This window comes from Medicago sativa, chromosome 3, assembly GCF_051527215.1.
Source record: "Medicago sativa cultivar Bolivia chromosome 3, Bolivia_mono, whole genome shotgun sequence".
Lineage (NCBI taxonomy): Eukaryota > Viridiplantae > Streptophyta > Magnoliopsida > Fabales > Fabaceae > Medicago > Medicago sativa.
The window spans coordinates 8,649,176-8,720,000 of NC_140751.1; the positions used below are offsets into that span (position 1 = coordinate 8,649,176).

At 33.1% G+C, this 70,825-nt stretch overlaps 2 protein-coding genes and 2 pseudogenes across 11 annotated transcripts; all 4 read right to left on the reverse strand.

The window, feature by feature from the left end:
• Positions 1-24,969: 24,969 nt before the first annotated feature.
• Positions 24,970-26,057, reverse strand: LOC146935459 (U11/U12 small nuclear ribonucleoprotein 31 kDa protein pseudogene; annotated as a pseudogene). Its single transcript, XR_015029958.1, has 2 exons — positions 26,049-26,057; positions 24,970-25,946 (listed from the first exon to the last, which is right to left on the reverse strand). The product of XR_015029958.1 is annotated as a U11/U12 small nuclear ribonucleoprotein 31 kDa protein pseudogene (transcript).
• Positions 26,058-26,617: 560 nt separating this feature from the next.
• On the reverse strand, positions 26,618-31,143 carry LOC146935460 (disease resistance protein RPM1-like; annotated as a pseudogene). Its single transcript, XR_015030248.1, has 2 exons — positions 28,133-31,143; positions 26,618-26,753 (listed from the first exon to the last, which is right to left on the reverse strand). The product of XR_015030248.1 is annotated as a disease resistance protein RPM1-like (transcript).
• An 8,588-nt stretch (positions 31,144-39,731) lies between these two features.
• LOC146935461 (uncharacterized) lies at positions 39,732-46,851 on the reverse strand. 5 transcript variants are annotated; one of them, XR_015030250.1, is made up of 3 exons: positions 45,823-46,851; positions 43,124-43,469; positions 39,732-40,403 (listed from the first exon to the last, which is right to left on the reverse strand). XR_015030250.1 is itself a non-coding variant. In XM_085750650.1 (2 exons), exon 1 carries the CDS (start codon positions 46,701-46,703, stop codon positions 45,852-45,854), a length of 852 nt encoding a protein of 283 aa, XP_085606776.1. In that variant the 5' UTR covers positions 46,704-46,851; the 3' UTR covers positions 39,732-40,403; positions 45,823-45,851. The 5 variants fall into 5 exon arrangements, 3 of the variants coding, with proteins under 3 accessions (XP_085606776.1, XP_085606775.1, XP_085606774.1); XR_015030249.1 differs by having other exon boundaries at positions 43,119-43,469; XM_085750650.1 differs by lacking the exon at positions 43,124-43,469.
• Positions 46,852-53,228: 6,377 nt separating this feature from the next.
• Positions 53,229-58,364, reverse strand: LOC146935462 (zinc ion binding protein). Of its 4 annotated transcripts, none has more exons than XM_085750647.1 (8): positions 58,286-58,364; positions 57,239-57,526; positions 56,917-57,148; positions 56,513-56,658; positions 55,464-55,551; positions 55,205-55,351; positions 53,971-54,120; positions 53,229-53,734 (listed from the first exon to the last, which is right to left on the reverse strand). In XM_085750647.1, the coding sequence occupies exons 2-8, from the start codon at positions 57,502-57,504 to the stop codon at positions 53,663-53,665; spliced, it is 1,101 nt and encodes a 366-aa protein (XP_085606773.1). In that variant the 5' UTR covers positions 57,505-57,526; positions 58,286-58,364; the 3' UTR covers positions 53,229-53,662. The 4 variants fall into 4 exon arrangements, with proteins under 4 accessions (XP_085606773.1, XP_085606772.1, XP_085606771.1 ...); XM_085750646.1 differs by having other exon boundaries at positions 58,246-58,364; XM_085750645.1 differs by having other exon boundaries at positions 56,917-57,526.
• Positions 58,365-70,825: the final 12,461 nt, after the last annotated feature.

Below are 70,825 nucleotides of genomic sequence, written 5' to 3' on the forward strand. Positions count from 1 at the left end.
CATTATTATAGCTAGTTTGACCAGAAATAGGAGTAGGAATAGGACCATACATATTTCTCTCAGATCTTTTACTGTTGTACGGTTACGTGTTAAACAACAGACCAAGGCTCTAGATAACAATTGAAGGTGAGAAAAACACAAGAAGGGGGGTTGAATTGTGTTTTGGAAAATTCTTCGTTTCTCCTAAAAACTGAACACACTGATCAGAAGCTAAGTGAAACAACTTCTGAAGTGATAATCAGAATCTGAACGCAGCGGAATAAAACAGAGAGAGAGAAGAAGAAAGACACAATGCAATTATACTGGTTCCTTCCACAATCTGGAAGTAGTCCAGTCCCCCTTGCACTTCCAAGGAGATTTCACTAGAATGTAATATCTGATCACAATTGCTCAAGCACACCTGCAAAAGACTTCCTTTACTCAAGCACACTTTGCAAAAGTCTTCCTATGCTCAAGAACACAATCAAGAGACTTCCCTGCTCAAGCACAACTGCAAGAGACTTCTATGCTCAAGCATAACTGCAAGAGACTTCTAAACAAAATTACACAGAAAATTGTTTAAGGTTAAACACTTGATATACAGTCAGAGGTGCTCACAAAACAAATCAGATACATACTCTAAGACTTAAGAATTTCTAAGATATGACTTTGAGACACAGAAATTCTAAGTGAATGTAGAAAAATTTCAGCAGAGGTTTGGCACTTGTAAAAATATTGAGAGTCTTTCATTCAGCATTACCAAATCTCTAAGTCTTCACTCCTTTACATAGAGGTGTGAAAGAGACGTTGTGAAATTGCCAGTGCATCAAAAGAGTCGTTGTTGAAGCTTGATCTTTCACCAATGATCTTTTGCTTGATTTGGTTGTTGTCCTATGAAGAACCAATTTGAAATCCATTCCCATTGTGAAGGAACATCTTTGCAGGCATAGCTGTTATTCTGGAGTTGTTTTCTTGTCTTGTAGCGTGGACACAAAACAGAGTAGTGGAGAAGGTGGTTGTACAGTTCGTACAAAGTACAATGTCAACGCTTTTTGAAGATAAGGTTCCAAAGCCTTCAAATCTTCACCAAAATGACGTTGTAGCTTTCCACTAGTTTTCTGCAGTGTTTTCGAATCCAATAGACAGCTTTTGAAGTGTTGATATTTGAATCTTCAGCTTGTGGTGATAATCAGCTTCTGATGAGCTTCACATTTTGATGAAGTCACTTTTGAACTATCTGCTTCTGATGACTATCCGCTTCTGAAGGCTATCCGCTTCTGATGGCTTTCAGCTTCTGATGACCTTCAGCTTCTGAAGACCTCATCATTCTTCAGGAGCACTTTTGCATTCAGATGCACTTCTTTTCAGATGCTTTCAAGCTTCCTTTTCTTTAGTCCATAGCTCTCTTTTTGTTCTTCAGAACCTTTATATGATGTACATTTTTAACTATGGTCCTGTACAATTGAACAAATATTAGCTAGTCCAATTTACAATTTTTATTACCTTGTTATCATCAAAACTCTTTAAGGTTCATTGTTAAACACATTTTGTTCCAACAGTTTGATGAAATTCATAGCAATGAGGGTGTCCACGTTAAGTCTATTGTTTCCCTCAATTTGTTTGATCCCCTCATCCTCACCAATTCCAAAATGCCTAGCTATGTATGTAATGATGCCACCCACCATTTGTTATACCCTAATTTTGGACCTAAAAATACTAATCAATTTTTCTTTTCTTGCATTATAAATCATCTGAACAGTCTCTGATCAATTGCATCTTTCTCTGCATTTTATTTCAATGTTATTTGCAAAATTCACATAGAAGGGTATTTTAGTCATTTCCTGCATTCAACTCATTTTAATCCTTGGAAATTGTTTAAGTTTTTTAAATTGGTTTGTATAAGTCCTTGTTTCAATCTCATGTCAAAATCCATTTCAAAAAATATCAGTTGAGTCATTTTTTTTAGTCAGTTTAGCCCCTAGGGGCATTTTAGTCATTTCCTATGTTAAAATTCCTTTCAGTCCTTTAAAAAATCGTCTGAGTCTTTTCATTTGATTTGAATGAGTCTCTGTTTCATTCTATGTCAAAATCCATTTCAAAATTTGCATTTGAAGTCATTTTGAGTCAGTTTTGCCCCTAGGGGCATTTTAGTCTTTTCATGTGTTAAAACCCTGTTTAAAATGCTAAAAATTGTCTCTGAGTCTTTTAATTCGCTTGTATAAACTCTTGCTTTAATCCCTTGTTAAAAAATCATTTTAAAATTGCATTTGAGTCGTTTTTAGTCGTTTTAGTCCCTAGGGGCGTTTTGGTCATTTCACATAATATTTCTGTTTCATTTTAATCTGCTTTGTTGTTTTTAATCGTCTCATTTTACGTTAATTTTCAGTTTACTTTTTCAATTCAATTTTAGTTTAATTTTCATTTTAGTCCTCGTACTTTTGTTATTTGCATTTTAATCCCTTTTTAAGTTTGTTAGAGTCCAAGTGTCATGTGTCCAAATGCTATTGGTCCTTAAGAGTTTGTTACAAGTCCAAGTCCATGTGGCATTTCCTCATTGGTCCAAGCATCCCTTTCATCACCTATATAAGTCAAAGTCTTGGTCAATTTTACACATTCAATCATTTTCACAAAAATCCCAAAATTCCTAATTATTTTCTCTCTCAATTTTCCCTCCCTTCTAACAAACTTTCTCTCTCCCCTAACTAACTCCTCCTCCCTAACTACCCTAACAAACCACCTTCTCCCACCTTCAACCACCACTTCCACCACCCTAACAACTTTCAAAATCCTCCATAACCACCCAAATTCATCACAATTCTTCCATCACCACTGAATTCAGCAATAATCCACCATCACCTTCATACAAATCCTCAATACCAAATCCATCATCGATTCTCAATCCAAACCAAATCAACAACAAATCTCAACATCACAAAAGCCACGACAAATCGATTCAACCGCAAGCTTAAACCATTTCAATCTCAAGTGCTATTTTCACAATCAAAGCAATCAAATCGGACCTCAAGAAAGTAGCAACACCGGAGCAGTTGAGTTCGCCGGAGAAGAGGTTTCACGGCGTTGCTGTTTGTTCCACGAGTAGAGATGAAAATACACGCCAATCCGACGCGTTTTGATGCAGAAGGACAGAAGCAGTAACGAGTTCAGCGAGGTTCGGATTTGCTCGTTTTGTATCGAATCAAAGAAGACAAGAATTGAAGTCCTCCGCCGCACTCGTTTGTTCTCATAGAGGTCTCCACCGTCTTCAATTCAGGTATCGCCGTCTTCCTCTCTGTTATCCGATCTGCGATTTGCGTGTGTGCGTTCACCTTCCTCTTTTGTCTCGCATCGAATTTGAATTTCAATTCAGCATCAGTGTTCATGTTCGCTGCTCATATGCTTGTGTGCGTATTCTGTTGATGTTATTTTCGTTTGTGAAGAATGAAAGGAAGTATTGAGATTACATGATTCTGGTTCCATGTGTAGTTGTTTTGTGTTATGTGCTTAGATGTGAGGATTGATTGATGAAAAATAAGGAAAACAGAGAAGTAAACGATGGGAAGAAGAAGAAAGCTTTTTCACGTTTTGACTAGTTGACCCATTTTTATGCAAAAGCTACGACCCATGCCCATTTGCAATACTGGTTCAGGGTCAACCCTACCCGATCCATTCCTTTTGTTCCTAAGCCCAAGTTGTTTCATTGCTTTCTATTTCCTGCTTTGCCTGTTGCTATACACACCCCTGTTTCCTGCATTTTTTACTGCAAAGTAGCTATATGCACCCATACTTTGCCTAAAAATCCTTTAAAAATTCCTAAAAATTTATAGGTGTTCTTGATTGCTTTCTTGACAATTTTTTTGGTGTTTTTATGTGTTAAGTCTTGGTTAAAAAATAGGTAGTATTTTCTTGTTGAGAGTTTACCCTTGTTTGTTAAAAAATTGTGAAATTTCCATGTGTTTTTGTGGTTAAAAATTCTCTAAAAATTCTAAAAAAATTCATACATATTTCTTGATAGTTTTGTGGTATTTTTGTGATAATTGTTGCATGTTAAAATTGATAAAAATATATGTGGAGTTTTCTTGTGATTTTATGTTACTTTTTGATAATTTCTTGTGAAAATTTTGCATGATCTTGGCCCTTAATCTTGAGTATTTGAGATGGAGCCTTATTATATGAGTTTTATGAAATTTGTGATTGTGAATCCATGAAATTGGTGCTGTTTGTGAATATGTCATTAATGCCTTGTGTTCCAAGTTTTGTTTGTGAATAAATAATGTAAAATTTGCCTAATTTTTGTCTTAAATGCTTGGTAGTGTATATTCCTTTAATCCTCTTTGTGAAAATTGAATTGAAATTCTTTGAAAACTCTTTGAAGTATGAGGATTATAGGTCATATTCAAGCCTTGCATTGGTGATGATTTTTAGGCCTATTTCACATTTGTTTTTGCTTGTTTTTCTTATGTTAATTTTCTTACTTTTGTTATGATAGCTTTGACTTGCTTTATATCTTGTGCTACTAACCATTTGTTCATTGTTTCATATTCATCATAAGCATCTTCATTTCATCTCATATTCATCTCTATTTTCTTTCTTGCAACTTAATTTGTACCAAAATTAGAATGTAAAGATCTAGGAATTCTTGTAATATTTTCCTTTCATGTCATTTTAATTTCTTGGCAAAGAGGCCATAGAATGTATCTAGGGTGTGATGTAAAGGACAATGGACTCTAATGATGTACACCGACACAAGCACCGACACATGCACACACACCACTATAGCTAGAATATGCATGTTTAGATGTATGTCTAGGATTGTATGTTTAGATGAATGCCTAGGACTTATACTTAGAAAAAACCAATTTTCCAAACAAATGTGAACAACTTCACTCAAACCTTTTCCAAATAAACCTTGGGATCCAATATCCCATTGTATTTTCTTTCCCATTTTCTTAATCAAATTTCAATGAAAATAATCAAACTTTGACTTCTTTTGCAATTCACTAATTCAACCTCACTATTTTCCAATCTCATGCCCTTGAGGCCTCTTTCTATTCTTCAAACTCCATTTTCAAACTTAAAATCAACCAACAAAAACAAAAACATTTTTTGAGAGAGAACTACGGTGGATTTGATCCCTTAATCGGGTACGTAGGCAAGGAACAAAATTCCTTCAATTCAACTAAAATAAAAATCCAAAAACATTCTTCTCCCTCCAATTCTTCACTTAGTAATTCATAGGTGTAAATAACATTTCAAAATAGCATTTAAAAATAAAGCGCGCGCGTAGAAATTAAAGACGGTTCCTATAGGTTACTATAGTCGTTATGGGTGCCTAACACCTTCCCGTAGCGAAAACAACTCCCGGACCTCGATTCTCAAGGGTTTTGCTTACTTTTTCCCTTCCCAAGAAAAAATAAGATATCACCGGTTTAAAAGGTTCAAACGTAATCAATGTTTGACACCCGAAAACCAAGATAAAACAGCTGGCGACTTCACTGGGGAGATTCGAGAGTTACGCCTAGTTTTTATTTCCACGTTTGCGCTTGTATTTTTACTTGCTTCTTTTACTTGCTTTCCTATGTGAATAAATGTTTAATTTCTTGCAAACGTGTGGGGTGAGAATATCAAAAGTCCTGCACCCGGGCTGAGTGAACTTAGGATTTAGGAGGGATATAATCGACAATTCATTCCGGGGGTTGCCTCGTGTTTTGGATTATGCGATCAATCCCACATAGCTGAGGCATTTTGGGGGTGATGTTGTCGGCGCGAGTTGTCGCGTTTAGGCACTTTGCTTCTAATTGTTCTATGACGCTATGAACCGTAGATAACCAAACCCATCCATGGCCATTTTCTAGGATGTAGTGCGGAGGCTAAACCGGGTGTTGTCTCGAGTTTTAGTCGTCACGCGATACTACACTCAAGTTAGACCTTCCACGTATGATCATGGAGCGAGTGTTGACTCGTGACACCATGAGATGCGTCGGAGAGGTTGCAACTTGGGAACCTTTTTAGAACCCGGTTACTATTATCCTAAAACCCTAGTTTCACCGGACACCGTGTCCACCCATGACTCCTCGACTTTGAACTTTAACCCACCATGTTTTCTCCGAACTTGAACATAATCATGCATACATGCATACATGCATAAACTTTTTCCATGCATTTATCGGAGGACTTAGACAAGTCATCTTTTGAACATCACGGATGTGAACACCAAGTGATACCATCTCAACTAAACTTCTAGTTTTGCTCAAGATCTTCAAATAAAACCGTGTTTCTCCGTAATGTTCACAACCACTTTGACAAGTCCTCTGACAAAAGAGAGTCTTTTTGCATTTGCATATCATGCATCATATGCATCATTCATCGGTCACAAATGGCTTCCCGTGCTCATTGTCTCCTGGTTTTTTCCGCCGCAGTCTGAAAAGTGGCTCGTGCTCGCAAAGTTTACCAACCGGCTAGAATTCATCAAACAAGACTGTACAAGAGAAGAAACATGGCTAACCTTGAGGGAGAGAATGCCAGCCCCTCGGGCCAGCCCATTGAAGAGTCTAATCTGGACGAAATTCTGAGGCTTATCAAAAAGAGCGGTTATAAGATTGTTGACCAGCTGCTGCAAACTCCGTCAAGGATATCCATCCTGTCTCTGCTCATGAGCTCTGAGGCTCATGGGAAAGTGTTAATGAAAATACTCGAGCAAGCTTATGTTGACCACGAGGTCTCTGTGGATCAGTTTGATGGGATAGTGAGTAATATTACTGCCTGCAGCAACTTGGGGTTCGGTGACGATGAGCTCCCTGAAGCAGGGAAACGCCACAACTTGGCTCTACATATCTCAGTACATTGTGGATCTGACCTGATATCCAACGTATTGGTAGACACTGGATCATCTCTGAATGTAATGCCCGAATCCACGCTAAGACAATTGAGCCATCATGGAATTTCCCTGAGGGGTAGCAGCTATCTGGTTAAAGCTTTTGATGGGTCCCGCAAGGATGTTCTCGGGGAGGTGGACTTGCCAATTACCGTTGGTCCCGAGACATTTCAGATTACTTTCCAAGTCATGCATATCAATGCTTCTTACAGCTGTCTCCTCGGAAGACCATGGATCCATGACGCTGGAGCGGTAACTTCCACTTTGCATCAGAAGCTCAAGTTCATGAGGAATGGTAAGATTGTCACTGTGCATGGTGAGGAAGCATATCTAGTTAGCCAGGTATCATCGTTCTCTTGTGTTGAAGCAGGGTCCGCTGAAGGGACGTCGTTTCAAGGCTTGACTATCGAGGGTGCAGAGCCCCGGAGGGCTGGTGCTAGCATGGCTTCACTGAAAGACGCCCAGAAGGCTGTTCAAGCAGGGCAAGCTGCTGGCTGGGGCAAAGTGATTCAGATCTTGGAAAACAAGCGTAAAGAGGGCCTTGGATTCTCTCCAACATCTGCTGTTTCAAAGGGAACTTTCTACAGTGCTGGGTTCATCAACGCTATTACTGAAGATGCTGCTGAAGGAAGTCACGTGCCTACATTTGTTATACCAGGAGGCACTGTGAGAAATTGGGAAGCCATTGATGTTCCTTTAGTCATGCATGCTTCCATGTAATGTGTTTTGTTGCTCATGTTTCTTGTTTTCAAAATAACAATCCTTTCGCTCTGCCCAAGGCGAAAGTGATATCTTTGTAAGGGCATGTTTGTTTCGGCATTGCCGTTATCAATAAAAGTTGTCGTTTTTCTCACGACTCTTTGTTTTTTTACTTTTTAGTGCCTTTTTCTTGGAAATAATGGTAATGCCAGAAAAAACCAAAACATCTGTATTTTCTTATTAATTTCAAAAATCTGCATGAAAAACTTTTTCTAAAATCATCCCAATCATATTATGCAGATTGAACCATAATAAACCCGTTGAACACAGTGACCCTATGGTTCCTCCAAATTTTGAATTCCCTGTATATGAAGCTGAAGATGAGGATGATGATGAAGAGATACCATATGAGATCACTCGACTGCTTGAGCAAGAAAGAAGAGCCATTCAGCCTCACCAGGAAGAGATTGAGCTTATCAACCTGGGTACTGAAGAAAACAAGCGAGAGATCAAGATTGGTGCCGCACTTGAGCCAGAAGTGAAAAGGAAGATTACTCAGCTTCTCCATGATTATCCAGATGTCTTTGCGTGGTCCTATGAAGATATGCCGGGCTTAGATCCCAAGATTGTGGAACATCGGATACCGACAAGACCTGAATGTCCTCCTGTCAAACAGAAATTGAGAAGGTCTCGTCCAGACATGGCTCTTAAGATCAAGGCTGAAGTACAAAAGCAAATTGATGCGGGTTTCCTCATGACAGCTGAATATCCTGAGTGGATTGCCAACATCGTACCAGTACCAAAGAAAGATGGGAAAGTTCGAATGTGTGTTGATTACAGAGATTTGAATAAAGCCAGTCCAAAAGATAATTTCCCATTACCTCATATTGACGTGCTTGTTGACAGTACTGCTCAATCTAAAGTGTTCTCTTTCATGGATGGTTTCTCTGGCTATAACCAGATACGAATGTCACCTGAAGATAGAGAAAAGACGTCCTTCATTACTCCGTGGGGAACATTCTGTTATAAAGTGATGCCATTCGGCTTGATAAATGCTGGTGCTACCTATCAAAGGGGTATGACAACTCTATTTCATGATATGATCCACAAAGAGATTGAAGTATATGTTGATGACATGATTGTGAAGTCAAGTGATGAAGAGCAGCATGTTGTGTATTTGAAAAAGATGTTTGAAAGACTGAGAAAGTACAAGCTGCGGTTGAATCCTAACAAGTGCACATTCGGTGTACGATCCGGAAAGTTGCTAGGCTTCATTGTCAGCCAGAGAGGCATTGAAGTCGATCCTGACAAAGTCCGAGCCATCAGAGAGATGCCGGCCCCTCAAACTGAGAAGCAAGTCAGAGGCTTCCTCGGGCGGCTGAATTATATTTCAAGATTCATATCTCACATGACTACTACTTGTGGTCCAATTTTCAAATTACTCAGAAAGAATCAGCCTGTTGTATGGAATGATGAATGTCAGGAAGCTTTTGATAGCATTAAAGAATACCTGTTGGAACCACCTATCCTTGTCCCGCCAGTGGAAGGAAGGCCTTTGATTATGTATCTATCAGTGTTAGATGATTCAGTGGGTTGTGTTCTCGGTCAACAAGATGAGACTGGTCAGAAAGAGCATGCTATCTACTATCTGAGCAAGAAGTTCACCGACTGCGAGACTCGGTATACAATGCTTGAAAAGACTTGTTGTGCTTTAGCTTGGGCTGCCAAACGCCTGCGTCATTATATGGTGAACCATACCACTTGGTTGATATCCCGGATGGATCCAATCAAGTACATCTTTGAGAAACCTGCTGTTACTGGAAAGATTGCACGTTGGCAAATGTTGTTGTCTGAATATGACATTGTGTACAAAGCTCAGAAAGCAATCAAAGGAAGTGTCCTTGCTGAGCACCTTGCTTGTCAACCTCTTGATGATTACCAGCCGATTAAGTTTGATTTCCCTGATGAGGAAGTTATGTATCTGAAAGCAAAAGACTGTGAAGAGCCACTGATCAATGAAGGTCCGGATCCCAATAGCAAATGGGGATTGGTGTTTGATGGAGCTGTTAATGTTTATGGTAAAGGAATTGGAGCCATCATTGTAACTCCGCAGGGGCACCACATTCCTTTCACCGCTCGGATAACTTTTGAATGCACGAACAACATAGCTGAGTATGAAGCATGCATCTTGGGCATTGAAGAAGCCCTTGATCTGAGAATTAAGCACCTTGACATCTATGGAGATTCTGCACTTGTTATCAATCAGATAAAGGGTGAATGGGAGACTCATCATGAGAAGCGGATCCCTTACCGTGACTATGCAAGACGTCTATTGACATACTTTACAAAGGTTGAACTGCACCACATCCCTCGGGATGAAAACCAGATGGCTGATGCTCTCGCTACTTTGTCTTCCATGTTTCGTGTGAATCACTGGAATGATGTGCCCGTAATCAAAGTGCAGCGTCTTGATAGACCCGCTCATGTGTTCACTATTGAAAATATGCCAGATCAAGCTGATAGAGATGTGAATGATAAAAAGCCTTGGTATTATAACATCAAACAATTCTTGCAGAATCGTGAATATCCACCTGGTGCTTCCAACAGGGATAAAAAGACTTTGAGACGATGGGCTAGCAAATTCTTTCTGGACGGAGAAATCCTATACAGGAGGAACTATGACATGGTCTTGCTGAGATGTGTTGACAGACAAGAAGCTGAGAAGTTGATGCATGATGTACATGATGGTACCTTTGGGACCCATGCCTCGGGCCACACCATGTCAAGGAAACTGTTAAGAGCCGGCTATTACTGGATAACCATGGAACGTGACTGCCACAAACATGCCAAGAGATGCCACAAGTGTCAAATTTATGCTGATAAGATTCATGTGCCTCCACATACTCTCAATGTTATCTCTTCCCCATGGCCTTTCTCTATGTGGGGCATTGACATGATCGGAAGAATTGAACCAAAAGCTTCCAATGGACATCGTTTCATCCTAGTGGCAATTGACTATTTCACCAAGTGGGTTGAAGCTGCCTCCTATGCCAATGTGACCAAGCAAGTGGTTGTGAAGTTTATCAAGAATAACATCATCTGTCGATATGGTGTTCCTAACAAAATCATCACTGACAATGGTTCCAATCTGAACAATAGCATGATGCAAGCTTTATGTGAAGAATTCAAAATTGAACATCACAATTCTTCTCCTTATAGACCTCAGATGAATGGTGCAGTTGAGGCCGCTAACAAGAACATCAAGAAGATTGTTCAGAAGATGGTCACTACTTACAAAGACTGGCATGAAATGCTACCTTTTGCCTTGCATGGTTACCGTACTACAGTGCGCAGTTCAACCGGGGCAACTCCTTTCTCTCTTGTATATGGTATGGAAGCAGTTCTTCCTCTGGAAGTGGAGATTCCATCTCTTCGAGTGATCATGGAAGCAAAGTTGACTGAGGCTGAATGGTGTCAAAGTCGGTACGATCAATTGAATCTGATTGAAGAGAAACGTATGGATGCCATGACTCATGGACAGTTGTATCAAGTGCGAATGAAGAGTGCTTTTGACAAGAAAGTCCGACCTCGAGAATTCAAGGAAGGCGAACTTGTATTGAAAAGAAGGATAAGTCAGCAACCCGACCCAAGGGGCAAGTGGACACCCAACTACGAAGGTCCTTATGTTGTCAAGAAGGCTTTCTCTGGTGGTGCTTTGATTCTTACACACATGGATGGTGTTGAACTCCCAAATCCTGTTAATGCCGATATAGTCAAGAAATACTTTGTCTAAAAAGAAAAGAACAGCGTGGTAGGTCGAAAACCCGAAAGGGCGGCCTAGGCAAAAATGCGCTTCCCGGTGGATCGAAAACCCGAAAGGGCGATCCAGGCAAAAGTTAGGGACAAAAAAAATGAATATGAAAGAGCTCGCTGAGATTGTACGCAACTCAGGCAAGAATGAGCGCCTCGATGAGCCGAAAACCCGAAAGGGCGGTTCATGCAAAAATGAGGTTGACAATAAAAGACAAGTAACTATATCTGGCAAATCACCATCTCCCCTTGGGGCATCTGCAACTGTCAATGATCGTCTTCATCAGAGGCTTCTGTACTTGTGAATTCAAAATTTCTATGAAATGTAGCGGTCATCGTGTTCAATGTATCACCAACCAATAAAATTACCATTTTCCAAGCTTTGTAAATCCGTGAAGTCATGCCTTTGGCTGACTCTCACTCTTCTACATCAATTTGAGCCTGTGCTATTTGTTTGAAACTCTATTTTTCTTTCTATTTTCAATGCTATATACAAAATATTTTCTTTCTATTTGATGATGTCAATATCTGAAACAAACATCTTTGAAAATTGAAAAATCTTTTTTCTGTCTATTTTGAAAGCAAACCTGAGCAATAGCGTACATTTCAATGAAACATGCATGAATAAATGAATATCAATGTCTATTTCAATACATGTTACAAGCAGGTTACTCCCCAGGATGATCTGTGGTCAATGGCAAGAATGAAAAAACAGAATGAAAGTAAAAAAAAAATGAATGAAAAATGAAAATAAAAAGCTCGCTAAGTTGAAAACCCGAAAGGGCGACTTGGGCAAAAATGAGCACCCCGCTGATTGACAACCTATGAAGGCAATTCAGGCAAAAATGGGGCAATGAAAAGAATCTTTACTCCCCGGTGAATCGAAAACCCGAAAGGGCGGTTCAGGCAAAAATGGGGTTTGAAAATGAAAAAATGAAAGAATGAAATATTGGAAAAAGCATTGACCACAGATGCGAACATCCAATGTTTACCCAGCACTGACACGCCTAGCAACGGCGAACTGTGTCCAAGAACCTTCCAAGGGTCCTCCTTTACAAGTTTTATTGCCCTCAGCCATGGTTTCGATACGTCTCGCAACGACGGTCTCCCCAAAGAGGTTTTTCCCCTGTGAATATGTCGCAGCACGAGCCACTACGTGCCCAATCTTCCAATGTCTTGTCTGCCTTTGTAAAATTTCTCTGCCAAATTGTCAACCAATCATGCATTTCAAGCATTCATACATGCATAATCATGCATTTTATGTGCTCATACATCCAATAATCTTGCTATACCATACATACATGTTGCATATCCAACTGTCAATGTCAATGTCAAATGTCAAATGTTAATGTCAATGTCAAATGTCAAATGTTAATGTCAATGTCAGCTGTCAAATGTCAATGTTAAATGTCAATGTTAATGTCAAATGTCAATATCCAATGTCAATGTCAATGTTAATGTCAAATGTCAATGTCAATGTCAATGTTAATACCCAATGTCAATGTCAATGTTAATGTCAAATGCCAATGTCAATGTCAATGTTAATGTCAAATGCCAATGTCAATGTCAATGTTAATGTCAAATGCCAAAGCCAATGTCAATGTCAATGTTAATGTCAAATGCCAATGCCAATGTCAATGTCAATGTCAATGTTAATGTCAAATGCTAATGTCAATGTCAATGTCAATGTTAATGTCAAATGCCAATGCCAATGTCAATGTCAATGTCAATGTTAATATCCAATGTCAATGTCAAATGCCAATGCCAATGCCAATGCCAACGTCAATGTCAAATGTCAATATCCAATGTCAATGTCAATGTCAAATGTCAATGTCAAATGTCAATGTCAAATGTCAATATCCAATGCCAATGTCAATGTCAAATGTCAATGTCAAATGTCAATGTCAAATGTCAATTGCCAAGCCAATGTCAATGTCAATGTCAATGTCAATGTCAAATGTCAATTGCCAAGCCAATGTCAATGTCAATGTCAATGTCAATGTCAATTTCAATTGCCAAGCCAATGTCAATGTCAATGTCAATGTCAATGTCAATGTCAATTTCAATTTCCAAGCCAATGTCAAATGTCAATTTCAACTTTCAATTCAATCCAAATCAATGTCAATTTACTCTTGGGCCAACAAAAATGGTCATGTCTATTTGCAAATCAAGTCGATGACAATTTACCCTCAATTGGTATCTTGTTAAACTAGACTTTCAATTTGTATCTTGTTACTGGTCAAGTACCAGGTTCGATCCAAAAAGAACCACTTGTACCTGCTTATACCTATGCTTCCGGACAAACGACAAGTTCAATCTGAAGAACAGTCTGTACCCAGCTTATGCTTTGTTATCGGTCAGACGGCAAGTTCAATCTGAAGAACAGTTTGTACCCAGCTTATGTTTTGTTATCGGTCAAACGGCAAGTTCGATAGAACAGTTTGTACCCAGCTTATGCTTTGTTATCGGTCAAACGGCAAGTTCGATCTAGAAAGAACAGTTTGTACCCTTTGCTTATGTTTTGTTATCGGTCAAACGGCAAGTTCGATCCAAAGAACAGTTTGCACCAACTTACATGTTGTGATATCGGTCAAGTGGCAAGTTCGATCCAAAGAACAGCTTGTACCCGTCTCTTGTTTGTATCTCTCGGTCAAGTGGCAAGTTCGATCCAAAGAACAGCTTGTACCCGTCTCTTGTTTGTATCTCTCGGTCAAGTGGCAAGTTCGATCCAAAGAACAGCTTGTACCTGTCTATTTGTTGCCCGTTCTTTCTACCTTGATGTCTATAAATCCCTTGGTGGTGTGACACAGCCCGTAGATTCTGGTTTGATTGTCTTGCATTCATAAATGAAATGTTGCATGGCATCCATGTTTTTGAAAATCTGAAAACGTATTTTTATGTCCAAAAGCAGTGCAAATGTTAATATTTAAGTATCTTCGTCCCGTCAACTCTAAGACTTCGTCTCTTGACTCTCCGGACAAAGAAACTTAAATAGGGGCAGCTGTTATACCCTAATTTTGGACCTAAAAATACTAATCAATTTTTCTTTTCTTGCATTATAAATCATCTGAACAGTCTCTGATCAATTGCATCTTTCTCTGCATTTTATTTCAATGTTATTTGCAAAATTCACATAGAAGGGTATTTTAGTCATTTCCTGCATTCAACTCATTTTAATCCTTGGAAATTGTTTAAGTTTTTTAAATTGGTTTGTATAAGTCCTTGTTTCAATCTCATGTCAAAATCCATTTCAAAAAATATCAGTTGAGTCATTTTTTTTAGTCAGTTTAGCCCCTAGGGGCATTTTAGTCATTTCCTATGTTAAAATTCCTTTCAGTCCTTTAAAAAATCGTCTGAGTCTTTTCATTTGATTTGAATGAGTCTCTGTTTCATTCTATGTCAAAATCCATTTCAAAATTTGCATTTGAAGTCATTTTGAGTCAGTTTTGCCCCTAGGGGCATTTTAGTCTTTTCATGTGTTAAAACCCTGTTTAAAATGCTAAAAATTGTCTCTGAGTCTTTTAATTCGCTTGTATAAACTCTTGCTTTAATCCCTTGTTAAAAAATCATTTTAAAATTGCATTTGAGTCGTTTTTAGTCGTTTTAGTCCCTAGGGGCGTTTTGGTCATTTCACATAATATTTCTGTTTCATTTTAATCTGCTTTGTTGTTTTTAATCGTCTCATTTTACGTTAATTTTCAGTTTACTTTTTCAATTCAATTTTAGTTTAATTTTCATTTTAGTCCTCGTACTTTTGTTATTTGCATTTTAATCCCTTTTTAAGTTTGTTAGAGTCCAAGTGTCATGTGTCCAAATGCTATTGGTCCTTAAGAGTTTGTTACAAGTCCAAGTCCATGTGGCATTTCCTCATTGGTCCAAGCATCCCTTTCATCACCTATATAAGTCAAAGTCTTGGTCAATTTTACACATTCAATCATTTTCACAAAAATCCCAAAATTCCTAATTATTTTCTCTCTCAATTTTCCCTCCCTTCTAACAAACTTTCTCTCTCCCCTAACTAACTCCTCCTCCCTAACTACCCTAACAAACCACCTTCTCCCACCTTCAACCACCACTTCCACCACCCTAACAACTTTCAAAATCCTCCATAACCACCCAAATTCATCACAATTCTTCCATCACCACTGAATTCAGCAATAATCCACCATCACCTTCATACAAATCCTCAATACCAAATCCATCATCGATTCTCAATCCAAACCAAATCAACAACAAATCTCAACATCACAAAAGCCACGACAAATCGATTCAACCGCAAGCTTAAACCATTTCAATCTCAAGTGCTATTTTCACAATCAAAGCAATCAAATCGGACCTCAAGAAAGTAGCAACACCGGAGCAGTTGAGTTCGCCGGAGAAGAGGTTTCACGGCGTTGCTGTTTGTTCCACGAGTAGAGATGAAAATACACGCCAATCCGACGCGTTTCGATGCAGAAGGACAGAAGCAGTAACGAGTTCAGCGAGGTTCGGATTTGCTCGTTTTGTATCGAATCAAAGAAGACAAGAATTGAAGTCCTCCGCCACACTCGTTTGTTCTCATAGAGGTCTCCACCGTCTTCAATTCAGGTATCGCCGTCTTCCTCTCTGTTATCCGATCTGCGATTTGCGTGTGTGCGTTCACCTTCCTCTTTTGTCTCGCATCGAATTTGAATTTCAATTCAGCATCAGTGTTCATGTTCGCTGCTCATATGCTTGTGTGCGTATTCTGTTGATGTTATTTTCGTTTGTGAAGAATGAAAGGAAGTATTGAGATTACATGATTCTGGTTCCATGTGTAGTTGTTTTGTGTTATGTGCTTAGATGTGAGGATTGATTGATGAAAAATAAGGAAAACAGAGAAGTAAACGATGGGAAGAAGAAGAAAGCTTTTTCACGTTTTGACTAGTTGACCCATTTTTATGCAAAAGCTACGACCCATGCCCATTTGCAATACTGGTTCAGGGTCAACCCTACCCGATCCATTCCTTTTGTTCCTAAGCCCAAGTTGTTTCATTGCTTTCTATTTCCTGCTTTGCCTGTTGCTATACACACCCCTGTTTCCTGCATTTTTTACTGCAAAGTAGCTATATGCACCCATACTTTGCCTAAAAATCCTTTAAAAATTCCTAAAAATTTATAGGTGTTCTTGATTGCTTTCTTGACAATTTTTTTGGTGTTTTTATGTGTTAAGTCTTGGTTAAAAAATAGGTAGTATTTTCTTGTTGAGAGTTTACCCTTGTTTGTTAAAAAATTGTGAAATTTCCATGTGTTTTTGTGGTTAAAAATTCTCTAAAAATTCTAAAAAAATTCATACATATTTCTTGATAGTTTTGTGGTATTTTTGTGATAATTGTTGCATGTTAAAATTGATAAAAATATATGTGGAGTTTTCTTGTGATTTTATGTTACTTTTTGATAATTTCTTGTGAAAATTTTGCATGATCTTGGCCCTTAATCTTGAGTATTTGAGATGGAGCCTTATTATATGAGTTTTATGAAATTTGTGATTGTGAATCCATGAAATTGGTGCTGTTTGTGAATATGTCATTAATGCCTTGTGTTCCAAGTTTTGTTTGTGAATAAATAATGTAAAATTTGCCTAATTTTTGTCTTAAATGCTTGGTAGTGTATATTCCTTTAATCCTCTTTGTGAAAATTGAATTGAAATTCTTTGAAAACTCTTTGAAGTATGAGGATTATAGGTCATATTCAAGCCTTGCATTGGTGATGATTTTTAGGCCTATTTCACATTTGTTTTTGCTTGTTTTTCTTATGTTAATTTTCTTACTTTTGTTATGATAGCTTTGACTTGCTTTATATCTTGTGCTACTAACCATTTGTTCATTGTTTCATATTCATCATAAGCATCTTCATTTCATCTCATATTCATCTCTATTTTCTTTCTTGCAACTTAATTTGTACCAAAATTAGAATGTAAAGATCTAGGAATTCTTGTAATATTTTCCTTTCATGTCATTTTAATTTCTTGGCAAAGAGGCCATAGAATGTATCTAGGGTGTGATGTAAAGGACAATGGACTCTAATGATGTACACCGACACAAGCACCGACACATGCACACACACCACTATAGCTAGAATATGCATGTTTAGATGTATGTCTAGGATTGTATGTTTAGATGAATGCCTAGGACTTATACTTAGAAAAAACCAATTTTCCAAACAAATGTGAACAACTTCACTCAAACCTTTTCCAAATAAACCTTGGGATCCAATATCCCATTGTATTTTCTTTCCCATTTTCTTAATCAAATTTCAATGAAAATAATCAAACTTTGACTTCTTTTGCAATTCACTAATTCAACCTCACTATTTTCCAATCTCATGCCCTTGAGGCCTCTTTCTATTCTTCAAACTCCATTTTCAAACTTAAAATCAACCAACAAAAACAAAAACATTTTTTGAGAGAGAACTACGGTGGATTTGATCCCTTAATCGGGTACGTAGGCAAGGAACAAAATTCCTTCAATTCGACTAAAATAAAAATCCAAAAACATTCTTCTCCCTCCAATTCTTCACTTAGTAATTCATAGGTGTAAATAACATTTCAAAATAGCATTTAAAAATAAAGCGCGCGCGTAGAAATTAAAGACGGTTCCTATAGGTTACTATAGTCGTTATGGGTGCCTAACACCTTCCCGTAGCGAAAACAACTCCCGGACCTCGATTCTCAAGGGTTTTGCTTACTTTTTCCCTTCCCAAGAAAAAATAAGATATCACCGGTTTAAAAGGTTCAAACGTAATCAATGTTTGACACCCGAAAACCAAGATAAAACACCATTATATCACCTTTACCGGCCGGTCTAGTACCGACAAAGTCTAGGTAATCAATCAAATAAAAACAAGTGTTGACGGGGTGGTTATATAGCATTGCCCACAACATGAACAACTCATCGGTTCTAGTGTTTCCTAGCTCGGTTCTACCCCAAATAGTGCAAGCCATTACCCTCTAAAGGTACCTAAGTACGGGGTTATGAATGTTGCTAGCTTTGTTGGCTCTGGAGACAAATTGGGTGAGACCAGTGATGCGTTCCCAAAAGACAGCGGGTTGATAGTTATCCGGTTTTAGGCTAGGATCCCAAGAATCATGTATATACCCCTCGTTTGCAAAGCCTAAGGCATCACAAAAGTGATGTAGAGACATATCATAATTAACATTCATTAACCAGAAAGAAACTCTATGGTTAGGGTTATCAAAATTCAACTTATCTTTAGTAGAAACGATTGAGCTTAAGAATTCATAAGTGAAATTTTCATAACCCCTCATAGGTTTCAACAAATCAGTCCAACCTAGCCTTCCTATCAGCCTATAAACATCAGCACTAAGCTCTAGCATATTCAAATTATGAGAATCAGGATATCTAGTAGGATGCAAGGGTTTAGAAATGAGAATTTTATACCTATCCCGTTGCTTGTTGTCTCTGAATTGGATTCCATGATTCTTTGCTTGGGCTTGCTTCTTTGAGAGAGGACCTTCGGAAGAGCTTGCTGGTTCCTTACCACTTCTTCTTGAAGCCATTTGACCTTTGGTTGACTTTTGTGTGGATTGGTTTGAAGGTTTAGGGTTTGGGAAGATTTTTGGTGGAAAAGATTGGTTTGGGATTGGGGTTGATGTTTGAGTAAGGTTTATGAGTTTGGTTGTGGAGATTGGTTAAGAATTTGTGGTTTTGGGTTAGGTTAATGAGAAGAGGGTTTTGGTGAATTATGGGTTTGGATGGATGAAAGTTGGTTTTGATTGGTGGTTAAGTTTGGAATGATGAATTGGGATGATTTGGTTAAGAATTTGTTGGATTTGGTGGAGTTATGGAGGTTTGGAGGTTGGGGGTTAATGGAGTTTTTAGAGAGAAGTGAGTGAATGAGGAAGGAGAAGAAATTTTTTGAGGGTATATGGTGCAGAAGCTTGGCACGGGCAGTGCCAACATTGGCACGGGCAGTGCCAACATTCTGCCATTTTTTTGGTTTTGGGTGGTTTTGGGTTGCCACGGCCGTGCCAACCTTAGCACGGACCATACCAGCTTTCTGGACATGGGGACTTCAAAAAATTTCACTTTTCTTGAATCATACTCGGACAATTACCTACAAAACACTTAAAACAACCAAAAACAAACAAAATAAAAGCAGATAAATGTGTGGGTTGCCTCCCACGAAGCGCTCGTTTAGAGTCATTAGCTTGACAATCAAAAGGTTTTTCTATCCTATACCCAATCTCTCACTAAGGGACAATGGTATCAAACTAACATTCTCCCCTAAATCACACATGGCTCTTTCGATAATCTCGGATCCTATGACACATGGTATGGAAAAATTCCCTAGATCCTGATGTTTAGATGGCAGTTTGTCTCGAAGGTTTTCAATAAATATCCTAAACTGCTCATCTAATTTGGACTCATCAAACCCTTGTGGGAATGGAATTTTTTATTCATATGGTGGTGATATGTTAGGCCTTTCACTCTCTACTACAACCTTCTCACTTTGTGGCTTTACAATCTCAACCTCAACCTCAATTTTCTTGGTTTCCACAACGGGGTCTTCTAATTGCTTACCATCCCTAGGTGTAATAGCATTTATCCGGACTTTGGGGTTGGTTTCAATTTGACTCATAAGGACTCCGAAGGTTTGGGAGGGAGAGGCTACTTGTTGGGCTACTTGAGGGATTTGAGTCTCTAGCATTTTGTTGTGAGTAAAAAGAGAATCCACTTTTGTGGAAAGCCTATCGAGAGAGTCACTCAAAATTCTAGCTTTGATTTTAAATTCTTGGTTATGCCTAAAGTTATCTAATTCAAGATTTTCTAGCATAAGTTCCAAGTCGGATTTTTGAGAGACTCTTTGGTTGTTTGCAAAATCGGGTGGTGATGTTTGTTGTCCAAAAAGATTTTGAGGGGTTTGAAAAAAAATTTTGACTATTCCTAAACCCATAGTTTACCTGCTCGGGACTTCTAACAACACTACCTAGTTGACATTCAACACCAGTATGACCAAAAATTTCATAAGCTTTACCTGGTGGTGAGGCGGGGGAAAAAGTCCATTGATAAAGGTTTTGAGCCATGCCTGAAATCAAAACAGTTAAAGATAAAATTGAATAGAATAAAATAAAATAAAAGAGAAAAAGAGAGAGAGAGAGAGAGAGAGAGAGATTTTTTTTACTTTTTATAAATATTTTTTCAAGGTAGAAAATAAAAAAAGGAAAAGAAAAAGAAATAATATTTTTTTTTGTTGGTCTAACCACTATTAAAAAGTTAATCAAATTACAACAACTTCCCGGCAACGGCGCCAAAAACTTGATAGGTCAAACCGCAAGTGCACGGTCTATCGAAGTAGTAATAAAAAGAGTATCGTTCTGCTAGAGAGTTATGAATTCAATCAACTTTTAGAGAATGATTAGAAGAGAAGAAAGATTATAAAGTTGGGATTTTTAAAGTAAAAGAAAATAATAAAAATAAAAATAAAATAAAAGGAGCCTTGAGATTATTGGTTCATCGTAATGACGAATCCTTCACAAACAAACCCTTAAACTTATAACCTTACATTAGTCCTAATTTCTAAAGACAAGTTTCTCTTTGGCCTATCACATCTCCTTTCGGTCTCAGTGAGTGTGTTCCTCCAACAACCACACCTATTTTCATGGGTGATTGCCTTTGGAATCCTTGAAGCTCGAAACTTTATGTGTCTCAAGGTTTGCTAGACTATTTTCATGTTTCGCAATCCTTGTCTAGATTCACTTGTTCGAATACCAAAACTCCACTTTCGTTTTATGAATTGATATTTGGAATAATAGATTAACAATTATCAAACCCTCCACTTTCGCTTCTACAGTTTGATAATGGCTAATTCATGTTAAAACGGTGAATCTAGATTAGAAATTAGGGTTACATAAGATTAAGGTTTAAGGCTTGGTTCGATCCGGATTATGTCATTAGACTTATCCAACAATCCCAAGACAAGAGAAATCTACTCACTAACGTTCATTGTAGATATGGAGAAGAAGAGGAAGAAGAACATAAAATAAATAACAAGAAAATAAAGATGAACTTTTATTCAAAGAAACAATTGTCACATATTATTGCCAAGAACAAAAGATGAATATTTGTGATGGAGAGCTACTCTATTTATAGCTTTACAATCGACTTAGAATCTAAGCAATTACAAGGGCATTTCGGTAAAACTAAAACAGAGTAACTTGGGCTCGAAGAAAAAGCAGAAAAAGGGCTTCTGACTTTGGGGGAACATATTTTGTTCCCGAATCTTTCGTATTTTCGTTCTGAATCAGCTCCAGACTCCTTTCTTTTGCTCCAAGACACCTTCCATCCAACATTTGTTCCTGAAATATAAAAATATGCAATTGAAGTAAAATAGTTCAAAAAGGAAATAATATTTAAATAAAATAAAACTAAATCTAAATAAAACAAAACTAAATAATATATAAAAATAGACAAATATTGACTCATCATGCTCTTATCTTTAACAAAGATGATTTTGTGTTGGATATATGTCTATTACTAAATATAAATTAAGTCTAGGTTCAACCCTAACATTTAGAAATTTCAGATTAGTAAGAAAGTTGGTCAAATTTCAAACGGACGTACAACATGTTCAAAAAAACGAGAAGAATGGATGGAGTTTTACGTTCCTTTTTTTCACGAGAAGAATGAAAATCATAAAGAAAAAAACGAACAACAATAAGGAATTTGAACATGAGAGAAATGATAAGGAGAAAAAACATGTAGTGCATGTTTTGGTTGTGGGATTATATGAAATGTAGTGACTTAAGTAATTTTATGGGTTTTTTGAAGTTCGAGATTTTTAGGTGATTTTTTTTTCTTCAAAAAATTAGACTTCATTAAAAAAATGTCACAAAATTTTAAATTGTCTAATAAACATGTGTTTTGTCAACTCAACATAGCACATGTGTATTTTTTCCATTGTCACATCCCACCAATGATCAATAGTTAAGAAATTTTAAATAATAGAGATTTAATAAATAAAAAGAACATGAATGCAAATGACATTACAAGTGATCCTTATCCTCCTTTATTTTATGAACAATATTAGAACTACGACACAAATGTCTCTCTCTCATACTGCCTTTTATTATTTTCATACACTAAGTTTGATAATTAAATTTGACTAAAAGAAACCAGACAAGTGAAGTTGATTCCAAATCTTCACCCAGAATCTTAAGCCATTAGGTAGTTGGATCATCTCATTTATATTTTGTTCAAAATCTACCCATCCATCCAATATAGAATTTTAAATAACACTTGACACATTGACATATATTAATCAAGTGTTTGAATTTCCGCGTCTGTAATTAGGTGACATAGTCAAATAAGGTCAAGGGGAAGGCACAACATGTTCAAAAAGATTGGATCGTGGTGGTATCATGGAGGGAGATTTATATTCCTTTATTTTTTGGGAGAGAAAGAAAATTAGAAGAAAAAAGAAAGCATGTGAAAAAGGAATTTGAACATGAGAGAAGATAAGGGAAAACAGTAACTGTGTATTTTGTCCGTGAGAGTACAAGGAATAGTTTGACTTGCCGGTATTTTATGGGTTTTTTTGAAGGAGTTGATGATTTTTTTATAACCATTTTACCAAAAATTAGAGTAAATTAAAAAAATGTCATATTTTAAATTGTATAAGAAGCATGTATTTTGTCAATTCAACATAATACATCTACAATTTTTCAGTGTCGCTTGCCATCAAAAACCAAAAATGAATGAATTTATAATAATAGAGGTTGATTGAAAAAATTCTCATGAAACATAATGACATTCAAAAACAAAATTTTAAGATCAAACAATAAACAAATAACATTTAAAAACTAAAAAAAAAAAAGTAGTTTATCATAATGTTCTTACTACCAGGTGATCATTCGTTGAGTTTGATCATCACTTTAGACTAGAAAAAACCACGTAAGTGATATTGACACCACATCTTCAACATAAATCTTAAGACAATAAGTATATAGGTCATATCATTGTTATGTTGATCAACATCTATTCTTGCTTTTTTGTCAAAAAAAAAATACTCTTGCTTTCAATGTCGAAATTTTACTCACATTTCACACATTAACATATCTCCCACTCGCGCTTCCACCACAAAGTCGAACCGGGTTATGCTACGACCGTTGCGATTTATGGGGGAGCAAACAGTGTTGTGGATCGATCCATTGGACCTAGAGCAATCATCCAGGTGAGAATGATAAATAATTTTCATCGAATATTTAATGTATTAAGTATATGAGTCTTCCAACTTATATGTTGTCCAACCTTTAATCTTCTATTCAATGTTGAAATGTAAGTGACACTTGATACATCACAACATTTTATATCTCAAGTATGACCGAATTATAGCCCGTGTTTGGCACGGGTATCCATGCTAGTTTTGTTAAAAATAACTAGTGAATTGAAAAAATGAAACGTTATCTTGAGACAAATTTCTTTTGCTAAAACGACATTTATTTTGGAATAAGAGGGAATATTGTGCATCACTCTCAATTTATTATTCTCTCGCTTTGCATTTATGATAAATAGCGTACATTAATGGTTCATAAAGATAATGTGTATGAAGCATTGTGTGCAAAACTTCAACACAAAAAGTAGGATACACAACAGAATAATGGATAATACCCCAAACACCAAAAAGAACATAATAGTATACCAACACAATTTTCAGGTCCAAAATTAAATGGATGAGCACAACTCAGCAACGTAGAAGAACTAGTTCAGAAGATCACAACAGAAGTTACAAACCTAATCAGCTATGATACAAAGTACCCAATCAAATGATTATAGCTAAGATGCAAAGTTTTTTTTTTCTTTCAAACTGACAGCATAACACCTTTACTCCAGCAAGTAAATTTTACAAAGACCCTCTTTTATCCCACATCAATCTCAATTCACCAGTCAAAACACCCTCCAGCATTATGCAACAACATTTCATACCTACATACTTCAAATCCTATTCAGTAGCAAAATTGTTTCCATGATCAAGTTATTTAGTTGATGCTACTGAACAATTCTATTGCATACATCAAATGTTTAATATTTTGATAGGAACTTGGATTTGATTGAAAATAAAGATGAACTCCTTACAGCAGAGGAAAACTCAAAGAACAAAATTAAAATTGATAAACTTGAAAGGCTTCACAAACCATCAAGTTCAAAACCTTATCAAATATTTATCCAATGATAGCTAATGCTATACTTCACCTCACCTCACCTCACATATTGGTTTACCTATAAAAACACTACTGAGATCCTATCTGGGTCCCTAAGGAACAGAGCATGACATATAGTTATCTAACTACAATTTCAAGATCTCAACGACTATATCTAACTACAATTTCTAGATATCAAATATTGTTGTACTTGTACTATCACAATTGTAGTTTAAAAACTTAGTTTATATAACAAGATGAGCATAAAGTAAACAAACTGATACATTCTAATTCCAATTTTTAGCAGAACAAAAAAACATAACAAACAGAATATTTTAATCCATTTTATAACAAACAGGATATTAAGCAGATGAATAAAAGACTAATCAATCATCGTTCATGAGCTATCAAAATATCGCAAACACAAAAATGCTCATCACTACTTCACCATTATCACTAATCATTATCAGTTTATCACAATATCTAACACTACTGCAAATTAAAATCTGTTAATGCTCAAAACCATTTTCCTATGAAACCAAACCATATATATATAATTTCATCAATTACACCCTATGCTCTGACACATACATGACACCGACATTACTCCTAATACATGACACCGACATTAATGTGACCATATGCGTCGATATTGTTACAGTGCCTCCGAACACACTTTCAATATGAAGTATCCATACTAATAAATTACACATACCTCGATAAAAAAACACCATCATTCACGATCAATCATCATCCTCATGATCACTCTCATCACTAAAATACCCAGCTCTCTTCCCTTTTTTCTTCTTCCTCTTCTTATCATCCAAACCCTCACCCTCATTCCCATTCCTCCCCAACAACCTCTCATCAGCTCCATCATCCACCACAGAAGCCCAATTATCTTCCTCAAACCGCTCCGCACCAATCCTATCATTCTCTTCCTCCTCCTCATCCTCCTCTTCTCTATCTTTACTCCATCCAGCCCCACCAAATCCCCTCCTTGGCTTCTTTGGCTGCGGCCTCGCCCTTCGGACACTCATATGACAAATGCCCACTCCCACCACACTCAAAACACAAATCAGTCTCAGTATTATAAACCCGCTTCTTTATAAACTCGGGAGCACGTCCATTATCAGCAGCAATAGAAGCACTCAAAGTCCTACCGTTCAAAATCTTCTTATTCATCTCAGTCACGGCGTGCTAGGCGTCGTGACGAGAAACAAATTGAATAAAAGCAACACCTTGGCTTAAGCGCGTGTGACGGTCTTTTAAAACGGTCACACGCGTTATACGGCCGAAGGTGGAGAAGAGAGTGTGGAGATCGGAGTTAGTTAAGGAGTAATCTAGATTTGAAACGTATATGGTTGATTTTGATGGTGCAAGGGTTTCTCCTGTTGATGGACCGTGATCCTTTAGAGAATGTGACGGTAAGTGATTTCATGAACTGTTGCAGTATTTCGAGTCATTCCACATGAGCAGCTAGATCTATTAGAAAATATCCAATGATAAAACCTGATGCATAGTCGAAGGCGAAGAGTCTGACTTTGAATTTTTAAATAAATAGTTGGCGAGGAAGTCACATAGAGCTGAAATCAGGCCCGGTGTGGGCAACCAGTTTAGACAGTATAAAACTTTTTTTTGGCTTCAAAACGATAGTAGCATCGATCTTGGTTAGCAAAATAAACGATAGCAGAGCGAAGTATCTGACATTGAATTTTTAATAAATAGTTGGTGAGGAAATGATGGATAGATGAAACCGGTTGGCTGAGACGTATGCATTCGTCCAGATTTACTTTAAATCAACTAGGCATCTAAATTTACAGCTAGATAATGATAGTAGCATCAATCTTGGTTAGCAAAATAAAAATATTCATTCATATATATGAAGTGGTTTTGATTATTATTATTACAAGGGTTGAAGGAAAGCTCCCACAATTCTTAAACACTAGAAATGGGAAAAGCAGGAAAGTAATGTCAAAAGACGTCTGTTCGTCTGAATGGAGTCCAGATATAGGTCTTGGTTACAAGGCTTTGAATCAAAGCTTCCACAACCAAATTATAAAACTCCAAATGACAAATAAAACAGAAAAGCCAAAGTCACGTAGCGAATGGAATCCACATTTTCCTTGATTTGTGCAGGCTGAGGAGAAAATGTGTTATTTCGAATTGAAGCACCATATAAACACCTTTGAGCTGTATCATGGAGAACCCGAATTTCTGTCCACATTAACACAAGAATTAATCTAGTCAGTTATCAGTTATCTTATACAGTTGCAATTTAATTAATCATGTTAAATGAAAGCGTCCCTATAAAACTGGATGTCACTGCGAAATTTCTTTATATGATATGATAGCACATCAAAGTTTAAATCCATAAAATTACAATAAAAGTTATAACCAGTATCATTCATGAAAAGCATGTTAAGTTATTTCACAAGATATTTGTTTTTCGGATAGATAAATGTTAATAAAGTTAGTGGCTAACTGGCTATGTTAGTCTCTAGAATTTGAATCATGTACCTCCCTTTTAAAACTCTTTCCATGTCTCTTAGCTCACCAGCCAAATTACATAAGTGTGATATTTGAATATTTTATGCAGAATTTCACCACAAAAATTATGAAACTTTCCGTATTTTTTAAACTATTAAACGTTCTAATTAATTTCCCTTTCCTTCAGAAAAGTCAAACGCGGCTGCCCTTATAAGTGGCAAAACTCATCAGGTTCCCTTTTGCAACCAGTTTTACCACCTGATGAGCCTACTCAGTGTTACAATGCATTCGCACTCAGGCTAGAAAATGATGTTTCTGAATAATGAATTTGGTGTTTCATTCATGTCCATTTACTCTCCTATTAAATTATATATATTTTCCATTTGCATGACTCCAATTTTAGTATTTACTCTATGTGCATTTAGTTTAGGTTGAAACATTTGAAATCTCTGTTTTGAGTAGTATAATTTATGGACGAGTATCAGAAACAGATTCTGTAGACTAATTTAACAAGAATCTCACTATATCATTCTTTTTTTTTTAACCATCCGGTTTGTAAGGGAAAGGGTACTCTGATAATCCGGAGTTCGGCCAATAGGTAAATAAATACTGGAAAAAAAATTTACACCTAGAATCGAATTTGGGTTCTCCCGAGTTATTTGTCCTTAGGGGAATTCAGTAACCACTTGAGCCCTATTACTTGGTTCACTATGTCATTTTCTGAGTGATATGTATTTGATTTCTTCTGTCATTCTCTGAGATTTTGTTTGGATATATGCTAAGGCTATGATAGGGAGTAGGTTTTTGGAGGGAAAAATTATTTTTCATTTCTAAATTAAACAAATTATAAAATGTTTTTAAAATTGATCCAAAGAGTGATTGAAATACTATATGATTCTTTATCACGTTATTCGTTTTTTTTTTTAATCTCAAATATACATCGAGAAAGAAAGTGAGAGATGTGATGAGCAACGTCAACGTGACATGAAATTAGATAGAGATAAAGGAAAAGGTGTATAAAAACATATACAAGAGAATGAATAGTGAAAATGTCAAGCATATTAAAGATAAATAAGAGAAGCATTGCGCCATCAGAGGAAAGGTACCTTAATTGCTCAGGACTCCTGGGAGATGTTAGTTTATAGTGCGAATCTCATAATCATAGAATTTTGGGCCAAACCATTGACGAATGAAAACATGAGGAACATGCTTGATAATCCAGTGGCTGTGTCCTTTGTCTGGTTCAATGCTGTTAACAAATTCATCTGACATATCAGATAAGTCAATGACTTTGAGTTTATCCAAGTGTTTGATGCCAGAGGGTATCTCCTTCAGTTGAGGGATCTTTTCCAATCTTATATGCTCAAGTGAAATCAAAGCTCTTTTCTCTATATGGATCAAATTTACTCTATTCACTTGACTTAGAATCAGTTCTTTCAAGTTTTGAAATCCTCCATTTTGAAAATGCAAAATTTCACCATCGTAGGCATTGTCCACAAAGAGAGCTTCAGTAAATTTGGTAAGTTTTTCAGTGACTGCATTGGATCATCTTTCAGCTTGGATAAAGCCATCACTATCTCCACAAGACCCTCAAGTTTGGAAATCCAATCAGGCAACTTCTGTAGTCTAGCTTTCAATTGAAGCCGCCTAAGTTTTGGTGGGGTTGACACAAAGTTCAAGTCGATAATTTCATCCTCTGCTATTGCAGTGATATTAAGTGCTTCAAGGTGTTGCATCTCTTCTACTGCAGCACTTATGGTATTCCCATGTTCTCTTTTTACATGCCTTAAACCTATCTTCCTTAACTGCCTTAACATTTTCATCTCTTCAATAAGATCTACTCCCCCATGATCTACCTCCACATAACAAAGTTTTTGAAGAGAAGTCAAGTTTTTAATACCTTTAACCATCCGCACGCCAGTTGTAAAGCCCAAAACAGAATACTTTGCATCATAGTTACGATGGAGAGCAAGCAGATGGCGTAACTTTGCCAGCTTGTTTATTTCACTTGGTATCTCATGCACAAGTGTTTCTCTTAAATCCAATGTCTCTAAGTTCTGTAGTTCACCAATAGATTTAGGAAGAACCTGTACTTTTGTATTTTTTAGGTTTAAGTACCTTAAGTGAAAAAGATTCCCGAAATTATTTGGAATATAATTGAAAGAGGTACCTTCAATGTCAAGTACCCTCAAAATCCTAGACTCTGAACATAATTTACTGATGAAAGGATCCAGCAATCCACCTTCTCCAAAAACATGAATAGCACGAAAATGAGAATTGTTTGTTCTCTTCAACGCATTCTTGGAATTAGAAGCAACTGATAAGCGTCTAGTTATTCCAACTGCAACTGATTCACCTTCATGCACAAAATGACCGAAACTTAAATTCTTCATTTTTCTGATGATCACTTCCCGCAATAAATCATGGACTTGACATGTTTTAACTTTCCCTTCAAAGCTAACATCTGAGACCTGAATCAGACTTCTGTGAATCAATTCTGACAAGTATTCCTCTGCCACTTGCTCCAAAGTTCTTCTCTCATCAGATTTGACAAACCCCTCAGCTATCCATTGCCGAGTTAGTCTCCTATGATTAATGGAGTAATCCTCTGGATATATACCAAAATACAAAATGCATGGTTTTAAATAGTACGGCAGGCTGTCATAACTGAGAGATAAAATCTTTGTTAGACTAGTTAAATGGGAATTACGTCCCAATTCCAGTCTCAGATTTTCACTCACGTTTTGCCATTCAATCATGGTTTTAGATTTTGTTGAAAGTAGACCACCAATGGCTACAATTGCCAGAGGTAGCTGCTTGCATTTTTGAACAATTTCTTTTGACACAGCCTCAAGCTCTGGTGGACAATGTCCACCAGGTTCAAATCTAAATACTTTCTTACAAAAGAGTTCCCATGCTTTGTTTGGAGGCAAAAGTTGCAGGTTGTGAATATGAGTTAGAAAGGATTTCTTGAAAAATTCTGCAACATGCATCATTCTAGTAGTGACTATGATCCTACTACCTTTATTGTTATTAGGCATGGCAAATTCAACCTGGTCGGAAAAATCTTCTTGCCAAACATCATCAAAGAATACCAAATACCTCTTATGTTGCAGGTATTGCCTTACTTCTATAATCAGTGACTGGTCATCCATTTTGTGCAACATCTGTGGAAGAGGGTCTTCAGTTCCCCGACAAAATTGCTCCATCATGTTTATCAACAAACCTCTCACAGTGTATGATTGAGAAACTGTGATGCAAGCACGACAATCAAAGTTTGTTGTTACCTTTTGGCTGTCAAAAATTAGCTTTGCAAGAGTAGTTTTTCCTATACCCCCCATTCCCACCACTGAAATCACTTTGCGCTCAGATATACCTTCCAATAACCAACCAGACAATTCTTCTTTTGGGCCTTCAATGCCTACAACTTCTGTTTCTTCAATGAAAAGGGAAGACAGTCGAGGATCACGCTATCTTTCATTTTCTGTCTCTCCACTGCGGTTTCTTTGGCTTGAGGATCCTTGCTCGTGTGAAATTTGAAAGTTACACCTCTCGCTTCTTTCCTTGATTCCACGAATTGACAACTTGATGTCCTGAATCTCTGATGCAATTTTATGACGGTGAATCAAAGTTTTGATTCGGCTAGTAACCTTTTTGATTCGGCTAGTAACCTTGTTGACTAAAGATCCACGTCCATGAGGATTGGCCCTATGTATCAACCGAAGGTATTCATCAATGACATCTTCAATGCGAAATGATGCTTCTGTCAGCTGCTTCACCCAAGTTCTTATTCCATCGTTGATGTCTGCTTCATCCGCAGCCCTTATGTCTGCATCTTTGAGGAAGACTTGAATGCTCTCAAGTTCATCTTTGATGTCTGAAAAATCTCTGTGTACACCTCTCAGAAGATTTGTTTCTTCTTTTAGGAATTTGAACACTTCCGTCAAGGCAAACAATACTGCAATCTCGGCCATCTAACTCCTTATATCATATTGCTGGATGCTACCTTACAGTTATGCTGTTGGGATTAGTGTGTATTTCATTCTAGTATTTTTCCTCTCTCTCTGTTTTTTTTTTTTCAATCTGGGTACAGTAAGTTTTAATGGTGCCTGGGAAAACTAAGCTTCAAAAGGCAAAGGAAAAGGAATGTAAATATTTTTTTGTTAGATCTAGCATTTTCCTTTGTGTTATCAGTAACTTTATAGTAATGTGATGTTGTGATGTAACTTAGTTTTATTAATTTCTGTATACAGGCCATGTAAATGATAGATAAATTAATGCAAAATATATGGTGAAAGATTTAGAATTATTTGATAATTATTGATTAAAAATTTCTTGCAAGCTAAGCAACCGAGCATGTCTATTGTCTAGTCTAGATTATTATTAAGACCACATCCTAGAAGATCAATTTTCTCTTTTTTATAATAACTTGTGAATGTAAGCTTCTAAATAACCTTGTCAAGCCCCTCAAAAAAAAAAAAAACCTTGTCAAGGGTAGGTGGCATGTTAGACTATAAATATATCACGAGTCCATGGTATTAACCTTTTAGCTCCAACCTTATCATGAATAATCAGTTATACAATATAATTTGAGATGGGAATGGCTATATGTTTATCTTTATTTTATACTCCTTCCGCTCAAAATGTCATTCTATTTTGAATGCAATTTTAATTCCTTTTTTCCAATTGTACCTCCAATCAATGAGTTGAGATCCTCTCCATTTATGGTCCTAAAGTCAGTGTTGTTCAAAATTGTTTCTCATAGATTATGTTCATACCTGATCAGAAGGTGACTGCTGGTGCTATTTAATGCAGTGGTTGTTGGTGGTGGAAATTAATTAGTTTATGCACTGGAACGGGGGATGAACCTGCGGACACTCCAATGCTCAACTCAGTAGAGGTCAAAAATTGGGGTTAAGAGGTGAAAGAGATTCTACCTTTGGGACTGCGAGGAGTCCCCTTTATATAGAGGTGAGTGTTTGTAGAGCCATTGTAAGGAACACGTGTGCTAGGCGGTTACGAATTCGTAGGAAGTATAACTGCCGAGGAGAGAATCACATGAATGTGGAAAAGAGACGTCACTCTTTGTTTGAACTGGTCTCTGTTGCTCCGAGCACCCCTTTCGCAAGGAAGGGGTGTGTTGTGAGCAATATTCTAGCTATATGTACACCACAAACCTACACATAAATATACATAGCATGATGCTACACCAATCGGTGCATGATTAGAAACTTTTAGAAAATGGACACCGATTTCCTCAGCTCAGGAAAATAAAAACAAGAATAGATAACTAAACAAAAACATGGTATATTAACTCCAATACACAATCGTATATTTTGCAGGGTCAAATAATTTTAATAGCAATGCATTCAATTAATTTTTAAATCAAAATTAACGGTTATTAGAAAAAGCCCTCATAGTTACTTATCAAATTGGGTCTCCTTTAGCTAAGTATCTTAACCTATCTACTTTAGTTCTACTTCAAAGATTATAATATAAATAAATAGGGTTACGTAATTGATTGAAAGAAATATGAAAACGAAAATCAAGTAAACAATTAAAATATCATACGGTTTACATGGAATTTAAATAAAATAGCATGGCAACAAGGAACTAGCAATGGAATATCAGCATGAAAGAAACAAGCAACAAATATGGGTCACGGCTGGCAGTAAGCATCAAACAACTCTTTAACTAAAATTGAAATAGAGAGGCAACGACAAGTAATTGATTTGGATCCGCATGGTAGAGTTTTGATTTCTTAGCAATAAAAACTCAATTAAACAGCTAAGAATTCATATACAATACGACAACAGCAATAAGAAGTAATAATCAGGAAGAATAATAAGATTAAAGTTCACAACAATAAATTAAAGCATGTGAATTTATTAAAAGATCATACAGAACAATAGAAGACAACACCCTTCACTACTCATGTGATCATACAACCCTTATGGTGAATAGAGACTCCCCCTTACAAACTCATCATAAAGCATGTTAAATGCAATCTAATGATTCACAAACCTAATATTAGTGAAAGATAGTATCACCCTTACCTTAGATTGTTTTTCTGAAATCAAAAGCAGCGTTCTTCGTTTTTAGGGTTCTCTCTCTCTGAGTTCTCCTCTTTCTCCAAAAAACGGTTTAACGTAAAAACTCTTTCTAACCTAAGTTTCCTTGTTTATAATACTAATCACTCTTCCTAAATCTATTCAGGCCCAATAACTTACTCTTCTTTCTATTCTAACCTCCAATTCTACTTACACTAATAATTCTCACATTCTAATAAATAATGGAATAATGCCACATAATAAAATACTAACATCTCATATATATATATATATATATATATATATATATATATATATATATATAAATAAATCACATAAATAGATTCTAACTTAATAAAAATAATTAAATAAAAAGGAGGGCGTTACAACTCTCCCCAACTTAAAAGAATTTCGTCCTCGAAATTCAGAGCACAAGAGAAAATAAATTTAGTTATTGATTCAGTATCTTAAACCATATATATCAAAATAGAAACATCAAAACACACAAAAACCAAATCAAAGTTAGTCAGTTAAACATGATCACTTAATAAAACATAACTACTAACTAGAAAACATGACGACACGACACAACGACTCATCTACTTGGCCGGACGGACGACCTGCTCTGATACCAATTGTAACACGCCGTTTTCCCAACATAAACATTTTGTAAAATAAATCAGAGTTTCTCAACACAAACAGAATGTCACATTCTTTTCTTAAAATCATAAACTGAATAAATAACTATTTATCCTTAAAAATCCAACAACGTAATATTTAAAACTTCGCAGCGGAATAGTTCAACATCTTAAATAATCTTTGGCACAAGGGTCTCAACATAAAATCTCATAAAATCTTAGTTCAACAATAATTCTTGAAACTTCAAAAATAATACATAAGAAACAGAAAGCAACAACAAAATTCACATCCCGTTACGTATCAGAGCACCTAAGACCATAGTTGTCAAAACGGAAACGCGGCGCAGCGCGGCCACCCCAAAAATTGACGCGGCGCGGTATGCGGGCACGACGCGGGCGCTATTACATGACGCGGATACTAATATATTTAATATTCAAATACCATACTATACAAAAAATAAATACTTAAATACCTTAAATATTACTCAAATTTTTTGAAGTATTCATAATTTGAAATAAAAGCCACAAGTCTTAGACATAATTGAATAAAAATCCTCACTGCGGTATATAATATAATACTAATAATTAATAAGTTTTTTTTGAAACAACAACAATAATAATAATAATAATAATAATAATCTAAGTAAAAAGAACTGTGATAAAAAAAATAAAAAGAATGCAAAGTATGGATAAAATAAAATATTTTATTTTATTATTAATTTTATTATTTTTTATGGGAATTTTATTGTGTTTATGTGTGTGGATTTTTTAAATCACATTATAAGTTATTAATTTTTTTAAAAGAATTATTAGTTAACAAAAACGAAAGCAAGTTGTAAAATGAGTAGAAAAAAAGTGTGCAACAAACAAAACAAAAAACAAAACGTATAAAGAAAAAACCAAAAACCGCAGCGTATAACAAAAACACAAAACGACAAAAAATGAAAAAGAAAGGTATCAAGTTTGTTATAAATCACAACATTAAACTAAGTTAATTAATATGTGGTTTAAGGAAGGTCACGTGTTTGGCTCAAGTGTATAGTAGTGTTTTATGTTTTATAAAAGGAAAAGGAAGATATTTAGTATTGGGCCCCACACAAGAGATGAATGTGTGTTTGGTTTAGCTTTGAATATAATTGATTCTGACATAATTGATTCTGATAGAATTGATTCTGACAGAATTGATTCTGAGAGAATTGATTTATGTTTGGATACAATTATGTAGAATTGATTAAATAAATTTATTTATGTTTGTATACAATTATGTAGAATTGCTTTTGAATGTATAATTACTAAAATAGACATAGCTAAAGGAGAATTGATAAAGAAGGATAATTGATAAAGGGCAATAAAGGAAAATTATAGGTTGTAATAATAAAATATAAAATTTACTGTTTAAAATTGATTCTAGAAAAGCTAGAAGCTAGGATTTGTAGCTTCAAGGATAATTGTTTTTGGGGGATAGAAGCAATTCTTAAAAGCTGAACCAAACACGTTGTTTTTGGCTAGAATTGCTTTTGGCACTGTAGAGAATTGCTTTTGGGTGGTAATAAGCTGAACCAAACAGGCCCGTACAACTTGGAGAGCTGCAACAACAGAGAAAACAAAACATATTCAGATCTGAAATTAACAGCATCTTTGGTTTCATCTTCATTCCTCCTTCCCATTCTACTTCTCTGTCCAGACCTCATTTTTTATACGATTCTGGCAAAAAAACTTGATTTGCCCATGAAATCCAACAAAACTCGATTCTGGCTCTCTCTCTCTCTCTCTCTCTCTCTCTCTCTCTCTCTCTCTCTCTCTCTCTCTCTCTCTCTCTCTCTCTCTCTCTGTGCTCCTACCCAAATAGCGGGCGATTTGACCCGCTATTGAACCGCGACGCCTCACAGAAACGCTGCCGCGAAACCCGCATTCCACAAACGCGCAACTCGGTGCGGCCGCGTTTGACAACAGAGCCTTAAGACACACACTTGTGAGAGAGTTCACTCACGACCGCAACTAATCTTGGTTACCTGCAAGTTACCCATACAAACAGTAACATTTTCAAGCAGAAGGGGTGAGATTTCTCAAACAATAATATTAAGCTTATAAATCATAAATTACATTTAACAACTTAAATATCATCACATATCTTAACAATAATCATGTAACATCATAGGATTATCTAAACATAGCATTATATAATCAACTTCATAATCAAATTCATAAACAACTTCATATTCAAATTCATAATCAATTTCATATTCGTTCAGTATCACTTGATAAATCGACTTAGCACTTGACTCGACAATGCAACTCAACTCGACTATGCAACTCTTAATCATCTTAAATCATCTTGATATGCAAATGCATGTGGCACCAATCCAGGGCATCAAGCCCTCAACATAATTGAGCGTAAAAAGGCTCCAGGGCATTAAGCCCTCAACATAATTGAGCAAAAGCTCCAGGGCATCAAGCCCTCAACATAATTGAGCAAAAACTTCAGGGCATCAAGCCCCCAACGTAATTTGAGCAAAGCTTCAGGGCATCAAGCCCTCAACTTGAATGAGTATGCAATGGACTCAACATCTTACAACTTGAACTTCTTAAACATATTTATATGATTCCAATAAATTGGACAACTTCTTGCGACTTTACAACTTAGACCGACACTTACAACTTTATGACATTAATGGTCAACAACAGCAAACAGCAACAAGTGCAGCATATAACAACTCTTATATAACACATCGTCATTTAATAACATCACTATATAATCATCTTCAATTATCATATCAATTTTACAATCATTGCATAATTCATAAATTGCACATCATTAAATAACACATCAGTTTCTCATTATCAAATCAATCACAAATTATACTTAATCAAATAATTCATCAATTACTCTTCGATAAATAACTCATCAATTACACAATGTCAAATATTCATTATTGATTAAAGAAGTATATAGGTAAAATCTTCTACCAAATAAAATAAGATATGTGAAGCTAACAAGAGTTATTTAATTATGCTTCTTTAAACACGTCAGATACAAACAAATCAAACAATTGACTTTACAAGAAATCCAAATTAAAGTTAGTATTTTATCTCTCATGACCATGTCATGAACAACTCTTTATAACATGAACAACCCAATTATACTAGCTATATGTACACCACAAACCTACACATAAATATACATAGCATGATGCTACACCAATCGGTGCATGATTAGAAACTTCTAGAAAATGGACACCGATTTCCTCAGCTCAGGAAAATAAAAACAAGAATAGATAACTAAACAAAAACATGGTATATTAACTCCAATACACAATCGTATATTTTGCAGGGTCAAATAATTTTAATAGCAATGCATTCAATTAATTTTTAAATCAAAATTAACGGTTATTAGAAAAAGCCCTCATAGTTACTTATCAAATTGGGTCTCCTTTAGCTAAGTATCTTAACCTATCTACTTTAGTTCTACTTCAAAGATTATAATATAAATAAATAGGGTTACGTAATTGATTGAAAGAAATATGAAAACGAAAATCAAGTAAACAATTAAAATATCATACGGTTTACATGGAATTTAAATAAAATAGCATGGCAACAAGGAACTAGCAATGGAATATCAGCATGAAAGAAACAAGCAACAAATATGGGTCACGGCTGGCAGTAAGCATCAAACAACTCTTTAACTAAAATTGAAATAGAGAGGCAACGACAAGTAATTGATTTGGATCCGCATGGTAGAGTTTTGATTTCTTAGCAATAAAAACTCAATTAAACAGCTAAGAATTCATATACAATACGACAACAGCAATAAGAAGTAATAATCAGGAAGAATAATAAGATTAAAGTTCACAACAATAAATTAAAGCATGTGAATTTATTAAAAGATCATACAGAACAATAGAAGACAACACCCTTCACTACTCATGTGATCATACAACCCTTATGGTGAATAGAGACTCCCCCTTACAAACTCATCATAAAGCATGTTAAATGCAATCTAATGATTCACAAACCTAATATTAGTGAAAGATAGTATCACCCTTACCTTAGATTGTTTTTCTGAAATCAAAAGCAGCGTTCTTCGTTTTTAGGGTTCTCTCTCTCTGAGTTCTCCTCTTTCTCCAAAAAACGGTTTAACGTAAAAACTCTTTCTAACCTAAGTTTCCTTGTTTATAATACTAATCACTCTTCCTAAATCTATTCAGGCCCAATAACTTACTCTTCTTTCTATTCTAACCTCCAATTCTACTTACACTAATAATTCTCACATTCTAATAAATAATGGAATAATGCCACATAATAAAATACTAACATCTCATATATATATATATATATATATATATATATATATATATATATATATATATATATATATATATATATATAAATAAATCACATAAATAGATTCTAACTTAATAAAAATAATTAAATAAAAAGGAGGGCGTTACAACTCTCCCCAACTTAAAAGAATTTCGTCCTCGAAATTCAGAGCACAAGAGAAAATAAATTTAGTTATTGATTCAGTATCTTAAACCATATATATCAAAATAGAAACATCAAAACACACAAAAACCAAATCAAAGTTAGTCAGTTAAACATGATCACTTAATAAAACATAACTACTAACTAGAAAACATGACGGCACGACACAACGACTCATCTACTTGGCCGGACGGACGACCTGCTCTGATACCAATTGTAACACGCCGTTTTCCCAACATAAACATTTTGTAAAATAAATCAGAGTTTCTCAACACAAACAGAATGTCACATTCTTTTCTTAAAATCATAAACTGAATAAATAACTATTTATCCTTAAAAATCCAACAACGTAATATTTAAAACTTCGCAGCGGAATAGTTCAACATCTTAAATAATCTTTGGCACAAGGGTCTCAACATAAAATCTCATAAAATCTTAGTTCAACAATAATTCTTGAAACTTCAAAAATAATACATAAGAAACAGAAAGCAACAACAAAATTCACATCCCGTTACGTATCAGAGCACCTAAGACCATAGTTGTCAAAACGGAAACGCGGCGCAGCGCGGCCACCCCAAAAATTGACGCGGCGCGGTATGCGGGCACGACGCGGGCGCTATTACATGACGCGGATACTAATATATTTAATATTCAAATACCATACTATACAAAAAATAAATACTTAAATACCTTAAATATTACTCAAATTTTTTGAAGTATTCATAATTTGAAATAAAAGCCACAAGTCTTAGACATAATTGAATAAAAATCCTCACTGCGGTATATAATATAATACTAATAATTAATAAGTTTTTTTTGAAACAACAACAATAATAATAATAATAATAATAATAATCTAAGTAAAAAGAACTGTGATAAAAAAAATAAAAAGAATGCAAAGTATGGATAAAATAAAATATTTTATTTTATTATTAATTTTATTATTTTTTATGGGAATTTTATTGTGTTTATGTGTGTGGATTTTTTAAATCACATTATAAGTTATTAATTTTTTTAAAAGAATTATTAGTTAACAAAAACGAAAGCAAGTTGTAAAATGAGTAGAAAAAAAGTGTGCAACAAACAAAACAAAAAACAAAACGTATAAAGAAAAAACCAAAAACCGCAGCGTATAACAAAAACACAAAACGACAAAAAATGAAAAAGAAAGGTATCAAGTTTGTTATAAATCACAACATTAAACTAAGTTAATTAATATGTGGTTTAAGGAAGGTCACGTGTTTGGCTCAAGTGTATAGTAGTGTTTTATGTTTTATAAAAGGAAAAGGAAGATATTTAGTATTGGGCCCCACACAAGAGATGAATGTGTGTTTGGTTTAGCTTTGAATATAATTGATTCTGACATAATTGATTCTGATAGAATTGATTCTGACAGAATTGATTCTGAGAGAATTGATTTATGTTTGGATACAATTATATAGAATTGATTAAATAAACTTATTTATGTTTGTATACAATTATGTAGAATTGCTTTTGAATGTATAATTACTAAAATAGACATAGCTAAAGGAGAATTGATAAAGAAGGATAATTGATAAAGGGCAATAAAGGAAAATTATAGGTTGTAATAATAAAATATAAAATTTACTGTTTAAAATTGATTCTAGAAAAGCTAGAAGCTAGGATTTGTAGCTTCAAGGATAATTGTTTTTGGGGGATAGAAGCAATTCTTAAAAGCTGAACCAAACACGTTGTTTTTGGCTAGAATTGCTTTTGGCACTGTAGAGAATTGCTTTTGGGTGGTAATAAGCTGAACCAAACAGGCCCGTACAACTTGGAGAGCTGCAACAACAGAGAAAACAAAACATATTCAGATCTGAAATTAACAGCATCTTTGGTTTCATCTTCATTCCTCCTTCCCATTCTACTTCTCTGTCCAGACCTCATTTTTTATACGATTCTGGCAAAAAAACTTGATTTGCCCATGAAATCCAACAAAACTCGATTCTGGCTCTCTCTCTCTCTCTCTCTCTCTCTCTCTCTCTCTCTCTCTCTCTCTCTCTCTGTGCTCCTACCCAAATAGCGGGCGATTTGACCCGCTATTGAACCGCGACGCCTCACAGAAACGCTGCCGCGAAACCCGCATTCCACAAACGCGCAACTCGGTGCGGCCGCGTTTGACAACAGAGCCTTAAGACACACACTTGTGAGAGAGTTCACTCACGACCGCAACTAATCTTGGTTACCTGCAAGTTACCCATACAAACAGTAACATTTTCAAGCAGAAGGGGTGAGATTTCTCAAACAATAATATTAAGCTTATAAATCATAAATTACATTTAACAACTTAAATATCATCACATATCTTAACAATAATCATGTAACATCATAGGATTATCTAAACATAGCATTATATAATCAACTTCATAATCAAATTCATAAACAACTTCATATTCAAATTCATAATCAATTTCATATTCGTTCAGTATCACTTGATAAATCGACTTAGCACTTGACTCGACAATGCAACTCAACTCGACTATGCAACTCTTAATCATCTTAAATCATCTTGATATGCAAATGCATGTGGCACCAATCCAGGGCATCAAGCCCTCAACATAATTGAGCGTAAAAAGGCTCCAGGGCATTAAGCCCTCAACATAATTGAGCAAAAGCTCCAGGGCATCAAGCCCTCAACATAATTGAGCAAAAACTTCAGGGCATCAAGCCCCCAACGTAATTTGAGCAAAGCTTCAGGGCATCAAGCCCTCAACTTGAATGAGTATGCAATGGACTCAACATCTTACAACTTGAACTTCTTAAACATATTTATATGATTCCAATAAATTGGACAACTTCTTGCGACTTTACAACTTAGACCGACACTTACAACTTTATGACATTAATGGTCAACAACAGCAAACAGCAACAAGTGCAGCATATAACAACTCTTATATAACACATCGTCATTTAATAACATCACTATATAATCATCTTCAATTATCATATCAATTTTACAATCATTGCATAATTCATAAATTGCACATCATTAAATAACACATCAGTTTCTCATTATCAAATCAATCACAAATTATACTTAATCAAATAATTCATCAATTACTCTTCGATAAATAACTCATCAATTACACAATGTCAAATATTCATTATTGATTAAAGAAGTATATAGGTAAAATCTTCTACCAAATAAAATAAGATATGTGAAGCTAACAAGAGTTATTTAATTATGCTTCTTTAAACACGTCAGATACAAACAAATCAAACAATTGACTTTACAAGAAATCCAAATTAAAGTTAGTATTTTATCTCTCATGACCATGTCATGAACAACTCTTTATAACATGAACAACCCAATTATACTAGCTATATGTACACCACAAACCTACACATAAATATACATAGCATGATGCTACACCAATCGGTGCATGATTAGAAACTTCTAGAAAATGGACACCGATTTCCTCAGCTCAGGAAAATAAAAACAAGAATAGATAACTAAACAAAAACATGGTATATTAACTCCAATACACAATCGTATATTTTGCAGGGTCAAATAATTTTAATAGCAATGCATTCAATTAATTTTTAAATCAAAATTAACGGTTATTAGAAAAAGCCCTCATAGTTACTTATCAAATTGGGTCTCCTTTAGCTAAGTATCTTAACCTATCTACTTTAGTTCTACTTCAAAGATTATAATATAAATAAATAGGGTTACGTAATTGATTGAAAGAAATATGAAAACGAAAATCAAGTAAACAATTAAAATATCATACGGTTTACATGGAATTTAAATAAAATAGCATGGCAACAAGGAACTAGCAATGGAATATCAGCATGAAAGAAACAAGCAACAAATATGGGTCACGGCTGGCAGTAAGCATCAAACAACTCTTTAACTAAAATTGAAATAGAGAGGCAACGACAAGTAATTGATTTGGATCCGCATGGTAGAGTTTTGATTTCTTAGCAATAAAAACTCAATTAAACAGCTAAGAATTCATATACAATACGACAACAGCAATAAGAAGTAATAATCAGGAAGAATAATAAGATTAAAGTTCACAACAATAAATTAAAGCATGTGAATTTATTAAAAGATCATACAGAACAATAGAAGACAACACCCTTCACTACTCATGTGATCATACAACCCTTATGGTGAATAGAGACTCCCCCTTACAAACTCATCCTAAAGCATGTTAGATGCAATCTAATGATTCACAGACCTAATATTAATGAAAGATAGTCTCACCCTTACCTTAGATTGTTTTTCTGAAATCAAAAGCAGCGTTCTTCGTTCCTAGGTTCTCTCTCTTGAGTTCTCTTTCTCCAAAAAGCGGTTTAACGTAACAACTTTCTAACCTAAGCTTCCTTATTTATAATATTAATCACTCTTCCTAAATCTATTTAGGCCCAATAACTTATTCTTCTTTCTATTCTAACCTCCAATTCTACTTACACTAATAATTCTCACATTCTAATAAATAATGAAATAATGCCACATAATAAAATACTAACACCTCATATATATATATAAATAAATTACATAAATAGATTCTAACTTAATAAAAATAATTAAATAAAAAGGAGGGTGTTACAATTATTACCATAAAATGAAACTGTTTTTGACTTTATTATAAATTAATTACACAATTTCAATGCATTTACTACTATATAATTTCCTTTTTCATATCCTTAACCAGTGCCTCGGGGGCACCGGTTAGCATTTCCCAATTTTGATTTATTATTCTCTCATTTTGCATCTTTGCATTTATGATAATTAGAATACATCAATGGTTATTAAAAGATAGAAGAATGCTAGCAACACACATTTTCATGTATCATCTTTTCTTAATTTATGTAAAATGATCACTTATTTTGGAACTTTGGGACGGAGAGTGTATGTAAATTGTTATGATTGTGGTTTTTCTTGAAAATACCTTACCAACATCAGTGAAGTACATGTAGCGGCAATCTTGAGATTGAGAAGACAGCATTGCCATATTTTTCATCATGAAAAGATTCCATGTATGAAGCATTTGATGGAAGCATCGTGTGCAAAAACTCAAACACCAATGAAGTATGATACACAACACAGAATAACATATAATAACCCCAAACACAAAAAAGAACATAATATACCAAACCAAATTTGAGGTCCAAAATTGAATGGATGAGCACGACTCATCAATGTGGAAGAACGAGTTCGCCTCATGCACATGCTGGAACAACATCGAAACCATTTTGACATGTGTTATTTGGGCTTTTGATTCCTTGCAGATTCTGTCAAACTAAACAACCGCCATAAGTTCAGCAGATAGTCATTAGTCAGTAACTTGTAAGGCTTTTAACAGTTAAAGGCCTTATAAACCACCCATCAACTATGACAGTCCTTATAAGATAGCATTTGATTAAATTGTTTCAAGAAAGCTTGGCACAGGACTGCACAACAGATTTCAAAAAGCTCTAGTATAGCAGCGAAAATTGATCAGGTAAGGACTGGCAATAAAATGCTGACATAAACCAAATATGCATAATACTTGTTATCAATCAATAACTCACAAACATCCACATCCAGAAAGAACTTTTTTCAAGCTCACACCAAGAACTTTACTCCATAAAGTAAACTTTACAAACAGATGCAGCAATCTGAAACATTTCATGTCTACATAGACTTGTTCACTAGCAAAACCGTTTCCATGATAAAGTTCTTCAGATTGATGCTATTGAACAATTCTAAAGCATACATCAAAAGTTAATATTTTGATAGGAACTTGGATTTGATTGAAAATAAAGATTAACACTCTTAACAGCACATGAAAACTCCAGTAATCCCTATAAGAACAAAATTAAAATTGATAAACTTGGAAGACTTCACAAACCACCAAGTTCAAAACCTTATAAAATGTTTATCCAATGATAGCTAATGCTATACTTCACCTCACCTCACATATTGGTCTACCTAAAAAAAACATGGCAGATTTGTAAGCATAAGCAGAATTATAAATAATACTTATGCCATAGTTTTTTTTCTTTCAATTCCTCAGCTACAACATACAGTATCATGTGGAAACCTCTGACCACCAAATAATACAGATTAGTTTTCCAACCCAAATGAACTAGGAGTTGTGAACATTAATCCACTCAAAACTCTCGGCCCCAATTTAATCTTTGAAACAGATGCAGAAGACTACCTCATATTACTTTGTTATTATGGCTATTCAAGAAAAACATAAGACTAATGTATAACAGAAGTTTCAGTTGCCCAGAGAACACCACTGAGATTCTATCTACAAATCAACTACACGGTAATCTCAAACAAAATGCATAATATACATCAAAGAGCATAGGTAATCAGAGGAACAGTCACCAATGTAAGATCCATCAACGCCACATGTACAGAAATGGTGCATGAGACCAAAGGATTTCGATGTAAATACCGTCCCTAATAAACTTGGTTTTGCTCAGTCAGGGTGTGAACTATGAAGAGTATGTCCTATGAAGTCTCCCTATTGGAAAGAGGCCAATGGTGGATACATTTATGGGTCCCTAACATGGATTCATGGTGGACTCAACATTATGTTCATGTAGCATTTGCAGTCAATGTTGAATAGTTTGGCACAGCAGAAAATAGCAGAACAATTGCTTCTATCGAAGACATACACATATTATTTTGGTAGGGTAGCTTTAGAGCAAAAGTAAAAGCCTATTTCCTTGTAGTCTGAAAACTACACAGAATATGTCTTATTTACAGAGTAAATTATGCAAAAGTGACAATTTTACTGTATTATGCTCCTCTATTCTCCAATGATGTAGTGCAAAATAGGCTATAACGGAAACATATGATATATTATCTGCTCAATTACTTCTCAGGCACAGTTAGTAAGACCATGCTACCTAGATAGAATTTCGGGCATAAGCTAGTAAGGAACAGAGCAAGACATAAAGAGATATGTTCTACATTTAGTATAATGGTTTTTAAGTTGCTTTCCACAAAGACCGCAACCATAATTGTGGCTACAACTTAATGAATTTCAAGATCCCAACAATGACATCAAATCCATCGTCGTATTTGCATCAGCTGTATCTAACTACAATTTCTAGATATCAAATATTGTTGTACTTCTACGATCTCAATTGTAGTTTAAAAACCTAGTTTATATAATAAGATGTGCATAAGGTAGACAAAAAGAGACATCGTCATTCCAATTTTTAGCAGAACAAAAAATAATAACTAACCGAATATTTTACTCCATTTTATACCAAACAGGATATTAAGCAGATGAATAAAAGACTAATCAATCATCGTTCATGAGCTATCAAACTATGGCAAACACAAAAATGCTCATCACTAATTCACCATTATCACTAATTATCACTTTATCACTTTATCTAACACTACTGCAATAATACATTAAAAATTAAAATCTGTTAATGCTCAAAACCATAAAATTTTCCTATGAAACCAAACCATATATATAATTTCATCAATTACACCCTATAAAGCTCTGACGCATGCATTTCACCGACATTAATCTTAATACATGACACCAACATTAATGTGACCATATGCGTCGATATTGTTACAGTGCCTCCGAACACACTTTCAATCAGAAGTATCCGTTACTAATAAATTACACATACCTCGATATAAAAAACACCATCATTCACGATCAATCATCGTCCTCATGATCACTCTCATCACTAAAATACCCAGTTCTCTTCCCTTTCTTCTTCCTCCTCTTCTTATCATCCAAACCCTCATCCTCATTCCCATTCCTCCCCAACAATCTCTCATCAGCTCCATCATCCACCACAGAAGCCCAATTATCTTCCTCAAACCGCTCCGCACCAATCCTATCATTCTCTTCCTCCTCATCACCCTCCTCTTCTCTTTCTTTACTCCATCCAGACCCACCAAATCCCCTCCGCTTCTTCGGCTGCGGCCTCGCCCTCGGCCCCAACTGATTCTTAGGACACTCATAAGACAAATGCCCACTCCCACCACACTCAAAACACAAACCAGTCTCCGTATTATAGACCCGCTTCTTTATAAACTCGGGAGCGCGTCCATTATCAGCAGCAATAGAAGCACTCAAAGTCCTACCATTCAAAATCTTCTTATTCATCTCAGTCACGGCGCGTTGCGCGTCGTGACGGGATACAAATTGAATAAAAGCTACACCTCGGCTTAAGCGCGTGTGACGGTCTTTTAAAACAGTCACACGCGCTATACGGCCGAAGGTGGAGAAGAGAGTGTGGAGATCGGAGTTAGTTAGGGAATAATCTAGATTTGAAACGTATATGGTTGATTTTGATGGTGCTAAGGTTTCTCCTGTTGATGGTGCTTTGTTGTTGTTGTTGTTGTTGTTTGATTTTGAGGATTGGATTTGGTTGTTGTTGTTGTTGGTGGTGGTGGTGGTGTTGGGGGTTGAGGATGAAGCGCAGAAACGGTAGAAGAAAACGTCGTCGTCTTCTTCGTCGCTATTGGTATTTTTGCGTTTGTTCTTCTTCTTGCTTGACATTTTTTTCTTCTTTATCTGATGATTTCTTCACTTCCGGCGAAGTTGTTACAATTCCGGCGACGAAATTAGTTCTCCGGTGCCGCCGATGTTAAGAACAACTGATAATTTGCACTTCAATTGGGAGTATGAGAGACAGAGGAAATATGCTCAAAAAGAGGCTTTGCTAACTATATAACTTATCATCATTTATCTTAATTTTATCTGTAATTTTAATTAAAGGGTTATGTTACAGGCCACCCTTTGGTGGTGTCTTTTATCAAGTCACACCTTCCTAATCATCAAGTCTTTTATGAAAGTGTGATTTTCACTTTTTAGTTATAACTTTGATAAAAGACACCTTCCTAAAAGTAAGTTGGTGTCTTTTCGCAAATGCTCATAGAGTAACTTGATAAAAGACACCTTCATAAAAGGTGTCTTCTATCATAACTCTTAATTAAATACATATTTTTCATGTCATTTTATATTTATAAACTAGTTCAACAATTAATTTTATCAAATACATACTATAAATTCAATCAATTATCTTATCAACTATTATATATAAGCTAGTTTATCAATTATCGGATATAAACTCATCCGTTATAAGACAGATTATCAACAATTCTCTATTTTTGTTATGAATTTGTGAGTGATCAGTGGATGACCATTCGCTAATCAGTCGTATCCAGTGTGCCATTAGTGTGGCTTTTCTTGTTAGACGAGCAGATTCTCTCCTGTGACTGGAGAGTCCAGTAAAATGTAAGCCATTTATTTTTTTTTCATTGCAGACATTTATAATTATTACTCCCTCCGTTTCAAAATGAGTGTCGTTTTAGGTGTTTACACACATATTAAGAAATGCAATGATTAAGAGAAAGAGAATGGTTATTTTACCAAATTATCCTTATTAACTATTGGTTAGTTTTAAAAGTAATACTTTGGAAGTAGTGTACAGAGTATTAATTGGAGGGTACAATTGAAAAGAAAAAGTTATTATTGCATTGAAAACTGAAAGCGTCACTCATTTTGAAACAAATTTTTTTGGCTAAAGCGACACTCATTTTAAAACGGAGGGAGTAAAAGGGTAATTAAAGGTTCAAATCTACACTGCACATCATCTAGTGAAATTCTCATGAGAGGATCCAACTCCGCTTGTAAGTGACTCTTATTATCAATGGTTTTACTAGTGTTGAGTGATCACTCGTATACTTATAAGGTACAACAATTATGTCTTACAATATGACTCATGTGGCGTTATAAAAGATACTTTGAATAGCATAGTACAAAGTTGATGTTCTCTCTTTCTCTCCTTGATTTCTTTTTGGTTAACTTCAAAACAATTTTCAATATATGATTTTTTTTTTATAAAAGTGATCTTAATTATTTTTTTAGACAGAAATAAAATATATTCTACATAATTTAAAAGAGCCTATAAAAAAAATCTGTTTAGTTTTAATTTCAAAGGGTCAAAAGTCATTCTAAAGGTTTGTAGAATTGATTTTATGATTTTTGTATAGTTTAGTGATTCTAGATGTTGTAGAATTGATTTTATAGTTTAGTGATTCTAGAGATTGTAGAATTGATTTTATGATTTTTGTATAGTTTAAAGTAGAACTAATTTTACTTGTAGAGTTGATTCTACTTTTTTTTTAAGGAGAATTGATTCTACTTAAAAGCTACAAATTGTAGCTTTTGGCTTCTACAATTGATTTTAACTTTAAATTTATAATTAAATCCACCTTCTACAATTGATTGTAACACCCCGTTTTCCCAACGTAAAAATTTCATAATTAAAAATCAGAGTAATTCCACTTTAAACGGAATGCTACACTTCTTAAAAATTCATAAACTGAATAAATAACAATTTATTCTTCAAAATCATTTAACATAAGTAATTCAAAAACTTCGCAGCGGAATTAGTTCATTCAACATAAAAAGTCTTTGCCACGCAGGCCTCATCAGAAAATCTCATAAGTCTTAGTTCAATATTTATTCATAAAAGTTCATAAACAATACGTAAGGAATAGAAGTAAAGTCAAGTCTCATCCCGTTACGTATCAGAGCACCTAGACACACATGTGAGGAGGCCACTCACGACGCCTCTAATCTTGATTACCTGCAAGTTACCCATACGAAGAGCAACATTTCCAAGCAGAGGGGTGAGATTTCTCAAACAATAATATAAAGCATATAAATCATGTAAAGTACATTCAACAACTTAAACATCCTATAATTCATTAATCATATCTAGCAACTTAAACTTCCTTAACTAGTATCATTATTCTTCCTACAATAGTCATATACTTCATATTATATCATCATATAAATATCATCACATATCTACAAATATTAGTCATAAACATTATCATATATCCTTTTAATCATAGCATCTTAATCATAGACATAAACAACATCATATAACATCAAGTACTAATCATAACCATCTCATAACATTATATATCAACCATAAACATAATCACAAACAATCCATCTTAAATATAATCACGAGGAATCATCATACATCATCATTAGTAAACGTATAACATCTTATCATATTCACATATCAGCATATCATAAATCACATAGCATCTTATCATAACAACTTCATATTCAACCATCATAAACAAATCATAATCAACATCATCATCAATCCTAAACAACATCATCGTCAAACATGAACAACATCATCGTCAAACATCATCATCAAAATCAAACATCATCATCAAACATGAACAACATCATCGTCAAACATCATCATCATCATTAAATCATAATTAAATATAAGTTATGACGACTCTACAATGCAACAACAACTTCAACAACAACATAGACAACTTCAACAACAACTTAGACAACTTAAAAAACAACTTAGACAACTTCAACATGCATGTGGTACCACCAGGGCATTAAGCCCCCTTCGCTAAGGTCATATTTGGACCTGTCGGGCATTAAGCCCCCATCGCTAAGGTCATAAAGAACCTGTCGGGCATTAAGCCCCCATCGCTAAGGCCATAAAGAACCTGTCGGGCATTAAGCCCCCATCTCTGACTATGCAACGACACAACTTTAATGCAACGACATAACTTTCGTACAACTTAGACAACTTCATGAACATCTATGACATCCTAACATCTTGACATCTTGACAATATAACATCTTAACAACTTGATGACTTCATAACGACTCGACAACTTAACAACTCTTATCATCTTAACGTCTTAACATCTTAGCATCTTGACAACATATGGATCACATAAATAATTCATGTCATATCATAATATAACAATATCAAATGATAATAAACAACATCTTAAAACATCATATTCATCAATCATAAACAACTTCATATAACATCGTATTTAAACATCAACAATAATTCACTATGTATCTTTGTAAAAACATAATAAATTATGCACAATATATTTTCATGTCAAACAAAAGCTACTGAAAAGATATCACAAATATCAACAACTTTCATGTTTACAACAAAGATCAATTCAAAACAGAAACATATGAACAAAACGCAAAAACATGAAACAGAGAATGTTGTCACCGTACAATTTTGCTAAGACCTCCCTGTAGTATTTTCATCATAACTCAAAGACCAAACATCATTTTCACGTCAAACCAAAGCCACTAGAAAGCTAACAAAATTATCTAAAATTTTCATGTTTACGCCTAAGACCAGTTCTGTGCCGATCAATACCAGTTTTCATTTTAAATTCGGAAAAGTTGTGCTGAAAGTCCATAAAAATTCACTGTGACCTACGTGCAGTAATTTGACCATAACTCAAGTTCTATATATTGTTTTGACGTGAGACCAACGGCATTAGAAAGCTAACATCCATACCTACAACTTTCGTGTTTACACCTAAGACCAATTCTGTACCGATCAATACCAGTTTTCATTTTAAATTCGGAAAAGTTGTGCTGAAAGTCCATAAAAATTCACTGTGACCTACGTGAAGTAATTTGACCATAACTCAAGTTCTATATATTGTTTTGACGTGAGACCAACGGCATTAGAAAGCTAGCATCCATACCTACAACTTTCGTGTTTACACCTAAGACCAATTCCGCACCGATCAATACAAGTTTTAATATCAAAATTCGAGCAGAATGCAGATTTTCTCCAAGTTTCACCTAACCTCAAAACTACTTCCAATAATCATCCTATGGATTATCTAAGGTCTGTACACAATTTCTACATCAATTCAACAAGTTTTCATCATCTAATCATCAAAAATCTCTCAAAACCCTAATTCTCAAATTCTCACAAACTCTCCCCAACTTGTTAGATGTAATCTATTTAGTGTGGCTTGATAAAAGACACCTTCCTAATCAGTTGATAAAAGACTTGATAAAAGACACCCTTTGGTGGTGTCTTTTATCAAGTCACACCTTCCTAATCATCAAGTCTTTTATGAAGGTGTGATTTTCACTTTTTAGTTATAACTTTGATAAAAGACACCTTCCTAAAAGTAAGTTGGTGTCTTTTCGCAAATGCTCATAGAGTAACTTGATAAAAGACACCTTCATAAAAGGTGTCTTCTATCATAACTCTTAATTAAATACATATTTTTCATGTCATTTTATATTTATAAACTAGTTCAACAATTAATTTTATCAAATACATACTATAAATTCAATCAATTATCTTATCAACTATTATATATAAGCTAGTTTATCAATTATCGGATATAAACTCATCCGTTATAAGACAGATTATCAACAATTCTCTATTTTTGTTATGAATTTGTGAGTGATCAGTGGATGACCATTCGCTAATCAGTCGTATCCAGTGTGCCATTAGTGTGGCTTTTCTTGTTAGACGAGCAGATTCTCTCCTGTGACTGGAGAGTCCAGTAAAATGTAAGCCATTTATTTTTTTTTTCATTGCAGACATTTATAATTATTACTCCCTCCGTTTCAAAATGAGTGTCGTTTTAGGTGTTTACACACATATTAAGAAATGCAATGATTAAGAGAAAGAGAATGGTTATTTTACCAAATTATCCTTATTAACTATTGGTTAGTTTTAAAAGTAATACTTTGGAAGTAGTGTACAGAGTATTAATTGGAGGGTACAATTGAAAAGAAAAAGTTATTATTGCATTGAAAACTGAAAGCGTCACTCATTTTGAAACAAATTTTTTTGGCTAAAGCGACACTCATTTTAAAACGGAGGGAGTAAAAGGGTAATTAAAGGTTCAAATCTACACTGCACATCATCTAGTGAAATTCTCATGAGAGGATCCAACTCCGCTTGTAAGTGACTCTTATTATCAATGGTTTTACTAGTGTTGAGTGATCACTCGTATACTTATAAGGTACAACAATTATGTCTTACAATATGACTCATGTGGCGTTATAAAAGATACTTTGAATAGCATAGTACAAAGTTGATGTTCTCTCTTTCTCTCCTTGATTTCTTTTTGGTTAACTTCAAAACAATTTTCAATATATGATTTTTTTTTTATAAAAGTGATCTTAATTATTTTTTTAGACAGAAATAAAATATATTCTACATAATTTAAAAGAGCCTATAAAAAAAATCTGTTTAGTTTTAATTTCAAAGGGTCAAAAGTCATTCTAAAGGTTGTAGAATTGATTTTATGATTTTTGTATAGTTTAGTGATTCTAGATGTTGTAGAATTGATTTTATAGTTTAGTGATTCTAGAGGTTGTAGAATTGATTTTATGATTTTTGTATAGTTTAAAGTAGAACTAATTTTACTTGTAGAGTTGATTCTACTTTTTTTTTTTAAGGAGAATTGATTCTACTTAAAAGCTACAAATTGTAGCTTTTGGCTTCTACAATTGATTTTAACTTTAAATTTATAATTAAATCCACCTTTACATAAATCCATCTAAACATAAATCACTTTACATTCAACTCACTTTTATCTAGAATCAATTTTACATAATCAATTCTAGTAAAAGTTGAACCAAACATGCTCTAAATTACTATGTCATATTTTCCCCCTATTGTGTAACAAAATCACAAGTCATTTTGTGTTTGGATTAGTTTTGATAAAAGCGACAACTTAACCGATGTGTGGTTTTTTTTTTCCTTTTAGCAAATGTGTGGTTGTGTGGTTTTTTTCCTTTCCTTTTTTCTTGAATAATGATATTTGTATAACCATTTGATGACAATTTTTATGACACTCTTCTTTTTCTCTCTTCTTATTGGTCAAAAATAATAGAGAGAAAAATGAAGAGAGAAAAGGAGCATCATGTGAGTACGAGAGAGAAAATTGTCACAAAATAGTTGTACAAATATCATTTCTCTTTTTCTTTTGCTTATATACAAGAGGGAGTACACTAATTTTAATGGTAATACATGTGTTTATATTCTACATGGCAAAATCAATCAATTTTACCTTCAAACCTCATTTGACTAGAAATGATAAAAGTGTCAATTTGAACATTAAACGTGCTTTAAAAAAAATACATCCAAATACAAGTTATAGTCACCAAACCAATTTTACAAAATGAATTATACTCAAAATCATATCTATCAAAACTCACCCAAAAACACCAACATTTATGAATATTCTATATACTTTTTACACTATAGAATGAGTTCGAGTTCGAAACACAACCGACATACATCCATGTTACTTCATTTCTAGTTTATTAGAGAAGTATATTAGTTACATTAATGCAACGAAGACTCATCACAGTTGCCCTTATGCACCAATAAGGTACTGAAGGAGCTGTGATCCTCTCCGGTCACCGGAAAGTTCTAGTAGGAGAGAGAAATACAGTGAATAAAAAGGATTCGCTGTATAATCTCAGATAAACGCCAAAAATGACCGAGATATCCATCACTCTGAATGAAAAGTCTCTTTCTTCCTCTATTATAATGCCTTTGTTCACCTGAGCTTTATTTTACACATGAATCCAATCACATAAAGAAACATTTATTGCATCCGAATCAATGCTTTTCCTTTTGCTAGCAAGGCGTGTATCTGACCTCATATTGTTTGTTCAACTTGTTCTTGTTTATCGGCCTTTTGGCTTCTTAGGAAGTCTAAAACTGATAGCCGCTATAGAAGGATGGAAATTGAATTTAATCTCAAGATCTTATGTTCAAATACAGTATAAAATGAAAATTCGTTGTCTAATAAACAAGAGTTGTATCAAGTTATATCATCTTCATAATCATATTTGCAGTTTAAGTCACACTATATGTTAAAATAAAGTAATGCAGTGTACCATCAATTAATACTAAATTTTTACTTTTTATGAAATTTTATAGACTTAATTTACTTCAACAACTTACCCGTTGCTCAAGTCCACTGGCTTCAGATTTCAATGTAAGAGATTCCAGCAAGTCTATGGCTTCTTGAAATCCATCACTAGCGGATTTTTCATCCCCTAGACTTTTGTCCACATCCGCTACTTTTGCAAGTGAAACGGCAACATCTAAGACCTAAATTGATATAAACAACGAAAAAAGGTTAATTTCGAAATCAGCCATGCCATTGATATAAACAACGAAAAAAGGTTAATTTCGAAATCAGCCATGCCTTCTGTCCAAATGACATGTTCTAACGTGGAAATGTGCGTGGGTGGTTAAAGATTCAATTAACCTAAGTGGTTAATGGGCAAGATAAATTGTACTTATGGTTCAGTTGTTGCAAAAGAGAAACAAAATCAAACTGAAAAATATCTACAGTTACAAGAACTCACGTAATGAGGAAACTACGGGTGCCTCTGATCAGTGGAAAAGTTATGTTTCCATTTTAGTTTTCACTAGTGCACAAACAAGCACTAACATAATTCTGTCTGTTTCTATCGATCTCTCATTTTTCCCGCCTTCTTTTCTCTTTCTATAATATGTTTTTATCATTTTCATGGACAAATCTCAGAAATCAGAACACAAGACATACAAAAACATTTTAAGTTGCCAAGAAGCTGCCCAACCTTGTCAAAGCAAATTTTATTTTCAAACGGTCCATGTCAGTATTATGCTGGGACTGGGGTTCGAACCCTCACCTCCTTATCAGTCTGCTTCTTAACTCCCACCCCAGTCACCAAGCCATCATTCTATCCCCTCCTTATGTCTAGAAATGAATCTAACTAATGTGATTGGCGTAAATCACATCATGAAGTATTTGGTGAGTAAATCAACTAGTAAGCTAAAATCCACATACTGAGGCCCTGTTTCGATAATGAACTAATTAAACGCTTATGCCTTATACCATAAGATGTAAGAGCTTATCATATAACTTGTGCAGTTGTGCTTATGTATAAGTTATTTCTATAACAAAGATAAAATAAAGAAACTGTTTTCTTATAAGCTATAATCTATTTTCTTAAGCCATACTGGATAGCTAATGGAAATAAACTGAAAACATTTTTTGGACATGTCATAAGTTGTTTCTATAAGTTCTTGCAAACAGTCACATAGGCGCTTATGTCAGTAGATAAGTCGATTCAAATGAAATTTAAAGCAAGGCGGGAAACCTTACAATTAGATATAATTCAAATATAAGTGGATAGTATTAACCAACCTGAGATGAAACATTTGAATTGTTCTTGACAACATCACGGCGAACATTTAAGGATTGAAAATAGTACGACCTTGCAGCTTGAAGGTCCCCATCATAATATTTAAGATCACCAATTTTATTAAGCGAAACGGAAAGTGTGTGTGTAATCTGTAGGACAACAAGTTCAAAGAAATTAGTTGACGAAAAACAAAAGTAGCTTGATCTTACAATTTATTATTTTTCACTAGAGCCAAGAAAAGCAAGGTTCTAATGAAATAACCTCCATATCATCCTTTGGCAACTTTGACAGAAATTCAACACTTTCTTCAAAATAAGTAACTGCAGAACTGCTATCACCCATTGCTCGGCTGCAGAAAATTGATGTCAACATGAAGATCACAAGCTACATCTTAAATATGACATTAAACTATACTCTTTTATATTTTGTGAAACAATAAGAACTATGGTTCAGGATGAATGAAACGGGGAAGAGCAAAAGGTATGGAGTACATTAAATTAAAGATTTAAGAGCACAAAACATTTCAATGAATGAATCATAACAGACTTAAAGGACCATTGTTCAAACCCCGGTGAAGGAGAAAATACAAACATCACAGCTAATATAGCAACATTTTCCTATCCCTAAAAAACTAATGCTTTAGGACCTATTTGAAAGTGCGAGAGAACGGTAAAACTAGCAAAAACTAATTCCGGACACCATAAAGGCGAATACTGCTTTTAGCAAATTGCAGAGTTGATACTGCATTATAGATATAGATAAAAATGGAAATAATTTCTACTACACACAGATAACCAAAACTCAACACCCTCAATACCAAAGATGATTTGAATTCAAACACATTAATTTTCCAATCTCCACTGATTCTAATCTAAACATTCCCGTTTGCTTTTATCTTTCTTGGTCTCATTCTAGTTATATTCAGTTTTACTGTCAGTGTTGTCAATAGCTGATCGTGGAAAATAACAGTTTGCTCTAGTTTTGCAATGTCACAATGCTATAACGCCACCATAGCTGCTATTTGACAGCATTTTACACTCAACAGAGCATCTCGAAATAATAAAGATTTGTTCCAATTTTGTTATGCTATAACACTATAGCCGCTATTTGACAACACTGGTTACTGTTTGCACCAGCATTTTGACCATGCCTTTATATCTCGGTTTATTATGTTCTCAATCAATGAAACTCCTAAGTCCTCACAGATACACTACTCTTAGTTTAAAATTTCTCCATCTTTCTCTAAGCACCAACCATATGTCTAAACAATGTCTGATCATAGAATACATTGAAAATATCCAACAACTTACCAGCAGTCACCAAGCATACCCAAGACTGCTCCAAGTTGTGAACATAACTCTGAAGTGTTACCGACTTTTTCTATCTGACTGCGAACGTCTTCTGCACATAGGTTCAGTCTTGATTTGGCACTTTCTAAATTCTGAGCACGGAATGCCTGTTTTAGAATTACAAATGGTAAAATGTTATTATCAAGTGGTCGGACAAAGTATAAAAGAAACCTAGTAAAATAAAAAGCTGTAGCTTCAGCAGATCAAGGGTCTCCATCAACAATGCCATATCCAGATAAACAACTTATAGGTTGTATGAAAAACAATTTGACTTTTATTTTGTCTTTTGTTATTATAGAAATAGCTTATACATAATTACTAAGATGATAAGCACTTTTAGAATAAGCATTAATTAAAGGACATACCCTCATGGCCTGTTGCACCAAGAAAGAACCTCTTTCCAAAGACACATCCTCGTATATGACAGGCTTATTATTCTCCGCTGCTTCTTCGCCATTGTCTAAATTAACAGACCTTTTGATCCTGGCATGACCTTCAATAAAGCGATCAACTACACCTTGAAGATCAGCATCCGGCTCGATCTTCTCAATATCAGCCCCACATAACGGACAGTCCTTAAAGCGCAATATACATGCCCTGCACATCAGACAGACATAAAATAAATATGAGTCAAAAACATTATATGCAATATAAATTCGAGAAATAAACATGGGCCGCGATACATACTTGCAGAAAACGTGAGAACAAGGCACACATTTGCTGGTGTCGAATAGAAGTGCCTGGCATACCATACAACTAAGAGGACCAATCTTAAAAGTCTGTGAGTCATATCCCAACGGACACTTTGGTGAGACACTAGCTGCGTCTTTAACCTCTTTCTTCACCTTACTTTCATGCTCTACATGATGTTTATTTGAGTTTTCATTCGATTTTTTAGAAACATTACTGTCATCTGGACGGGGAATTTTAACAAAAGGACATACTGGTTTCATATTGAATCTCCACAACAAGAACCTACAAAGACAAGACATTTGCATTCAGTTAACTTTAGAACAACTTCAAATATAAACAAAATGTACAACCAAAAACACGAAAAAGTAGTAATATTCAATCCTCATAAATTAGAGACACAAATTGCAATGATAAAAAATCAGAAATACTATCAATTAAAACTCCAACGAAAACAACAGCTTCGCATTCAGTTGACTTAAGAACATCTTCCTATATAAACAAAATGTGCAACCAAAAACAGAAAAGTATCAATCTACATCATTATAGTTTTACAGACACAAATCAAAATGATAACATCACAAATCACATGAATTAAAAAAAACCAACAAATGCAACATCTTTGCATTCAGTTGACTTAATATAAACAAAATTTGCAACCAAAACACACAAAAGTATCATTCTACATCATTATAGTTTTATACACACAAATTAAAATGATAAAATCAAAAAATACTATCAAATTAAAACATGAAGAAGTGAATAATTCAAGTTCATTTTTTTTACAGCAAATAAAATATGAATGAAATCTCCATCAAACCAACCATACCCAGAATAGAATTACAACAAATTTTCAATCTTTTCACATCACAAATGAACTTCAACAAAATTTAACACTACCCAAGTACCACAAATTATTCCAACATCATAAATTTTCAAAAGGGTATCCGAAAATAACATCAAGATTCAATTTTTTTTCAAGAAAAAAAAAATGAGAATGTTACAGAATCAAGAGAGAGGAAAGACGAAGTTGAAAGAACCAACGTTGTTGCAAGTGTCTTTGTTTGTGAGAGAATTGTGCGATGAATTCTGAGGAAATTGTGGATTGTGTGATGATGCGGTTGGTTGGAGATCGAAGTTGGGCTTATCTTTTATATTTAGTTTTTAGTCCTTAATTCTAATGTTTATTTCATTTCATACTTAACCAAACAAAACAGAAAAAAATTCAAATAAATAAATAAAAAGGTTAAATATATTTTAAATCCTCTTAATATCATAAAAAAAAACTTCAAAATATATCAAATTTTTAGGTTTTTAATATTTGTTGGTGTTAATAACTCGCCAATTTTTAGAGAAAAGAGATATTAGTAATTCAGTCAATTTCTTCCGAGCGATTCGTTATATGGGAAGTTCATTAGCCATTTGAGACAAATATATTGGTTAATTCTGTTTTAAATTTTAATCCATACTTTCTTTTTTACAAATGTCATGTTTCGTGTTTCAAACGATTTTTTTATGACATATAATTGACAAGATCTTAAAATATTATTAATTTAATTATTTAATCTTTATTATTACTAGTTTAGAGACCCGGCGTTGCCCGGGTTAGATATTAAATAAGTTTTATAAGTTTGTGTGCACGAATACATGTGTCAGTATATTAGATTGAATTTATTTAAATTTACAATTATAATAATATCATAAAAATAAATATAAATATTTCAAAAAAAATTAAAAATAAATATAAATGATGAGATGAATGTCCAATGCAAGAATAAAAAGTGTAACAAAATCAATAATGAATTAGTATTAGTCCAAGTGGTAATAGTTTTGGGTCCTTTAAACATGGACTATTACTTTCCCACCCTATTGCCTTCTCCCGCACACTGTAAAATTTCTAAAAATGCCCTTGTGCATTCCGGATTTTAAAATTCGGATTCATGTTTACTATTTCGGATTTTATAATCCGGACAATTCTTATGTATAATCAGTCATCAGACTCTCTCACATTTCAACAGTTTTGAGTTTTCATTTTAAAAACAACAAAAAAACTAATTAAAAAATCCTAAAAACCTGTCAAATAAAATCATAAAAATATAAAAATAGTACCAAAAAATTCTAAAAATCAAATAAAACTAATGGAAAATTTTTCGGATTTTTCTGAGAATATGAAAAATTAATAAAAATGAAAAATGAGTCTAAACGATGGAATTTTGGATTTTGAGGGGCGGAGTCCCATAAGAAGTCCCTTCTAGGGGAGTCATGGTCCTTGAATTTTTTTTGATTTTCTGGGGATGTTTCGGAGCAATCCGATCAAGTAGCCCGAAAACCTGATTTTTGTTAAATAAAATATTGGTTTTTAAAAATAGAAAAAATAATAAAAATATTGAGAATGAATGTGGAAGTGACATGTGGCATAAAAAACCTTACTTTATATATATACTATTGATACTATTGATTGATTGATTGATTGATTGATGTGTAGTTTGTTGAGATAAAAAATACTGAGTGCATAAGATCAAAAGTTTGTTGAGATATTTATGTTAAATAAAATAGAAAAAATAATAAAAATATTGAGAATGAACGTGGAAGTGACATGTGGCATAAAAAACCTTACTTTATATATATACTATTGATTATTGATTGATTGATGTGTAGTTTGTTGAGATAAAAAATACTGAGTGCATAAGATCAAAAGTTTGTTGAGATATTTATGTTAAATAAAATAGAAAAATTAATAAAAATATTGAGAATGAACGTGGAAGTGACATGTGGCATAAAAAACCTTACTTTATATATATACTACTAGTTTAGAGACCCGGCGTTGCCCGGGATAGATATTAAATAAGTTTTATAAGTTTGTGTGCACGAATACACGTGTCAGTATATTAGATTGAATTTATTTAAATTTACAATTATAATAATATCATAAAAATAAATATAAATATTTCAAAAAAAATTAAAAATAAATATAAATGATGAGATGAATGTCCAATGCAAGAATAAAAAGTGTAACAAAATCAATAATGAATTAGTCCAAGTGGTAATAGTTTTGGGTCCTTTAAACATGGACTATTACTTTCCCACCTTATTGCCTTCTCCCGCGCCCTGTAAAATTTCTAAAAATGCCCTTGTGCATTCCGGATTTTAAAATTCGGATTCATGTTTACAATTTCAGATTTTATAATCCGGACAATTCTTATGTATAATCAGCCATCAGACTCTCTCACATTTCAACAGTTTTGAGATTTCCTTTTAAAAACAACAAAAAACTAAGTAAAAAATGCTAAAAACCTGTCAAATAAAATCATTAAAATATAAAAATAGTACCAAAAAATTTTAAAAATCAAATAAAACTAATGGAAATTTTTTCGGATTTTTCTGAGAATATGAAAAATTAATAAAAATGAAAAATGGGTCTAAAGGATGGAATTTTGGATTTTGAGGGGCGGAGTCCCGTAAGAAGTCCCTTCTATGGGAGTCATGGTCCTTGAGATAAAAAATACTGAGTGCATAAGATCAAAAGTTTGTTGAGATATTTATGTTAAATAAAATAGAAAAAATAATAAAAATATTGAGAATGAATGTGGAAGTGACACGTGGCATAAAAAACCTTACTTTATATATATACTATTGATTGATTGATTGATGTGTAGTTTGTTGAGATAAAAAATACTGAGTGCATAAGATCAAAAGTTTGTTGAGATATTTATGTTAAATAAAATAGAAAAAATAATAAAAATATTGAGAATGAATGTGGAAGTGACACGTGGCATAAAAAACCTTACTTTATATATATACTATTGATTGATTGATGTGTAGTTTGTTGAGATAAAAAATACTGAGTGCATAAGATCAAAAGTTTGTTGAGATATTTATGTTAAATAAAATAGAAAAAATAATAAAAATATTGAGAATGAATGTGGAAGTGACATGTGGCATAAAAAACCTTACTTTATATATATACTATTGATTGATTGATTGATGTGTAGTTTGTTGAGATAAAAAATACTGAGTGCATAAGATCAAAAGTTTGTTGAGATATTTATGTTAAATAAAATAGAAAAAATAATAAAAATAATGAGAATGAATGTGGAAGTGACACGTGGCATAAAAAACCTTACTTTATATATATACTATTGATTGATTGAATGATGTGTAGTTTGTTGAGATAAAAAATACTGAGTGCATAAGATCAAAAGTTTGTTGAGATATTTATGTTAAATAAAATAGAAAAAATAATAAAAATATTGAGAATGAATGTGGAAGTGACACGTGGCATAAAAAAACCTTACTTTATATATATACTATTGATTGATTGATTGATGTGTAGTTTGTTGAGATAAAAAATACTGAGTGCATAAGATCAAAAGTTTGTTGAGATATTTATGTTAAATAAAATAGAAAAAATAATAAAAATATTGAGAATGAATGTGGAAGTGACACGTGGCATAAAAAACCTTACTTTATATATATACTATTGATTGATTGATTGATGTGTAGTTTGTTGAGATAAAAAATACTGAGTGCATAAGATCAAAAGTTTGTTGAGATATTTATGTTAAATAAAATAGAAAAAATAATAAAAATATTGAGAATGGATGTGGAAGTGACACGTGGCATAAAAAACCTTACTTTATATATATACTATTGATTGATTGATTGATGTGTAGTTTGTTGAGATAAAAAATACTGAGTGCATAAGATCAAAAGTTTGTTGAGATATTTATGTTAAATAAAATAGAAAAAATAATAAAAATATTGAGAATGAATGTGGAAGTGACACGTGGCATAAAAAACCTTACTTTATATATATACTATTGATTGATTGATTGATGTGTAGTTTGTTGAGATAAAAAATACTGAGTGCATAAGATCAAAAGTTTGTTGAGATATTTATGTTAAATAAAATAGAAAAAATAATAAAAATATTGAGAAAGAATGTGGAAGTGACACGTGGCATAAAAAACCTTACTTTATATATATATTATTGATTGATTGATGTGTAGTTTGTTGAGATAAAAAATACTGAGTGCATAAGATCAAAAGTTTGTTGAGATATTTATGTTAAATAAAATAGAAAAAATAATAAAAATATTGAGAATGAATGTGGAAGTGACATGTGGCATAAAAAACCTTACTTTATATATATATACTATTGATTGATTGATTGATGTGTAGTTTGTTGAGATAAAAAATACTGAGTGCATAAGATCAAAAGTTTGTTGAGATATTTATGTTAAATAAAATAGAAAAAATAATAAAAATAATGAGAATGAATGTGGAAGTGACACGTGGCATAAAAAACCTTACTTTATATATATACTATTGATTGATTGATTGATGTGTAGTTTGTTGAGATAAAAAATACTGAGTGCATAAGATCAAAAGTTTGTTGAGATATTTATGTTAAATAAAATAGAAAAAATAATAAAAATATTGAGAATGAATGTGGAAGTGACACGTGGCATAAAAAAACCTTACTTTATATATATACTATTGATTGATTGATTGATGTGTAGTTTGTTGGGATAAAAAATACTGAGTGCATAAGATCAAAAGTTTGTTGAGATATTTATGTTAAATAAAATAGAAAAAATAATAAAAATATTGAGAATGAATGTGGAAGTGACACGTGGCATAAAAAACCTTACTTTATATATATACTATTGATTGATTGATTGATGTGTAGTTTGTTGAGATAAAAAATACTGAGTGCATGAGATCAAAAGTTTGTTGAGATATTTATGTTAAATAAAATAGAAAAAATAATAAAAATATTGAGAATGAATGTGGAAGTGACACGTGGCATAAAAAACCTTACTTTATATATATACTATTGATTGATTGATTGATGTGTAGTTTGTTGAGATAAAAAATACTGAGTGCATAAGATCAAAAGTTTGTTGAGATATTTATGTTAAATAAAATAGAAAAAATAATAAAAATATTGAGAATGAATGTGGAAGTGACAGGTGGCATAAAAAACCTTATTTTATATATATACTATTGATTGATTGATTGATGTGTAGTTTGTTGAGATAAAAAATACTGAGTGCATAAGATCAAAAGTTTGTTGAGATATTTATGTTAAATAAAATAGAAAAAATAATAAAAATATTGAGAATGAATGTGGAAGTGACACGTAGCATAAAAAACCTTACTTTATATATATACTATTGATTGATTGATTGATGTGTAGCTTGTTGAGATAAAAAATACTCAGTGCATAAGATCAAAAGTTTGTTGAGATATTTATGTTAAATAAAATAGAAAAAATAATAAAAATATTGAGAATGAATGTGGAAGTGACACGTGGCATAAAAAACCTTACTTTATATATATACTATTGATTGATTGATTGATGTGTAGTTTGTTGAGATAAAAAATACTGAGTGCATAAGATCAAAAGTTTGTTGAGATATTTATGTTAAATAAAATAGAAAAAATAATAAAAATATTGAGAATGAATGTGGAAGTGACACGTGGCATAAAAAACCTTACTTTATATATATACTATTGATTGATTGATTGATGTGTAGTTTGTTGAGATAAAAAATACTGAGTGTATAAGATCAAAAGTTTGTTGAGATATTTATGTTAAATAAAATAGAAAAAATAATAAAAATATTGAGAATGAATGTGGAAGTGACACGTGGCATAAAAAACCTTACTTTATATATATACTATTGATTGATTGATTGATGTGTAGTTTGTTGAGATAAAAAATACTGAGTGCATAAGATCAAAAGTTTGTTGAGATATTTATGTTAAATAAAATAGAAAAAATAATAAAAATATTGAGAATGAATGTGGAAGTGACACGTGGCATAAAAAACCTTACTTTATATATATACTATTGATTGATTGATTGATGTGTAGCTTGTTGAGATAAAAAATACTGAGTGCATAAGATCAAAAGTTTGTTGAGATATTTATGTTAAATAAAATAGAAAAAATAATAAAAATATTGAGAATGAATGTGGAAGTGACACGTGGCATAAAAAACCTTACTTTATATATATACTATTGATTGATTGATTGATGTGTAGTTTGTTGAGATAAAAAATACTGAGTGCATAAGATCAAAAGTTTGTTGAGATATTTATGTTAAATAAAATAGAAAAAATAATAAAAATATTGAGAATGAATGTGGAAGTGACACGTGGCATAAAAAACCTTACTTTATATATATACTATTGATTGATTGATTGATGTGTAGTTTGTTGAGATAAAAAATACTGAGTGTATAAGATCAAAAGTTTGTTGAGATATTTATGTTAAATAAAATAGAAAAAATAATAAAAATATTGAGAATGAATGTGGAAGTGACACGTGGCATAAAAAACCTTACTTTATATATATACTATTGATTGATTGATTGATGTGTAGTTTGTTGAGATAAAAAATACTGAGTGCATAAGATCAAAAGTTTGTTGAGATATTTATGTTAAATAAAATAGAAAAAATAATAAAAATATTGAGAATGAATGTGGAAGTGACATGTGGCATAAAAAACCTTACTTTATATATATACTATTGATTGATTGATTGATGTGTAGTTTGTTGAGATAAAAAATACTGAGTGCATAAGATCAAAAGTTTGTTGAGATATGTATGTTAAATAAAATAGAAAAAATAATAAAAATATTGAGAATGAATGTGGAAGTGACACGTGGCATAAAAAACCTTACTTTATATATATACTATTGATTGATTGATTGATGTGTAGCTTGTTGAGATAAAAAATACTGAGTGCATAAGATCAAAAGTTTGTTGAGATATTTATGTTAAATAAAATAGAAAAAATAATAAAAATATTGAGAATGAATGTGGAAGTGACACGTGGCATAAAAAACCTTACTTTATATATATACTATTGATTGATTGATTGATGTGTAGTTTGTTGAGATAAAAAATACTGAGTGCATAAGATCAAAAGTTTGTTGAGATATTTATGTTAAATAAAATAGAAAAAATAATAAAAATATTGAGAATGAATGTGGAAGTGACACGTGGCATAAAAAACCTTACTTTATATATATACTACTAGTTTAGAGACCCGGCGTTGCCCGGGTTAGATATTAAATAGTAATATATATAAATGATGAGATGATTGTCCAATGCAAGAATAAAAAGTGTAACAAAATCAATAATGAATTAGTCCAAGTGGTAAGAGTTTTGGGTCCCTTTAAACATGTGGTCATGGGTTTGTTTCGTGGCCCATGCGTATGAGAGAAAAAAATCGATTGCAAGGGAATAAAATTGGTGTTTGGCAAACCTGAAAAAGGAAAAATAAAAGATGAAAAGAAGGTTTGGAGTTTCTGCTTGTGCTTAAAATATGTGATTAACAAAAATTTATTTATTTATAATTAACATTTGCATTAGAATATGCTGCTAAAAGATAACATAATAACTAATCGAACCTTTTTTTTTATCAAAAATAAAAACTAATTGAACCCTTTTTTTCCTCAAACATAAAAACTAATTGAATGATACAGTGCTAAAAGATTAGTAATAATTAATTGAAGTTTCTTTTCCTAAAAACAAATAAACAAATTGAAGTCTTTTAATCATAAAATATGATCTAAAAGATTAGTAATAATTAATTGAAGTTTCTTTTCCTAAAAACAAATAAACAAATTGAAGTCTTTTAATCATAAAATATGATCATACATGTAAACTTTGTTGAAAGTATTATGCGTAGTTTGTTGAGATATTTCTGCTACATAAATTATTAGAAATTCAAAAAAAAAATTAAAGAAAATATTGAGTGGATAAGATCAAAATGTTGTTGAGATATTTATGTTAAATACAATATAAATACAATATTGGTTTTTAAAAATAGAAAAAATAATAAAAATATTGAGAATGAATGTGGAAGTGGCATGTGGCATAAAAAACCTTACTTTATATATATACTTGCTAAAAGATTAGATAGTAACTAATTGAAATTTCTTTTCCTAAAAAAAAGAAATATTTAATGGATAGTATTGAAAGTATTATATATAGTTTGTTGAGACATTTTAGCTACATAAAATATTAGGAATTCAATATAAAATTAAATAAAAATATTTCAGGTCCTGAAATATTATTATTAAAATCAAAACGCTACAGATTCATAATATTAAAAAGAAAAGGACCTGAAAAAGTAATATAGGTGATAATAGTATATTACTAATCAAAACCTATGATATTGATTATAATTATTGCACTACTTGTCTTTGTTTGTTTGCCACTTGGCTTCTGCATGTGCAGAACTTGCAAGTCCTATGTTAGTACGAATTATTGGAAATCAGGTTGCAAGTCCTATGTTAGTATGAATTGCACAGTTACGCGTTCAAAAGATAAGCTACATCTGATCATGCTAAAAGAGCATAATTGTTTTTAGCCAGTCTCGATATTGGTTTTGATATTATTTGAATCTTTTACATTTTGCAACTATAGGGAAGGCTAGTGTTGAACATAAGTATGTTTGCAATTCATGCAAATTGACGAATGATATTAATAATAATGGTATATCGATTAATAATAAATACGCTACTGTTGAAACGAAAAGAAAAAAAAAATAGTATAGGTGTTATGGACTTGAAACAGAAACAATAGTATAAGTGTTAGTTAAGGACCTGAAACTCGTAGGTGTTTGTAATGGATGCCAGCAACAATAGTTCAAGGACCTGAAAGAAAAAAAAAACAATCGGTAAACTCACTCGTAAATGTTAGTTCCCTCTCATATTATATATAAAAATAAAAATCTAAGCATAAGTAAAAGAAACAATAGTATAGGTGTTTGTCAAACCTGAAGAAAGAAAAAGCTTAGATCAAAAGAAGGTCTGAGTTTCAGTTTCTGCTCAAAATATGTGTTTACGTGATTAAAAAATTCTCCTTTATTTATAGTTAACAAAAAAACAAATCGAAGCCTTTTTTTCCTCAATGAAAAAAACTAATTGAAACTTCTTTTCCTAAAAAAACGAAAAAATAAAATAAGGGAAGAGTTAACAAAAAAACAAATCGAAGCCTTTTTTTTCCTCAATGAAAAAAACTAATTGAAACTACTTTTCCTAAAAAAAAAAAAGAAAGAAAAAAATAAAGGAAGATTTAATGGATAGTAGAAAAAATAATAAAAATATTGAGAATGAATGTGGAAGTGACACGTGGCATAAAAAACCTTACTTTATATATATACTATTGATTGATTGATTGATGTGTAGTTTGTTGAGATAAAAAATACTGAGTGCATAAGATCAAAAGTTTGTTGAGATATTTATGTTAAATAAAATAGAAAAAATAATAAAAATATTGAGAATGAATGTGGAAGTGACACGTGGCATAAAAAACCTTACTTTATATATATACTATTGATTGATTGATTGATGTGTAGTTTGTTGAGATAAAAAATACTGAGTGCATAAGATCAAAATTTTGTTGAGATATTTATGTTAAATAAAATAGAAAAAATAATAAAAATATTGAGAATGAATGTGGAAGTGACACGTGGCATAAAAAACCTTACTTTATATATATACTATTGATTGATTGATTGATGTGTAGTTTGTTGAGATAAAAAATACTGAGTGCATAAGATCAAAAGTTTGTTGAGATATTTATGTTAAATAAAATAGAAAAAATAATAAAAATATTGAGAATGAATGTGGAAGTGACACGTGGCATAAAAAACCTTACTTTATATATATACTATTGATTGATTGATTGATGTGTAGTTTGTTGAGATAAAAAATACTGAGTGCATAAGATCAAAAGTTTGTTGAGATATTTATGTTAAATAAAATAGAAAAAATAATAAAAATATTGAGAATGAATGTGGAAGTGACATGTGGCATAAAAAACCTTACTTTATATATATACTATTGATTGATTGATGTGTAGTTTGTTGAGATATTTATGTTAAATAAAATAGAAAAAATAATAAAAATATTGAGAATGAATGTGGAAGTGACACGTGACATAAAAAACCTTACTTTATATATATACTATTGATTGATTGATTGATTGATGTGTAGTTTGTTGAGATAAAAAATACTGAGTGCATAAGATCAAAAGTTTGTTGAGATATTTATGTTAAATAAAATAGAAAAAATAATAAAAATATTGAGAATGAATGTGGAAGTGACACGTGGCATAAAAAACCTTACTTTATATATATACTATTGATTGATTGATTGATGTGTAGTTTGTTGAGATAAAAAATACTGAGTGCATAAGATCAAAAGTTTGTTGAGATATTTATGTTAAATAAAATAGAAAAAATAATAAAAATATTGAGAATGAATGTGGAAGTGATACGTGGCATAAAAAACCTTACTTTATATATATACTATTGATTGATTGATTGATGTGTAGTTTGTTGAGATAAAAAATACTGAGTGCATAAGATCAAAAGTTTGTTGAGATATTTATGTTAAATAAAATAGAAAAAATAATAAAAATATTGAGAATGAATGTGGAAGTGACACGTGGCATAAAAAACCTTACTTTATATATATACTATTGATATATACTATTGATTGATTGATTGATGTGTAGTTTGTTGAGATAAAAAATACTGAGTGCATAAGATCAAAAGTTTGTTGAGATATTTATGTTAAATAAAATAGAAAAAATAATAAAAATATTGAGAATGAATGTGGAAGTGACACGTGGCATAAAAAACCTTACTTTATATATATACTATTGATTGATTGATTGATGTGTAGTTTGTTGAGATAAAAAATACTGAGTGCATAAGATCAAAAGTTTGTTGAGATATTTATGTTAAATAAAATAGAAAAAATAATAAAAATATTGAGAATGAATGTGGAAGTGACACGTGACATAAAAAACCTTACTTTATATATATACTATTGATTGATTGATTGATGTGTAGTTTGTTGAGATAAAAAATACTGAGTGCATAAGATCAAAAGTTTGTTGAGATATTTATGTTAAATAAAATAGAAAAAATAATAAAAATATTGAGAATGAATGTTCAAGTGACATGTGGCATAAAAAACCTTACTTTATATATATACTATTGATTGATTGATGTGTAGTTTGTTGAGATATTTATGTTAAATAAAATAGAAAAAATAATAAAAATATTGAGAATGAATGTGGAAGTGACACGTGACATAAAAAACCTTACTTTATATATATACTATTGATTGATTGATTGATTGATGTGTAGTTTGTTGAGATAAAAAATACTGAGTGCATAAGATCAAAAGTTTGTTGAGATATTTATGTTAAATAAAATAGAAAAAATAATAAAAATATTGAGAATGAATGTGGAAGTGACACGTGGCATAAAAAACCTTACTTTATATATATACTATTGATTGATTGATTGATGTGTAGTTTGTTGAGATAAAAAATACTGAGTGCATAAGATCAAAAGTTTGTTGAGATATTTATGTTAAATAAAATAGAAAAAATAATAAAAATATTGAGAATGAATGTGGAAGTGACATGTGGCATAAAAAACCTTACTTTATATATATACTATTGATTGATTGATGTGTAGTTTGTTGAGATATTTATGTTAAATAAAATAGAAAAAATAATAAAAATATTGAGAATGAATGTGGAAGTGACACGTAACATAAAAAACCTTACTTTATATATATACTATTGATTGATTGATTGATTGATGTGTAGTTTGTTGAGATAAAAAATACTGAGTGCATAAGATCAAAAGTTTGTTGAGATATTTATGTTAAATAAAATAGAAAAAATAATAAAAATATTGAGAATGAATGTGGAAGTGACACGTGGCATAAAAAACCTTACTTTATATATATACTATTGATTGATTGATTGATGTGTAGTTTGTTGAGATAAAAAATACTGAGTGCATAAGATCAAAAGTTTGTTGAGATATTTATGTTAAATAAAATAGAAAAAATAATAAAAATATTGAGAATGAATGTTCAAGTGACATGTGGCATAAAAAACCTTACTTTATATATATACTATTGATTGATTGATGTGTAGTTTGTTGAGATATTTATGTTAAATAAAATAGAAAAAATAATAAAAATATTGAGAATGAATGTGGAAGTGACACGTGACATAAAAAACCTTACTTTATATATATACTATTGATTGATTGATTGATTGATGTGTAGTTTGTTGAGATAAAAAATACTGAGTGCATAAGATCAAAAGTTTGTTGAGATATTTATGTTAAATAAAATAGAAAAAATAATAAAAATATTGAGAATGAATGTGGAAGTGACACGTGGCATAAAAAACCTTACTTTATATATATACTATTGATTGATTGATTGATGTGTAGTTTGTTGAGATAAAAAATACTGAGTGCATAAGATCAAAAGTTTGTTGAGATATTTATGTTAAATAAAATAGAAAAAATAATAAAAATATTGAGAATGAATGTGGAAGTGACATGTGGCATAAAAAACCTTACTTTATATATATACTATTGATTGATTGATGTGTAGTTTGTTGAGATATTTATGTTAAATAAAATAGAAAAAATAATAAAAATATTGAGAATGAATGTGGAAGTGACACGTAACATAAAAAACCTTACTTTATATATATACTATTGATTGATTGATTGAT

Excerpts from the sequence above, each read along its gene's own strand:
- LOC146935461 (XM_085750650.1), bottom strand. The coding sequence starts at position 46,703 with ATGTCAAGCAAGAAGAAGAACAAACGCAAAAATACCAATAGCGACGAA.
- LOC146935462 (XM_085750645.1), bottom strand. The coding sequence starts at position 57,504 with ATGAAACCAGTATGTCCTTTTGTTAAAATTCCCCGTCCAGATGACAGT. Across the intron at positions 55,352-55,463 it reads TGCCAAAGGATGATATGGAG|ATTACACACACACTTTCCGT; the intron begins GTTATTTCATTA and ends GTTGTCCTACAG. Across the intron at positions 53,735-53,970 it reads CCAGTGGACTTGAGCAACGG|CGGCTATCAGTTTTAGACTT; the intron begins GTAAGTTGTTGA and ends ATCCTTCTATAG.